The sequence below is a fragment of the Rhamphochromis longiceps genome, linkage group LG6 (assembly GCF_057381845.1).
Source record: "Rhamphochromis longiceps isolate RC_006_pf linkage group LG6, R_longiceps_female_GT1.1, whole genome shotgun sequence".
NCBI classification, from domain to species: domain Eukaryota; kingdom Metazoa; phylum Chordata; class Actinopteri; order Cichliformes; family Cichlidae; genus Rhamphochromis; species Rhamphochromis longiceps.
Window position 1 is genome coordinate 41,344,841 of NC_140562.1, and position 60,948 is coordinate 41,405,788.

The window sequence follows — 60,948 nt, forward strand, 5'->3', positions numbered from 1 at the left end:
TTCATCTCTTTGAGAGATTGCTAAATGTCAATGGGAACGCCTATTACATGTTCTTTGACCTGCCAGCTTTCAGGTACAAAGGCCATGTGAGAATAGAGCAGGTAACTGACTTCTTATCGAACGACAAGGCCCGCAACGTGCTGCCTCCTGCACGTTTTACTTAGGCAGCACACACTGAGAAAAAAACACCAGCAAAACAAAAAAACCACCGAGTATTTCTAGTAGTATACTTGACTAGAAATAGTATAGTCCGCATCAGAAGCAGACGCTCTCCTGCTGTGCGCTACACGTGAGAAAGAGCAACTTGGACAATGTCCCGACCTAATTCCCTTCACACTGTCCGAGGTTCATGTGTAAAAACAGCCCCTGTTTATGCATTACCACATGTCCCAGACCGACTGTAGCACTGTAATTTTCTTTAAGTGGACAAAACACTCCAGTCAACTTGTATCATGTCTAAATAACTGTCTGAAAAATATGGCTACGCTGTGAAAATAAGTCATTTTCACAGCACAGCAATAAAAATAAGTTATTCTGAGTCAGGAAAGAAGCAGTTCCAAGCACATCAGTTTTCATTTGAAAAATATAAAACTTTAATAAAGGCTACATCTCTCAATAATTACAATAATTATAGGTCCATGTAAATCTTTAAATGAAACTCTTTATATAATGTATAATTTACAGTTTAGATAGAATGAACCAAAACAAAAAAAAAGGCTGTGGTGTAAAAACAAAACACCAAAACATGATTACAGGATATTAAAAGCATAAAAATATCTTTTCAACATAAAACCCTTCTGAAAACCAAGGGATATATATTAAAACCCTGAAACAGGGTAGCACATGGTATGGCATCCATGTAGGCACAGGTGCTGTACTCATAAAACACCAGCGATCGTGTGTTTGTACGTGTTTTGTTTGTGTATGTGTGCATCACATGTGTCGGTATCCATACTTCAGAATGCATAATTACAATGTATACAGGAGCTCTGCTATATACGGTGTTATTGTAACAACATTCAAAAGATATTGGAGCCATAATTCTTCAACGTTCACTTTTTTTTGTCTTTTTTTTGTCTTTTTTGACACGCTAGCTGAACTCCTCAAAGAAGTCGTTCTCGGTGACCCAAACTGGTTCTCGTTAGCACAAGTCATTTTGGTGTGGGGGCTGTAAACACTGCCATTATTAGGTGGTGCAACTTGTGCTCCGGGTCTCGTCTCTGTGTGTAATCTACAACGGTTTCTACCCCCCATCCCTGTGCAATGCCCGGTTTACAAACAAAGGCACAACAAAAAAGATTGAACTTTGTCGATCGAGACAAAGCGAAAAGGAGGGGGAGGGAGGGAGGCCGAGAGGACGAGGGAGAGGAAATGCTAGTGTGAAAAACTTGCTTATTATAAACTATCAGCAGCATATAAGACTGGGATTGACCATTAAAAGAGTGGAGGGAGTGCGCCTCGGACAAGACCACCGCTAAGAGACGTGGCTACAAGGCTATAAGAAGTGCTAGGCTAGCGTCACGTCCTCTGTGTAACTTAGAACACTAAACTATATCACCACAGTATTCTCCCAATATTCAAAGCAGCTTACCCATTGGCTGTAAAAAAGGGAGGGCGAGGAACACAGGTTTAAGAAGACTCGGGGGAGGGGACAACAGGGGGAAGGTCATTTTCAATAAATACTTAATAAAAACTTTCAACTCATGACAAAAAGCATCTATATATATAATACATGTATATATACATATATGCATGTATGTATATGCACACGTATGGACGTTTTTGTAACGATGTTGGAGTGTAATGTTAAGAGCAGGTCGGTGGCGCTGCGCATTCACCTCCTGCAAGTCCATCAGTCTGTCACACATCACAAGACAACAGTCATCTACATCTTCAGTGGTTATATTCAAGAAGAGGCGGGGTCTCGCGCCCGCCACTGGCCTCCGGTCATCGTCGTCATCCTTGGATTGGTCTGTCATTCCCTTGTGTTTCTAAGGCTGATTGGCTGAGAAAGTCGGGGAGGGGCAGCGCCTCCTCTGTGTTCGGCATACTTCATTGGCTCGTCTTCCTTCAATCGCTCCTCTTGTGCTGGATATATTAACTCTGTTTAGCTTAATATTAAGAAAAAGAAACAAACAAAGAAACCAAAAAAAAGGAGTCCAGAGTGTTCTTGTAAATTACAGTCTCTTGCTCAAGTGATTTAGCTTTTGGTTGGGTGGGGGGAAGGGCATTAGTTGGTTGGCACAAAGTGGCCTTTAGTCCATCCTCTCCACCTTGCCCAGGACCTTGCCCTCATACATGGGCAACACAGTGGCATCCTCCCACACCTCCTCGAACACTGCACCGCACTCAAACTCATCACTCGCCTTCTTGAAGTAGTACCTGAGAAGGGAAAAACAAAAAAGAGAGGTTTGTGATTAGAAAACGTGGAGCGTAGGTGAGAACTCAAACAAAACCTGACAGAGTGGCAGCAGGATGCATCTGATGTATTTCATCGCGTTTTAAAGCGCTTTGAGGCACCTACACGACTACTTACATATACACGCTCGCGCACAACTCCCTTTAGTCCAAATCAAACACAGACACACACACTCTGAGAGCCAGAAATGGATCCTGCTCAAAACAACTTAGTCATAGCCTTCAATGCCATCCCTGCTCACTTCAAAGGTAGAGCCTGACTCCACATCACACCGCTGCGCAAACAGAGTTGAACCCTCCGTTTACACACTCCCTGTGATAATTCAAGCTGCTAGAAAAAGCCTGTTTGTGTGCGTGTTCATCTATGTGTGCTCATCCACTTGTTCATCCTGACTGCTAGCCATTCTGCAAATGCCTTTCTGTCCTGTAAGGCCTTATTAAAGTTGAAGGGTTAATTAGACGCTGTCTTAAGCCCCCCCCCCTAGCCTCTCTCTCTCTCTTTTTCTCTCTTCTTCAGTGCCTTTCCTCCCTCTCTGTGTCTCCATGGCTTATAATTGGGCTGGCTGTCAAATGAAGGGCATTTCTGTCACACAGGTTGACATTTCAGGTGCCCGAGAGTCTGCTTGTGACTGCAAGACTGCGCTCTGCTGTCTGCACGTAAACACACACGTACTATGTTTCCCTGTTACGCACATGCACACACACTTCGGGCAGCTTTCCGATCACCAGCCGAGAACAGAGGAAAAAAGAGGCAACAGGAAGGGAAGAAAGCAGGGGGAAGCAGAGCAGAGGCCTTCCCTGGCTCGGTGAGTGGGTGTGATGGGTTGGATGCGTGCCGAGACTGAGGGGCTTTACCCTAGAAGGGGGAGGGACGGTGGCGACTGCTCAGACGGGCTCCTGGAGGTCAAGGGGTCACCTAGCTAACCCACTCTTCTTCTTCTCTCAAGCAGAGATAACTCACAGGGTATAGCTTGGTTCCAGTGACTGTGAAGTCTCCTGGAGCTCCTAATGATTTCTCCTCTCTACTTTAAACCCAGCAAAAGATCAGCAGGAGGGGATATAATGATAAGCTTTGTAATGGAAAAATGCCTCATTTTGCCCATGTGTGCCTGTGTTCAGAATATAAAAAAGGAGAAAAAAGGGGGAAACGGCTCACTGTTTTATGAGCTCAGCTTAGAGTCATTCAAACAACACATGTACAGAGGGGCGTACAAAAATGTACACATGCAGCCCTACTTTCCATGTTGATTGTTACACACAAATAAAAGAGAGAGGGGCCCGCTTTATCACAGCTGCAAAACTTAAAACTGTACTACAGCGTGCAGAGGTGCGACAGCAGCGATAGTTTTCTTTAATCATCTGACATTTATGCACACGTTTCCTCTGTTGATTTAACTTTCTGGTTTAATTCATTGTTTCATTCCTAGCTCTCGAAGCGTGTTACCCTTTTTTAAAATTATTAATAGAAGAAAACGCTACATTTTCACTCACAAATAGTTCAAAGTCATCACTTTGTTGCAGAGAGTGAGACAGAGAGACACAGGAGTCTTTCCATTGGAACATGTTTTATGTGGCAGGATTTTTCTCTCTTCACAACATCTGGCACCAATATCGTCTGGCAGAGCTGCGGCGTACTGTTCTCAGCTGTACTGCTGCCATGTCCAAATTAACCAACTCCACACATTCTGCTGCCATTGAAGCCAGACGCTTCATCCCCACCTCCCCCCCTTTTCACTCGCTCGCTGAAGAGTTATGGGATAGCAGGGGTGCAACGACTTGTGTTTTGCAGGCCTTTTTCTTCTTCTGTCTTGCCTAACAAGCAGATGTGACTAAAACCTGATGTTGATGTCACGGGCATGCAAGGCTACATTTGTTTTCAGAGGCACTGGAACAACTTTTTTGATAAATTAAGGTTGAACTTCCTGGACTGTGGAACCCCTGATTCAGAATTTTCTTTAAAACTGTCTATTACTTTTGAAACTACCTTAAGTCTTCACTATGTGAAGGAATTTCCCCTCATCATTTCAAACAGGAGGTATTTCTCCTGCATTAACTGTCATTAGAAGAAGAAGGTGCCTCCAGCATTTGATTCTAATGCCTGATGCAATAGTGTGGAGGAGGAATTTGAGGGCCTTGCAATGGTCTTTGTGCACAAAATAAAATGGCCCAGGCTTCAAAGCCATATTTATTAAGGCTGCCTAAGCATGGAAATCAGTACCAGATGTGAGAAAAAAAATTGCTGCAGAATATCCCCTCTGCTCCCCTCCCCGATTTTTGTAAGCTTCGAATACAGCGGATCAGCCCAGTTTCTTTTCAACTATCAGGCTCCAGTATTTCACACTCCCACTTAGCAGACAAGCACATAAAAGCACAATAACAAATGCCCATCCAAACACAGATGACTAGCCCTGTCGTGACGCTAAACACATCCGAGCATGTATCTGCAAGTGTGATCTGTGCGCACTTTCCAGTGGCGCATGCTTACCGGTAGTTGCCTTTCTTGCTAAGCTGTTCCTTGAAGTGGCCCAGGGTGAGGCAGTGGGTCTTCATCATGCTGCGATAAGGAATTTCCTCTCCACAGAAAAAGTAGGTGACCACCAGCTCCTTAGACCTGAACATGCAAAATCAAAATTGTAAGATTTAAAACTTGGTTGTTTTCAGTTGGCTTTAAAAATCCACCACATTCACTGACATATATATGAAGGGGGCTGATTATTTTGAAGAACCAGGGGCTATTGGGCAATGTGGGAGAGAGGTAGAATGTCACATCTAATCCTATTTTTCTTTAAGAAAGGAGTTCAAAGACAAAGCAAAGCTGACTCTCTAAGAAGAGAGGAGAATGAAAATCTGAGGGTGAAAACTCATAAATGACAGAATTACAAAATAAGTGAGTAATGGTGTTTGGAAAACTAGAAAGTAATTGTGAAAGTAATAAAGACTGAGCTTTAGAAACAAAGGATTTAGCAAAAGTACAAATAAAAGAGCTCTTACTCGTCTGCTTGGACTCCAGGGCTGGCTAAAGAGTTGCTTCCCGTGGGGAAGACAGCTGCCGGGTGGTTCCTGTCTCTCTGAAGGTTGCTGGCTCCAGTTGAATGTCTGTGAAAATCACAAGATTAATGACAAATCAATATTCTTCGTATAAATACAAAGAAAAGAAACTGGACTTCATTTATAGAGTGTTGTGTTGTAGCAAATCAAGTGCACAACTGTTTTGTCTACAAGGTTTCCTACCTTTGTTTTGGTGGCTTGGAAACCTCTTCTAGTCTGCGACAGGCTTCTTCTAGCTGTGCCAGGGTGTTGGGAGGGGGTAGGGGTGGCATTGCTGGGTCCTGAATGAAAGGGTGGCCTGGGTGATGGCCACGGAGGTGAGCCCCGTTGCCAATGCCACCACCACCCCAAGATGAGGAGGTTCGACCAGGCAGGGTCTTGGAGTCGAGCGGGTTGGACTTCTTCAGGCCTTGAGTGCTGTTAAAACAAATAAAGGGTCAGCCTCTTGAGCTGAGAACTCAGTGCACTTTTCTAAAGATCATTTCGTGCAAACAGACACTTACCTGTGTGGCTTGTGCTTTCCCTGCCTCTCACTCTCTAGGATCCACTGCCAAACATTCTGAGAGCGGTCGGTGGCAACTAGAGGAAGGCGTGGTGAAGACACGCCCTCATCGGAGGCCTTCACTGGCCGTTTGGACAAAGTGCTGCAGCGACTGGAGGAAGAAGGCAAATTAGCATCAGAGGAAGAGCAGCTCATCACAGGAAACATTTAAGGGACAGCTTATAAGTAAAACTCACGCAGGTGTGAAGTCGGAGTAATTGGCGCCCCCTTGAGGGCAGAGGCACTGCACACGCTGAGCCGCCTCGGCCTCGATTTGCTCCTTGGTCTTTGGCCCAGCGTGGTGATGGTGAATGTAGTGGTGGTGGATGTGCTTTGTAGACTGCCTGCCTGTCATCAGCACCTTAGAAGCCCCAGGATAAGCACCAAAGAAGGGCCCGTGGCCAGATGACACCACAGCACCAGTCCGGTCTGGCGAGCGTGAGCGTGGCGAGTGGCGAACCACTCCTGGTGACTGGCAGCCAGGTGTCTTGAGGACACGTGAAAGGTGCTCGTCTAGGATAGCTTGAGGATCTTCCTCACACTGGCTCGCAGACGGGAGCAGGGGGTGTTGGAGGGAGGTGCTGCTTATAAGGTCATTGCCCTCCTCCCTTTCCTCTTCCTGGACAATGAAAAGAGAATTTTTTACAATTTAAAGCAATTGACAAAACATTCATACAGTCACATGTGGGAAATGCAGCCAGCAGAGAAATTCATGTCTCAGCTTACACCAACTTATATCTATCGTTCTCTGAAGTCAGGGAGAGCAAACGCCTGGATAACTTGATTTGAGTTTCCTTTTTGCCGTACTGTTATCTTCGCTAACAGGCTTTGGGTGCGCTTCATCTATAATGCAGAGTGTGCCTGTGCTGCACAAAGAGACTGGCACTACACATATTCAGCAAACGTGCCACTGGAGAGTAACTAAGTACTAACTATTTGAAGGAACTTCAAGTGTGTCTAGAAACATAAGTTTGAAAGTTCCTCCAGATGAAATGGGGGAGGACATGGAGGAAAAGCGAAGTAGCAACTAAACCAAGACAGACTTTAAATCCCTTGGTCTGTACCCCGTTCTTCAACATGCTCAAACTGGAGTAAAGGCTTTTGTAGTGCAGCACAGAACCACTGCCTGAGCTAACTTGGATACAAGATACAATTTCCAAATAGCAGTAAGTGGAAGTAAGTGGAAGTGTCACGACTTAGAACATTTTTGAGAGCATCCATACCTCCTGGATCTGCTGCAGCCTCTCCTCCAGTGAGCTCATAGTCTCCTGCTCTCGCTTTAGCTTCTCCAGCCGGGCGATGAGTTGGGCAGCGAAGGCCGAGGGCTCAACGGGGGTCATCTCTTTAGGCAGCCGGTGTGTCCTCTGCAGGGTACACAAGACAGAGAAGAGGACACTTTAGAGTGTGTGCTAGTGTAACGACTTAGTGTTTCTGATGGATGCAATATGGTGCATTAATCCACTGCCCTTGCCCTAATCCTATCTTGTTCCAAAAATCCTGCTACTATTCCAAAGGCCTAATCCACATGCCCTTGCCCTCGAGCTAACCTGAACCTTCTCCGCTGCCCATCCCTCCCTAGATCTTCTCATGCCCAGTGCCCTTGGCAGTGCCAGGCTGCTGGGTGAGGGGGAGAGAAGGGGGTAGCAATGGCGGGTTAGCAGTTGGTCTCGCTCGGAGGGGAGGCCCCCTGCCTGCACCCTCTGTAGCCCGACCAAGCCATCAGCTAGGCAGCCTCTGAAGTCAGCACACTTCAAAGGGCCCTTGTCAAACATCAAACGCACACTAGGGGTGGGAGGGACATGCAGCTTTAAATCTCCGAATAAAAGCCAGATATCGACAGAGAAGCGAGAGCGAGGAGAGAGAGGAAGAAAAGGGAGAGGGGACAAAATTAACAGTGAGAAAAAAGAAGAGGATTGAGACGTACATTCGTGAAGTGGCAATGGTGGCAGAGAGAGAGAGGGAGAGCGCGAGACAGAGAAGGAGGGAAAAGAGGGAGGGAGAGGATAGAGGAGTCAAATACTGGGAAGATCTGAGGGGAAGTAGTAATTTATTTCATGCAGGGCAGCTCAGAGGTACTCTAGTCACATTATCCTCCTTTTTCTTTAACTATATGCGCCGGCTTCTCTCTCTCCCTTTCTTACTTTTTTGTTATTTGGCACACTGGCTTTCTTGATTTTGACTCTTTTTTTGTTGTTCCTCTCATCTCTTTGTAAACACGATGAAGGGAAGAAGAAGAAAGGCAAGCGGAGCTGCTGGCAAAGGAGCGCCAGCCCTGCACGGGGCCCCCGCTGCCTGGGGCTGGTGCATCATGGGAGACAGAGCCATCTCCAAATCAGGAGGGAGACATTAAAGGAGTGCAAGTGGGAAAGGAAAAGAGAGAGACTGAGAGAGAAAAAAGACAGAGAGGAAGAGAGAAAAGTGCGTGTGTGTGCGTGTGTGTGTGTGGGGGCGGGGGGGGGGGGGGGGGGGGGGGGCATTACTGTCAAATGCATGCACACACACACGCACACACACACACAAACACACACCTGTGTTTGGATATGAAGACAAAAGAATTGAATATTTATTTTCTTGCCTCTGCTAACCTGTGTCAATCTGTTTTGACCCAGTTCCTTAAACCTTTTCACAACTTCAGAAGGTCAAAAAATATATATCTTGAATTCATCAGCGCACACAACCTGACCCAAATACTGATGGGACAAGATGGGAATACAGCAAAACTGGAACTGAATAGTGATGTGTCTCCTATTCATGTGCTGGAATTTAAATCGTAGTTTCAATAGCCGTACAGTTATTACTATTCCAGAAAACATACAACACTATCAGCTTTGTGACCTACAGTGACAGAGACGTGACAGCATTTACATTAACAGCCCCAGAGAAGTGACTCTAGATGTGGGAAGAAGGGGGATTTGAAACAGCAGAAGAAGAAGCAAAGTAATAGGCAAACCCTGCCGCCTTTAATGTGAAACTAGCGAGGGAACGAAATATAGTATTCTGTCACAACGCGAGCTCTGAAAATAAATACATAAATAAAGTGCAACTCCTTGAGGGGATTAGGACCCAGTTGTCTGTCAGTTGTGTAAAAGTTTGAGTTCACCAGATTACAAAAAAAGAAACACTAAGACAGGAAGCGAAACTTAAGGAAGTAGGACTTACTGGAAAGTGGGGTAGCGTAACCTGGCCATTGATCTTGACGCTGCGGTGCATCTCTCGCTGAAGCTGCTTCTTGGTACCCAGCTTGTAAGGAGGGATTCCATCTCTGTAACACAAAAAGACGGCATACATTTACATTAACTAATAAAAGACAATGAAGAACACACAAAATATCCTTATTTAGAAGTCGCTGACTACAATCATCCACCCGGTTTTGGATAGTTTGCCGATACTCATCACACATGTCACGCTACCTCTACATTAACCACTGGTGCATTAGCACTATTAGCCCGTCTTTGCGGAGGAGGGCCATTTGGCAGCAGCTCATCATGGAAGTTACTGACACCACCCAGAAATCACTCACTGGGCAAAGTACTGCTAAATCAAAAGGCCAGGGACCCCTTGAAGCCAAGACAAATAAAAAAACACATAACAAAACACACCAGGACAATGGCAGGGATATGCAAAACATCTCACTGTAGGCTTCAAAAGAAGAGCCCCACTGATAAGATTACATTGGCTCGTGTCAGCCCTGACTGTGGTTATTCAAAAAGCAAAACAATTATCACCAAACTGAGCAACTTGTTAAGAGTCAGAAAGTACAACAGACTAAAGCAGCCTAGCAAAAACTGTGATATATTAACATGAAAATGAAGATAGAGCCAGGAATGCTAGAAGTCTCGGGACAATTAGGCATTTATTCTGGGAATCTCATTCTCCGTTTTTCATTCTGTCTGCTTTTCCAGTCAGTTGCCACTTAAGCTGGGCCAATTATCTTGGCCGTTTTGGCTGCTCAGAAGTGCCTGACCTAGCCCAAACGCTACTTTTTCTGCTGCCTCTTTGAAATCTCACACTCATGCACATATGCACCCGCTGCCATCTTCGTTTGGCAAGCGCTCTGCTGTGAGCCTCTGATCTCAGCAACATCAAAAGGCTGGTTTGTAAGATAAGGTAATGTTTGAAGTTGGTGCTGCAGCATTCCCCAGCGTCCAAGTAAATCCATAAATAAGATATAAGCAAAAAGAGAAGAAAAAAATCCCCCTCCCACCCCATCTTCCACCCCCTTCCAAATCCTTCTCTTCTTGTTCTTTATCTGGGAAATGAGATTCAAATTTGCAGTGTCTTTTAACCACTATAAAAGGACACACAATCAAATTGTTCCCTCGAATGAGAGCCGGAGAGAGACAAGAGCTCAGGACAAGAACCAGAAAGATCTCTATGTCAAAGACTTTGTAAAGAACTGTTAAAAGGAGATGACTTTGACACATATCCTTGTTCAACAATTAGACATTTTTTGCATTTCTGTGCAAGATTTTCAGTGTGACATTGTCAAGAAGAGTCAGACAGTGAAGCCAGGCTGCCGATATCACCTGTGTTCCAGCGAACTTCTTGTAAGAGGGGCCTGCTTCCAAAATCAATGCTTCACAAACTGCACCCTTGAGACTACAAGCCATCATCCCTCAAGGCGCAGGAAGAAACACAGGAAACTCTTCAAAAGTAAAACTCAACAGCCCAGAGGAACTCGTGAGCTAACAAGAACCCCCAAATTAGAGGCAAAACATCCCAAACAAAGCTCGCCAACTTCCCCCTCGCTAACTATGTTTTTAACAATCCAAACTGTCCCCACCCCAGCGAACCATGTGATGGCTGAGCGCTTTGTCCAGGTTGGAGAAGAGAAAACATACTCTTTCATGGTTTCATGGGCCCTTACTTTATGGGGATCTCCTATTCAGTTGTGCAAGTCATTTTCAAAGCAGCCAGCCACCCTCTTATCCCGCTAAGCTCCCCTCACCTAACAATAGGCTGAAAGCGATTCAGTTAAGCCCTTTATACTCCGTGCACTTTATTTTCTCACTCCCTTGCACTTCGAGCCTCACCACTCCTGCTATTGGCTCTGGAGAGTGGAGGAGAGAAGCTGTGAAGCGCTGGGAGGTGATTTTTTTTCAGGGGTGTCCCTGCCTGGCCGTGAGGGGCGGGGGGGTTCCTTATGTCTTGTCCCAAGGTCTAGAAATGAGTAACCCCTGTGAAAGCCTCGCAGACACATGATCTCAGCACGCCACAGAGGCCAGTGGCAGGAAACCGACCCACCATGTGAGTAAGCCTTCTTTCATTTGGTGCCAACATTTTTCAATGAGTTTGTCTTGAGGCCCGAATGGCCATTTCCCTCCCCCCTCTCCTTCAGCTCTTCAAAGGGAAAAAGCGATTAGATAATATAAAAAAACAAGTCTGTTGTGGCAGAAGGGTGGGTGGGATGGATACATATCAACTTTGAGGAAAATGAGGCAACACCCCCACCCACATCAAGACGTTCTCATTTTTTTCCTCTCCTCTCTACAGCCTGTAACACATCAGAATAAACTTCAAAAGGTCTTCAGACATAATGACTTTCCCAGAGTTATCTCCCTGGAGGCCACAGCAACAACTGCACATTAATAGAATTACCTGGAGTCAATCATAGAGGATAATTGAAATAAATTACAGACCATTATTTTGCAACAGTGCAGTCCCCTGGCCCCAAGAAAAGCTGATTCTGTTGAAGTACAAGGCCAAATATTTTTCTTCACACCCCTACACTTTTTCCTGGAAAGTTGATGACTGAAATCTGGACCAGGCACGTTCAGATACTGGTGGAAATAAGAAAATTCCCAGACCTTTGGCCACTGTGAGTTGAAAGGAAATGAGCTTTTTGAAGCTGCTACATCTCCAGAGCCAGCTGGGTTTCAAATGAAACTGAACGGGTTTTGATTCCAATTTTTTTTTTTTTTATGCAAACACTTACACACTGCTGTCTGTCATCGACATGGAATCATCTGTTGTGGCATCGCTGGAGATCTCGCTGTCATTGGCACTGGTGGCAGGGGCAAAAATGTAGCCAGAGTTCACAAAGTACGGGCTGGCGGGGTCTCCTCGACGGTGGGACCTGTGAATGATCCGGGAAAACATTTGCCTAGAGTTATTGTGATGTCTCTAGATATCAAATCAATACAGTTAAAAGAGGTGACACCCCTGGGGTATGGGGGTTGTGTTTATTTGCTGTTTCCTGCTGTTGTTTGTTATATCATAGTTATAAAAATGATTTGCGTCTGCTTGGACTTTGTCTTGCCGTCTTTCTCTGCAGATATCTCTGAGTCACTTTACTGAGAGTTTGGGGCCTGAGGAATGTGACAACAGTGCAATAGATGGAGCTGTAAGTCCTCTTTTTCTTGCCTCGTCTAGTATCACTCTCTCTTTCATGTTTTGCCTCCCTAAAATACAAGCATTCAGTTTTGGGGGGTGGTTATGGTTGGAGTGGGTGAAATGAGCAGCCGTGCTGTGTGTGAATGAACACCAGCGTTTCCCTTCTTTCTCTCTCCTCTGCTATCCCTCTACTCTTTCGCCATACTCCTGCTCTTTTCCACTTTGAAACTCCACTCTTGTTCCTTGGAGTGTTTTCTCCTCCATACCCTCCCTCTTTTATCTCTCTCTTTCTCTCTCTCGCTATCATCCAGTCTGGGGCCCCTCCTCTACCAACTCTCCCCTGCTTTCCTTTCTAAAGTCTCTCTCTTTCTCTGTCTTTTTACTCTCTCCTGCTGTGTTGCATTCCTGTTCCACTAGTGAAGGGGGTGGACAAGGAAGAAAGAGGGAAGAAGAGGGAGGGGGAACGAGCTTTAGAGGGGGAGTGAGAAGGAGAGAGGGAAAGGGGGAAGGAGGGCCCCTTTCTTTATGAGAATGCCTTCTGCCGGCAGTGCTGAGGAGAACCCCAGCATGACTAAAGCCGTAGGCCCCAAGCACAACCCTGACCTTTGGAAGGTCCACGCAAAGAGTCAGGTATTTAGCACAGCTGGCTCCTCACCCCCCCCCCCCCCCCCTCTTTCTCCATCTCTTTTCTTTCTTTCATGATCCCCCCCTTCCTGTATTCCCCCCTTTCCCTCCTCTTGTCTCTCCATGTCTCCCTCCAAAGCATGCTTAGTCTCTGTCAGACAGATTTTTCTGTTAAAAGAGGTGAGATAAAAGTGCTGGGCAGAAAAGAAAGAGGAAGGAAAACACTGACACACACAATCTATGGCAGAGTGGGATTGGTGGTTGAAGCTGCGGAACTGAGCTGAGGATGTTTTTGTTGTTGTGTTTCTGTATCACTTTGGAGTTTAGTGTTGGAGGTTTCTCAAAAAGAAGGGGAAAAAAGAATCTGTGCAGTGGCAAAATTAGTTCCACATGTTTGAGATGGAAATTGGTTGACCTAAAGGGATGGTGAGGGGCAGGCAGGGGGAAAGGGGGAGAGTGTGGGTGACGGAAGGGAGAAAGGGGCTCTCTCTCCCCCCTGCTTTTCTTTTAGTGAAAAACAAGAATGCAGGGGATCACACCAGGAGAGCAGGATATGCCCACATGTCAACAAAACCCGTGCTTATTGGTTCCTAACCCAACACGGTCACTTCCAAGCAAATGAGCAACTGTGCTAAGATGTTATCTGACATCTGCTCACATGAAGGCTAAAACCCTCGAGGGAGTCCTTAGGTAGACTTATTGCACTCAATCAATTATTTTTGTACACTGTTATTAAAAAAGTTGGGCTTGAGACAATTTTTATCTCAGCTCATTAAATGTTTAGATAACTTGACAGGAAAAGTATGGATTATCTATAAATTGCACTTTTCCTACCAAACCACAAGACATTGTCAAACCTCTAAGTAATAATTGCCTCCAGATGTGAGGACAAAGTAGTTGAGTGGAAAAAATAAGTACCCTTTGATGGAGGTTCATGCATAAAATCCACTTTTTGAAAATGTTCCTGGCTTGAAAAGATTTCAGCTGTTGGACAATGTGTGGGACGAGCTCTTAAGATAAAAGCACAAATACTTTGCACAAACAGTTCTTTCATCTCTGACCAAGAGAACAATATCTCCGCTTGGCATAAGACTGACTGCACAGTTCTTTTAACTCTCTATTACCATTTCTATGTATAAATGAGATTTTGTGGCAGTATACACCAGCTCTATGGGTTATGGAGCAGAACAAAGAAGGAAAAAAAAAGCTGAAAAACTTTACAATAGCACATCATACTGTTTAATGTAGCTGTAACAGTCATGAGGTTTGGTGTCTAAATTCATTCCTGAACCGGAGGAAGGGTTTCAAAGCACAGGAAACTTGAGCAAGCCAGCAGAGGGCTGCCTGCAAGACACCATTTACTTAAAAGGAAGGCTCAGATGCACTGATGTTTTGTACCCACCCCGCCCCTCCACCCCTCCAACCCCTTGACTAACTGCAAGGCAGGAGGGCACAAATATACAGGCATGTTCCTCTGAGACCCTTTGATCAAGTTCCTTTACCTCTCTCGCAGGCATTTGTGAAATACCTGCCACATATTCAGTGTAGTTTAACTAATGAGGGATCATGACCACAGTAAGCAATGCTCAATAAAGCAACAAGCACTGAGAAGTAATTACACAGGCATGCACTTCTAGGTGGGCGCTGCTCTTACCTGCAACTGTTTTCCAGCACTTCAGCTGCTGTCCGGATGGTAGCGGTAGCCCTCAGGTTTTTGGCAGACAGTCCGACCACAGACCCTAACGTTTTTGCCTTCAGGTCGTTACAACTCCATTCCTCTTCTTCCATGAGAGGAGGAAGGTATCCGCACATCAGCTTGAGACTGCCAAGACCGCCGTGGTTCATGTATGCCGCGTTCTCGCAGCCGGTGCGCACGTATTCGAGGTATATGTCAGAGGTCAAAAACATCTGGTATGCATTCTCTTCCATGTTGGACTGAATTTCCGTCTGTGCTTGGTCAAACATGGACGAGTCTATTTGTTGTTTCTTAATACTATCCCTTATGAAGGCCTTGGTGGCCGGTTTCAGTTGCTTGGCGACAATGCTGTTGTTCTCGATGTACCGCTTGAAAATAACTTTGGCAACTCGCAGCGTTTTGGTATCCTTTAAGTCCATTTGCCTGAAGCCGTTGCAGGCGAACCAAAAGTCCAAAGTGTCCACGCAATTCTCCCGCTCCAAAAAGGTCTTAAAGAGGTGAGCGCCGTCTTGGTCGCCCAGGAGAAAATGCAGCGACTTTGTCCACCGGACTAGAGGCGAGTCCGGGGACGCGCTGCCCTCTGGCTCCCCGAGTCCATCCTCGTTCCTCCGCGGTGTGGAGCCGGGAGGAGCGGAGGCGGCGGGGATATCTTTAACCTTGCTCTGGGCTCTCATTTTGGCAGATCTGCTGGGGTTGTAGCATGACGCCTCTCCCTCCTCCCCCGGTACCGGAGGACGAGGAGCATCTTCTCGGAAGCTACTGCTGATGTGCTCCGTAAGCGCCCTGCTCATGGCTCCAGCTCTGGTTGCCGTGTGAGAGTGCCGTCGTGCCTCCACTGAGCTCCAGCCTAATCCTCCTCACTCTCTAAAAGCAGCAGGGGAGCTTCTCAGCTCCTCTTCACTCTGAAACACAAAGTATTGATCTAATCAAAGCCAGATCCTGCTGAACTTCAAAGAAAGACATCACGTAAACAGTCCCTTTCAAAAAAACCTCGCCGGGTTCACAGAGAAAGGAAATATGAAAGGCTTTCTTCGTTTCATTTATCTATTTATAATCTAAATGAGAGATCAACTGCAGCCTACATTCTCAACGTGCATTGATCTGCCACATCAAAACACATTTTACAAGAATAATCATCTCACACAGCCACACTCTTCACCAAACCGTATTCTCACAACTGTGGCTTACACGTGTTTTCCTAACGAGTCCATGTCACAGGCTTCAACTCCAATTTATTCCCAATCTGTTTCGGACGACCGTACTGTACCCCTTGCCTGCATCACGCACACTCGCACTCACTTCCACACTTGTCCTCACTATCCCAGAAATGAACAGCCAAACTGCACCTGATCTGCACCACAATGACCTTAAAACGCTGTAATGTGCGAGAGGTAAAAAGCCCCGCGGGAGAATCCGGTCGCCCATGCGTAAGTGGAAGCGATCAGTCGCCTAAATATCTAGAAGGTTATTACAGCACATTAATAAAGCCACAGAACCGGTAACGTGTTTAAACTACCAACACGAAAAGAAACACTTAATATTAGGAGGGGGAAAAACAAAATAAAAAAACTGATCCCGTGCCAGAGATTTTAATCGGAGCCTGAGCGTAAAAATGCAGACTACTAAAGCACTGCCACCATAAATGACAAACTTCTAAAAGGCTGTTGCAAGTGCTACACAATCATTTACAGTCTTAACAGCCAGTGTATACACCACGGTGAAACCGACACTAAAATCCAATGGATGAATTAACGAGCGTAAAATAACATACCATCGCAGACAGATCCAAACACAGTGAAACCCGTTAAAAAGTTAAACTGTTACTCCATTTTTTAGTTGAGACGAATACACTCCAAAAACTCCCCGAACAGTAATCCAGCACAATAGAGATAAAACGTCGTGCTATTTCAAGTCATGCCACATGTGTCCGCAAAACAAGCGCCGTAGTTTAATGTACCCTGTCCCATTCAACAACTGACCTCAGAGTAGGCAGGCTCAGTCCCTATGTAGATCACTGGGGGTGTCAAAATCTGGAGGTTGAGGGGAGGGGGGCTCCGACTGACGAATGCATCCCACTTTTTCTCCCCAGTCAGAAGACGCACCATCCGACAAATATTCGGTTTTTATCTGGGCTACACATTCATACGCGCGCGCGCACACATAAGCTTCTTATCTATCTCACCGTATTTCTCGCCCACAAACAAGAAACATAGCCCGCATTTCTCAACTTCAAAGCTCAGCAGCAGCACATCAAAGCGGCCAAGAGAGGGGGCCTGTGGAACAGCTTTCCTACAACTTACCATCCATGTACCCGAGTAGCCTCTTCGATTAGAAAACGTGAAAGTAAAGTAGTCCCAACAACAGGCTGCGCATATATACAACCAGCCCCGGCTCTGCTCCTTGTACCGTCACATCGGACAGTTTTTTTTACCCTTAAATGCGAATAAAGGAGAAGAGCTTTTTTCTCTCTACTTTTCTCCCCAGGTAGTGTTTCAAGAAATCATGGCAGGCGGTAGAAATCCTCCGGGCTGTTTCTACACCAACTGGGCTAAAGGTTTAACGGTGGACTTCAAAGTAATGAACCGCTGGCCTGGTCCCGGAAGATACATAAAATCCCAGCGCTCCGGCTTCGCAATATTCAACAAAATAAAAAAAATAAAAGCGAGTAGGAAGACGGATAGTTAAGTGGGATTGTCTGATAATTTTATCGTGTATTTTGTTCTGCTGCTCTTAATCAGCAGACTTTAGCGTTTCGACGTTTATTAAGGTTTATTAAACTTTTCTAGACGGGGACGGGATTTAGTTGTGTGCCAGGACCTTATCAAAGACAAGCAATCTCGAGCCAACTCCCCGAGGCTTTGGAGCTTGAAGTAAGTGATCTGCCGCGCCAATGGCGTTACTCTCACAGTCTGTCTGTTACTACACAAAGTTTCAACAGAAACACAAAGCAAACAAAAGCGATACTTTTGTTGTATGTGGCTCCTTGGAGTGACAGCAGTAGCAGAAGCCATTATAATGAATACTTTTCTGTGCATACTGCTGCAGCCTTTATGTATCACCTGTTGTACAGCAGGATATTTCTTAATTATTCCACCAGTTTGTGGCACTATTATAGTTTTTCCCATATTCCGTCTAAATGACAGATTCCCCAGAGTACAGGGAATGACAGTAAATAAGTTATGCTTAAATATGACTTCAAACAATGTCCACGATGATTTAAAACTTATTCTTTTGGGTTATAGCACTGCTTTGATAATCCCATGGAGTGTAACTGTCAAATAATTTACATATTAGTCACAGGATTTTAGCCACAAAGATGTCAACCTAACTCACTTGCCAGTTCCACATTCAGCTAAAATGGCACAGCATGACATTTTGATTGAAATTGGACACAGAGCAAAGGCAAGAGCTGTTCTCTAGTCTTTTAATTCACATGACTTCCCTAATGTCATTGTGACAGAATCTTAAAGAGTGGGTTAGACAGTGATCCAATCCCATGGTACTTCAAAGGCTATATTGTCCCTTTGATGTTGGAAATCAACTTTAAAGGAGAATATAATTATATAAGTCAGAGGATTCAAATTCACAAAACTCTCATGATGGTACAGGACAAGAGAAGTAATGAAATCCAACTTCTCTGAGGTCCCCAAGTGGTGATTAATTCATGTCATACATCGGGAAATAAGCATGCTTTGTACCAGATCCCATGTGGATTCACCGTTGTGTCTGCATGTCTTTTGTATTTACATTCATTTATGTTCCCAGTTGGCATTACTAATTGCTGAGTAAGATCAGCAACCATAAACCCAAGACAACATATGTATAGATATGTATATGTGTGACAATCAAGACATCACCTGCTGGTTTCTGGATGTACAAACCCAATTCCCAAAAAGTTGGGACTTTGTGTAAAATAGAATGCAATGATTTGCAAATCTCACAAACCCAGATTTTTTTCACAATAGAACATAGAAAACATATCAAATGCTTAAACTGATACATTATAATACTTGTGAAAATTGTAGCTCATTTTGAATCTGATGGTATTTAATGTCTCAGAAAAGTTGGGATAGGTGCAACAAAATGCAGAATAAAGTAAAAAAGAAACAGACATTTCCTGAACACAGAACCTTTTGAAATTAATTAGCACAGTTACCAACAGGTCATTAACATGATTGGGTATAAAAAGAGCATCTTAGGGACAGAGTTTCTCAGAAGTACAGATGGGCAGCAGTTCACCAATCTGCAAAAACCTTCAAACTGGGAAATTCTGAATAATATTGCTGAGTGTAAGACTGCAAAGCCTTTGAATATCTCGTCAACTACAGTAAATAATATCACAAATATTTGGAGAAATCTCTGTGCGCAAGGGACAAGACCAAAAATCAATACCTGATGCTCCTGATCTCCAGGCCTTTAGGCAGTTCTACATAAAAAAAAACAGTCATTTAAATCACTGGATGAATTCAGGAACACTTACAGAAATCACCGTCTGTGAACACAGTTCACTGTGTCACAAAGGTTGAAGCTCTATCATGCAAAGAAGAGGTATGGGGAAACACTGTAATCTTGTTTAAAATGGACTGGGGAAAAGTGGAAAATTGGAAAGACAACATTTTAAAATCCTTTTGGAAAACATGAATATTGTGTTCTCTGGACAAAATAACAGAGGGACCCTCCGGTTCGTTATCAGCACTCAGTTCAAAAGCTTGCATCTCTGCAAGCTGAATGGGCGCGCATTAGTGTCTATGGAATTGGCAGTTGCACATCTGGGGAAATCCCATAATTGCTGGAAGGTATAAATTAGTTTTAATGCAAGATTTTCTCATTTTTTTCAGGGGTGACTTTGCATATTTTTGCAAGACAATACCAAACTAAACCATATAGTGCATTTATTACAGCAGCATGGCTGTAATATGGAGTGAAGAAGAAAATGGGTGAAAAATGGCAAACGGGAGAAGTAATTATTTTAAATGACACATTTTTAATATCATAGGTTATATCATAAATGATTTTTTTGTCGTGTGTTGAGTATTGCAAAATCACTGTATCATAATTCCATTCATCCATCTGCAGTAGTATAAGATCGTACTGTTTCTGTTATAGATACTTGCTCCCTGCAACGATATTTTGTTTCTGACATATTGTGTTGTGTATTTTTGAAATAGTTCAGCTTTCTACAGAAAACTAGTACTTTCTTTTTTTTTTCTTTACAGCAATGGAGTCCAGCTGATTACATTGACATCCTGCCAACCATTTCCTGAATGTTGCATGTTTTTAGGAAATTTTCACTGGTGTTATCAGAAAGCTGCATGACAGCAGACAGCAGAGTCTCTCTCTTTTGTGTGTGTGTGTGTGTGTTTGTTTGTGGGTGTGTGTGTGTGTGTGTGTGTGAGTGTGTCTGTGTGTGAGAGAGAGACAGTTTGAATATTAAGAGGTCATTCATCATTGCTTTTAGTTTACTACTGGATGATTCTGTAAATGGAACATTGCACAAATCCAAACAATCCAGCACCCAAAATGCTCCATAAGTGCCTCAGTCTGCGAGATGGAACGCGAAATAGGTCAGCAGCATTGGCACTATGACGTTCAAGTGACATTTGGCTGATCGTGAGGTCCAAATTAAAGCCATGAAATATGTAGCCGTAGTGTTATCTGCACACTGACATCTTTAAAGTCAGCTTTGAAAGGAGAATTGTGATATAGAGGGGTTATAAAATGTAATTTTTGAAGTGCAGGACAATCTTAAAAGTAGGATATTTCACATTTTGGATAAGATGCTATCTTCACTCAAATTAAATTAGGCCGCACATATCACTGGGAAATGGAGAAAAAATGAAAAAATGAATTTTTGCTGACAGGCCGAGAGCCTGCTCGTGCTTTGCTAAGTCTACTTTTAATGACGTGTAATGTTAGGCTATTGAAGATTTGTTTGTTTTTAATCCGTTTTCTATGAGTCAGACTGCTGTGATCAACAAAGATGGAAGAAAAACTGCAAGCTGCTGCCTACTTTAATTCATTTGACAAGTGTCATGAGATTCTAAGCCCATGAGACCACACCTGCTGACCTTATGAATGTGCGCTCTTCTGCTTAGCAGTGTCAAGAGAGAGAGGGTGCTGTAAAGTGGCCGCAAGAAGCCCCTTTTTGAAGTTGACCCTGCCCTGACCCTTTTGTTGAGGCCCTAACCATTTCACAGGAAGATCCAAATGCTTTAAAAGCACAATACAGGACGAGAGTGCTGCCACTGACTTGCTATAAAGCCCCAATAAAACAGGGTGACCTGGAGGCTAATTGGGAGCTCGTGGTTCCGAAGAAATTAAAGGCATCTGGTGCATCAGCATAGAACATAGATGAAGATCATCTTAAATTGTAGCTCATATTAAAGGCAGAGACAAGGTATGTATTTTCACAGGAAAAAGGACATAAATTTATGACAGTGAAAATTAAGGAATGATTTTTCTAAAACAACATTATTTTAGCTTTTCATTGCATTAATTGCATCACTCAGACAGTAGGCCTCTATACCCACTTTTTGTCGCTTTTTCATAAGAAACTTTGGATTTGCATCACATCACAGCGAACAATAAATTCTATACAGCTCATTTTTAGTCCTCCTTCCTCTACTCAAAATCCTACACTTGAGCTAAAATAGCACAGAAGCAAAAAAAAAACAAAAAAAAAAAACAGTACAGAGGGAGGATAATTGCAAATAACCCAATATTTGGGAGTTCAAAGGCTGTGGTGGGTTTGAGTGATAATTTTGGCTGAAGCATCACTATAAACACTAATAAAATTAAGTGCGTCGGAGGAAAGAGGGGGCGTGGCCAGGCGTCCCTTTGAACAGACCCTGTGATCAGTTCCCCCTCTCAATTAGCGTATTGTCCACTTCTCCTTTCAGCTGGGAGGGAGGGGGCAGTCTCCCCCTCAGCTTCCCTTTGAAGTGATTATCCCTTTATCTCAAGCCTGAGCGAGGAATATCTTGGGGGACAATGGCAAATTAAAGCCCATATGGAGAGAAGCGTGAATGTCTGTTTGTAGGCTCAGACAGAAATACCAAAAAAAAAAAAGAATAAAGAAAGAAAGTGGCAGTAGAGAAATAAATAGAGCGGATGAGCGGGAGGCAAATAGCATCATTCAGTGTGAATGAGCTGATGACTGAGTGGTAGATGTCAACACTCATCCAAAAAAAGTAATTTGGGGCTCGTGCTTGAGTTGACACTTGTAGCAAGGAGACTTTGGAAGAGCTGGAAGTGGGGGGTTGCAAAGTTGTATCTGCCATGACAGATGGAGAAAGACGGAGAGAAGAGTGCAGCGATAGAAGGATGAGCATGAAGAAGAGAGAAGAATGTAGTTGTCAGCAGAATCAGATGGCGGTCAGGCAGACAGGCTTGAAGAAGATACAATTAAAGTGTGGAGTTAAGACGGGCTTTGAAGTCGGACATGGTGCATAACACCCTTAAAGTTTGAGAAGGCAGCCATTCATCTGCTTGTTATGGCTTGTTAAGACCATTCCTTTAAAAAGAACCAATTTGAGAAAATAAACTTTAATTTCAACTTCGGGAAGAGTCTAAATAAATCAAGGGTGACAACAATCAGGTTAGGCTTCCAACAAGGTAAAAAATAAGAAATAAAACTTGAATGGTCATCTTTTGAAAGCTGAGTGAGGGATTTGCTATAGAAGCTGTGGGGTGCATGTGAGTGCTGAGGATGAATAATTACTTTCTCTTCCCACTCTCCCCGTTTTTTTTCTTACAATCCTGTTTTTCGGTGGCTTAAAAGTTTAATAATGTATAGAAACAATGCTTGTGATGCTTGGCCTAATCCGTTTTGGCTTGGCAAACCTTTGTGGTAACCCAAACTCTATCTGATGTGAGCAAATGTTTGCCAAGCCAGTCTGTACAGACGGACAGAGTGTGCGACTGTTTGTGTTTCTTTCATTCTTCCTAAGGTGGAAGACAGTTTGCACAGCTAGAAAAACAATCTGCTTGCTGGATTGCTTTGTTATAAATGTCTACAGAACTATAAAAAAATTACCCTGCTAAAAAAAAAACCCCAAAACAATAATAAATAATAATGAAGGGACAGTTTGAAATCACATCAGATCTCAGTTTGTGGAAAGAAGTCATATCTATACTGATATGAACTGGGAACTGAAAGATGCCACATAGTTTAATGGAAATTAATTTATCAATCTATAGAGGGGTGAATTCAAAGGTACCCCAAAAAACAATGTGAAAGAATGATGTGGCATGCTACTTCATTGCAGCACAGAGAAATGCAAAAGTAATGTAACAAGTAGCATAACAAATTACTTTCTCCTGGGAGTAATTAAATAATGTACTGCATTACTTTTGAGAAAAATGTTCTGTGTAATATGTGTAATACATTACTTTTTGGAGTAATGACCTTAACACTGATCACAACAAAGAAAGCAAAGACTCAAACATGGACAAACATGTGACAACATAACATGCAGTTAATTTGCATAAATGTAATGTCTTTGATGTGCTGCTTAGAGATAGCGGCAACTCTCAAATTGGAGCTAATTAGAACCTAGTAAGAACTGATAACAGAATTGATAAGGAATCTAATCGATGAGTTCTTATTAATTCCCATCTCTACTGATACCTAATGACAGTCGGTGCTGTTGCGTAGCTCATGGAGCTCTTTAAGTCCCTCCATGGATATGTCTCCCCAGGCCATCACTGACCACTGACGAACTGGACACGCTGTACAGTGTTACAGGCAGTTTAATGTTCTCCACAGTGTTCTCCTGCTCTCATCTGTGAAAAGTACCGAGCACCAGTTGGGGACCTGCCAGTTTTGGGATTCTATGGCAAATGTCAACCGGGCTCATGGTGCTTGGTAGTGAGCACAGGGCCCAGGAGAGGATGCTGAGGCCATCCACATTAAGTATATTTGAAAATGTTTGGTTAGAGACATTCACAGCAGTACCCTGCTGGGCGTCATGTTGTAGAGCTTGGGCAGTTCTCATCTTGTTCCTCCTTGCAAAAATGAGCAGATACAAGTCCTGCTGATGGGTTAAAGTCCAGCTATAATAGAGGATAGTCTCCTGGAATTTCCTCCATGCTCTTGTGACTGTGCTGGGAGACACTCCAAAACTTCTGGCAAAGGCACGTATTGATGTGTCATCCTTGAGGAGTTGGACTACCTATTCGGCCACATTAAAGCGCAGGTATTGCTCAGTAGTGACGCTGAGCTTTGCAAAATGCAGAACTAATAAAGAAAAAGTCAGAAAAGCTGAGAAAGAAAAGAAATGTCAGTTGCGTCCACCTGGAAAACCATTTGTGTTTTGGCAGTTGTCTCATTGTTGCCCCTCTAGTACACCTGTTGTTAATTTCATTAACATCAAAGCAGCTGAAACTGATTAACAACCTCCTCTGCTACTTAACTGACCAGATAAATATCCCAGAAGTTTAATTGACTTGATGCTACACTCTGTGCATACTGCGCTAAATTTGCTGTGTCAGTTGTTCCTGCAGTTGTAATTCCATAAAACAATTTCATGAGTATTAATTATGTTTGTTAATTTATCATGCATGAAAAATCAAGTGATTCTCGATTGTGACTGCGAAAGCAAGGCAAATGTTTGAGTGTTCACTTTGAGCTCATTTAGCCGTCCTTAATGAGCATCAGACAAATGATACTGAAAAGTGCTTGATAGCAACGAGCACTAAGACCCATTAGAGGCCAAATAAAATGCTAGTTCAAACTGACAACTGCTAACTAACCGAGGCTCTGCTGGACAGCAAATTCAATGCACTAATAAGGAAAATGAATTTGCCGCATAGATCCGGCACTCGGCTGTTGAATTCTGGGCAGAACAGCAAGAAGAGACAACAGTACACAAGAAAACCAGCAGAGAAATGTGACAGCAGTTCATTGTTTAATGTACAACATTTATAGCCATTGTGATTTCAGCACATACACATCTTGCCAGTACCGACACGCTCCAACAGACAAGTATGGCTATGTCCTAACACAGTGTCAGACTCTGCAGCAAAACGAAACAATTCAGTGTGGCTTAGCATTAACCAGACAAATATTTCATCACCTGTGTGAAGGACTGGTGTTATATTAAAACCCTTTTTTTAATTTCTACTTTTAGCTCTGCGAGGTTGGAGCTCCTTCCTACTGTTTGTCACGAAGCCTGTCACAGCAACGAAAGTGGCACTCACAGGATTTAAGGGAGCATAATTACTGAAGATCACATTAATGCAAACACCACATGAAAAAGGACCTAAACTCCGAAACACATGAACCACAAGTTGTAACACAGATACCTGACGAGCTGGTTAGCTGATAAGCTAATGTGAAAGTTAACCGACACTGCATAATCTGGTCTCGTGAAAAATTAGAATCTTCCACAAAAAATGCAACGTAATTACTTTTTTTTAATGGCACTTATTATACTAATGTTGTTTGTAACTGTAACCACATATATTTTGGGGACTTCTTTGAGGGGATGTTTGTTATACTTTGACATTAGACTAGAAAAACAATTGCTGGTGTATCAAATATATAAGAAACATCAATTGTCATCAGTGACTTAAGATCAATTTATGCCAGCAGTTGTTGCCATTGCAAATTGCAGCTTCACTGAAGATGACAAGCCTTGCTTTGGTGTTTCGACTTGTTGTGCACTTCTGGATTTTTGTGTGGTTGTCATGTTTTGATTTGTTTTGATTTCATTGATATATCAGTTATAGAAATTGTAATAAACAAGGCATTGGCCCTCAGAGGTTAAAAGCTACAAAAGTGGCTTAAGTGAAAAGTAAAGGAAAATTATGGCTTCAGTCATTTGCATAATGTTAGGCAACTACAACACTTTCATTTTTATGTCAGATTGCAAACTACTGCAAGAAAGCTGTAAACCCATTCAGCAGCTTGGAGAGTTCAAACACACTTTGTGCTCTGAAGTACATAAAGGGAGTACTACTTTCTGCCTGTAGTCTCTAGTTTTACTGGGCAAATTCATTTCCAAATTGTTTTTTGCTGTTCAAAACACAGCCTTGTTGCATTTGAGTGTTCAACAAAAGTCGTTTGAGATTAAAAAAAAAAGGAGAAAATCAGAAAAAATATTTCAGTACAAGAGATCAGAAACTCAGAAACGTAAGTCTCTGATTATCTCTCATTCAAATGCAAATTACACCAATAAAACATGAAGAAACAAAAACGCTTGCCAGAGAGAATCCGTGATTTATTATAGCTGTCAAATAGAGATTTTGGCTTATGAAATGTCTTACCTGCCAATCATGTGATGATGGTTTTTGTCTTTTAGTTGTCCTAGAATATATGTTCACCATGATCTGCTAGAAAAGCGATTAGATTTCATTAAAACCTTTTCAGGTTGTTTTTATTAAAACATATTTTCATTGCAGTTGCTGAGGGTTTGTGTTAATATGCATGAAAGTAGCACATCTGTAACACATGCTGATTTTTTTTCCACTGTAACATATAAGCCTGTGTGCTAAACTTTGCATAAACTCACCAGCCGTAACATCAAATTTAAAGTTAGAGAACACAACAACGACAACAACAAAATTCTTTCAACTATAGCTTTTATCGTGCTTATGCATGCTTTCATGGTTTCAGTGTGACTCACATTCTTTTAAGATTGTGCCTCACACTCTGAAAGTCCCCAAAAGTTAAATCACAAAGTGCACTTACAAAGCAAAGCCACCCAAAAGCCTAATTTGTAGCATTCAGTCATTTTTAGTAAGAAGCCACTGTGAGTCATATGTGCATAAACAAAATGTTATGAGAAAAACAACTTTTCCTTTTTTTTTGGTTTGAAATTCGTGATTACAGTGGAAATCAAATCCACTAAGGCTAGAGCTCTTAGTAGAAGGCTGTGAGGATGACGATCATGTTATTAGTCATAATGAAAAGCTGATTATATAATAAGCAAGTTTTCTGGAGGATGTTTGAGAGGAAAAATGCTTTGTTCACAAAGTGATGAAAGAAATCAGGAAAAACATCCACATGTTGAAATAGCGATTACCAGATGTGAAACTGCAGTCCCTCCAATGGCCACTCGAGGTTGGATCTAAATGTGGGTCTCCCATAGAGTCCACAATGGCTTCAAAACACGACAAAAACCACCAAATAACCCCGGTGGCAATGTCCTTCTTTTATATACAGTCTATGCTACAGATCACTAACAATAAGTAGGCCATGTGATGTTTACACAAATACTAGAAACTGACAATGGTCACTTGCACATATGTGTGCATATTCACACATATGTGCATATGAAGTTTTCTCTATAAGTCTGTGTTTGGGTTCACTATAATATTCGGGGCTTTGAATGTTTCCTTTGGGGTTATAATATTTTTACTAAATGAAGAGTTAAGCCCACCTACTGTGAAAAAAGGAAGTCCCAGATGCAGCAAAAGAGTGCGATCGTCTGGGACTTCAACTCTGGCCAGCTGCATATTGTTCATTTATTCCTGAGAGAGTTTCTAAATCGATAACCAAAACTAAGATAAAAGTGTTTTGACCCTTTTGTGAGATGTTTCCCAGTGTCATGCAGCTTCTCAGCAGGTGTGCAAAGGGAGGGTGAGTTTCAAAACACACTGCACAGCAGATAGGCAAAGAGGAACATCAACATAGCGCTGCTGCTATGCACCTCACTGACTGCTCTGACAACTGATAGGGAAAACATTCCCACAGAGAGAAAAAAAAAGATGGAGAAAGGGTGCGTAGCAAGAAAAAAAAGCTGTAAAGTGAAGGCAGAGGAAAGGAAGAGGGGGGAGAGGGCCAAAGAAATAAGAGGAAGGCATGGAAGAATGAGAGAAAAATGAGAAGAAACGTGTCTGCTTCTCTTATTCATGTATTATGTATTGTTTATATGCTTTAACTACAGCGAATCTGGCATCACAATGTACATGTCATTCCAGAAGACAAGTGAAACTTGATGTTTGAGGAGAACAGCAGGGAGGAGGAAGGAGAAATATATAAACACTGATATTGATGTAAAACGCTATAAAAGCAAATGTTATTGAAGCCTGTGATTTTTTGCTTTCAATGAGACTCTATCTATCTATCTATCTATCTATCTATCTATCTATCTATCTATCTATCTATCTATCTATCTATCTATCTATCTATCTATCTATCTATCTATCTATCTATCTATCTATCTATCTATCTATCTATCTATCTATCTATCTATCTATCGATCGATCAATAGATCTATCTATCTCAGTTTTGCTCAGGCAGTGTGAAATACTTAGGAGCAGCTGGAGGTAGAATGAGTCATCCAACAATCAAATGATCCTCCATTTCACATGTTTAGGTATCATTTTTCTGTTTTGTTTGTGTGTGTGTGCCAGCCAGGCTATGCAGATGAATAACTGACTGAGATACTAGGACCTGAATTTTGAATAAATGATTGATCAATAACAACACTGATGTTTAGTACATTTGTTAAGCATTTTTGGTCACCCCATATATATATATATATATATATATATATATGCTACTCTATTCTACTCCATTTATTCTGAAACCTGAATAAAGGAGCTTTCCATGACTGACAGTTTAAATTGCTCCTTTTTTCTCCATCAGGTCATCCTGTTTATTAAACAAGCTGTTTTAGCTTTCTTTCCAGCCTACTCCTGATTGGCTGCTCCTCACAAAAAGAAGGTTTTAATAGCAGAAGGGTGGAGGCTCTGGGTGACCAGTAGAGCCGTGTGCCTCAGATGACCATATAAGAGATATCTGTTCTCATCCAGACAGACTTTTTAGAGCAGTCTGAAACCTAACAGGAGATGTATGCTGCTGGATTAAATCTACACCTATGTAGGTATGTCATAACCACAAACCCTTCTGAAACGCTGTGCTATTACTTACGCACACATTGCACTGATGCAGCTATCAATCACTGTGATTGGCCCGTTTTGTACCATTATTCCCTCCTGTGCACGTCTGGATGCTTTTTGTTTTGGTTTTGGTTTTCAGGTCAAGTATGACAAACTCCACTGCCAACTAGTTTAGAACAACAGAGGCACATTGGGACAAGTATAAATACGGTACTAGAAACTGACAATGGTCACTTGCAAAACTGTTATTGGCTCTCCTTAGAGTCCACACAAGTAAAAATTAAGTTATGATTCATAATCAGTACTTGTAAAAAAGCAGACATCATTACTTGAAACTTTGGCTGTGTTTAATATGACTTTATCATCGGATAATAGACCATCCCACAGAAATGTAACATAATTGTACTCATGTGAGCCAAGAGACTGTGTGCTTTATTAAAAAAAAAGGCTGAATATAACTTTGCCGCTATTTCCATTATTATTTTGTCCACCTCATGTACAGAGAAAAACATACAACAAAAAATAAACACAGTAGAGGAAAGGGCACAGCAAGAGAAAAACAGCAGTAAGAAAATTATTTTCAATGCGTTCCAGTTCCTGAAGAACAAAAATAAATTAATATACTTCACCCTTCAGCATTTTTGGAAACACTTCTGAAACTTTCAGTCTACTAATGCTAGCCAGTAATGCCACGTCTATTCCAAAGATGCAAACGTTTTGACTACTGGGAAGCCCTAACGGTAAGCTGGGGGAATAATAGATTGTGGGAGTGAAAAGGTCATCAAGGTTCACCGGGACCCATATCAACAAGCAAAACCACCTTGGAGTTGAGCTGAGGGGAAAGCAGGCTGTCAGTTATTACTGCTCCTCCGGCAGCACCTCAAATGTGTCAACAAAGCAGTGCGAAAGGAGCATGCTCCGCTGTTTGCCCTCCCACACCTGAAGACGATGTGATAGGTGAAAGTGGAGTAAGAGAAAAGATGTGAGAAAGTGTGGTGGGGTTGGGGGATAGGAGCCCACCCTTTCACCCTTAACTCCTCTACCACCAATCCCCCCCCTCCTCAATCTCAGAATAAAACCCGGTGCCATAAAATGTAAGAGCGGGCAAACAGCTCCTCCCTGGCTTGTCGGGGGAGTTTGTTTTAAAGTGGAAATGAGGCTGATGCGGCACTTGGTGATTAGCCCCCCAGCTAACATGAAAGGAAAGGAAAAGACAGCTGCTAATTTTCTCCTTTGACCTTTGGCTCCTGCTGGTATTTCATACAAACGTTGATTTATGGAGGAGCCTGACAACTAACTGCTACTAGAGGGATTACCGTAAGAGAAACGGAGCAAGAGAGAGAAAAAGAGTCTGACCTCTAAGGACTCCCAGTATCTAGATTTTTTTATTTCTATCTCTGTCCTTTTTATTTCATTTGTCCTTCTCTGCTTTCCCATATCTCTTTGTTGATTTTCCTTTGCCGTTCTGTCTGCCTGTGGATTTCCAACTCATTTTTTCCATCTTTATTTATATTCTGCTTCTGTCTGCATTTGTCCTTCATCCTGTCCATCTACTCGCCACCGTCCCTTGAGTTCTCATACTCTTCTATATATACACTCTGAAATAACCATCAGCGCATTAGTCTCTTCTTTGCTCACTCAGATTATCATTACAAACTGCCCGTCTAAAAACAAACCCAGACATCCTGACGCCCTGTGGTGCAAAAATGAGAAGGATGACACCGTGCGGAAGCTCTTTGTCATCCACCGCGCAGTGCCCACTACTTTAGCTGCAGGGAAATCCCATCAAAGTTCAGTTTCATTTCAGTTCTGAATCCCATGCGTGGATCGGTCCCATATAAGGAGGCCCTGTAACGGCCTCTGGGGCAGTAGACACCAAGGAAATGAAGATTCGGCTGCACATTCTCTTCTTCTTTATTATCGTCTAGCTTTTGTCCCCTCTATTGTTCTCTCAGTTTGCCAAAGGGGAAAATAGGCGCAAGGGGCACAACTTAAAAAAGAAGGCAGTTACTGGAAAACCCCACTTTAAACATTCAGGTTGGATATTACCTTGCAAATCACAGAATGACTCATGGTTAGGAATACAGGGATCCATGCTGTCCACATAAAATAAACAGTTATATTAATGCTTAACTGTGTTTATATCATAGCCAAAAGCTCCAGACCCATATGCTAAACGCTTCATCTGTTAAAGTAGCCTGAAATGATCCTAACAAGTCATTTGGCTCACAAGATTGTTTTATCTTGAAACCAGGTAAAAGGTTGCCAATGTGTTAAGTGGTTCATATGTTGACTTTCTATCAAAATAAATGTTTTTTTTTCTTAAATTTATTACACAACATTGTTTCCATGGAGCACGTTTTGCCCTCCTCTTTCAGTGGCTTCACATTATAAGTAAATGTAAATTTAAAATAGTTTAACTATGATTAGAAGCATCTTTCTGGTGCTGTGGTTCTAAAGTTGCTGCTCAGTATAAAACCTTTTATATCCTATTATTAATTTACGCTAGCCCAAATCAGTTTAACTACATTAGAAAAGTTCAGTCCATTTTTGGGGGTTGGAACAACTAAAATAAATACAGGAAAAAGGTGCTGGCTATGGCGCCTTTACTCTGTTACTCAATATGAAACATCAAATGTGTCTCTCATCAGTAGTTGGGCAACCAAACTTGGTACACGGGTCCCTAAAGGTTCTCATTTATATCAGACAGTATATTATCATCGTGTCGACTAGCATTTATGCATTGTCTTAATTTCACAACAACATCTCATTTGTATCCACAAAAGTTAAATTATGCATGATGTTTAATGATGCCATCACATTGCATAGAACCCACCTACCAACAGGCTAAAGTTACTCATTCAAGACAAAACCCACCAGCAGCAGACCAGATAAATAATGCTAGAAGTAAAAAAACAGTTATATCAAGATCAGGTATTTTCTGGCCCCACACAACAAAATCTGGACAGCTCAATGAACACAAGCAACTGATGACTTCTAAAATACATGCAACAGATCTTTCTAGTTAAAGTAAAAGAGAAAAAGATTCCTGGGCTTTCAGACAAGAAATAAGAACATTTTAATGAATGATTTTGCAATCACATGATACACTTTTTGGAATATGGCTGTAACTTTCTAAGTAATACTGGTTAGGCTTCTACATTTCCTTATACGATGCTTAATGGGTAGCCTGCACAGATTTACATACGAACAAAACCTCTTGTTCAGAAGTGGGGGTTGTGGTGGTGACATGAATGAATCAGCATGACTTTTTCAAATATATCTCTTATTATTCAGATGATTCATCCCTTTAGTTATTACTACCATATTCTGTTTGATTGGGATTAGACAAGGAATCTTGTTGTGATGATATCACCCCCTAACCGAATAGGCTGGACATTCTACACGCACTTAATCACGCCCATGTAAACAGCAATCATCTGATTTTGTTTAAAAGTTGACCAGTTTGTATTGTTTTTAAGCTGAGTCCAGGTTGAAGCATGCTACAGTTCAGCTGGTGATTCAACAGTTCAGTGTTCATCTTGTAGTATTTTAAAAGATAAAACCTCTGTCTCTGGTTTCCAGTGTTGGAAATTCATTCAAACTTTAGCCAAATTGTCAACTGGCAGGGACTTGATTATACACGATGGAGTAAAATATCTAAACCAATTACAAAGCCAGTACCACCAAAACTCTCAGATTATTAAAATCTAACAACAAACCACAATAAATCTTTCCAGCCAGCTGTGTTCACATGCTGCATGACTTCAACTGTAGCTCTCCCCACCTTTTGTTCTCACCCTCTGGGTTTCATTCAGAGTTCAAGCAGGTCATTAGCAGAGTGATTACAGTGGAAGAGAGGCCATCCATTAAGAAAATGTGCATGTATATATATCTGTGTAAATGGTAAATGGACTGGTTCTTATATAGCGCTTTTCCACTCTTCTGAGCACTCAAAGCGCTTTACACAACTTGTGCATTCACCCATCTGACATTCACACACATTCATACTCCGATGAATGCATCGGAGAGCAATTTCGGGTTAGTATCTTGCCCAAGGATATTTGGCATGCAGACTAGGGGAAGCCGGGAATCGAACCACCAACCTTCCGATCAGTAGATGACCTGCTCTACCACCTGAGCTACAGCCACCCGTGTGTGTGTGTGTGCATTTGCATGTCCCTTTCCCTGTGTGCACATGTGCCTGTCTGCATATGTGTCTGCCTCTATGTAACCATGGTGTGTGCCTGTGTGTGTATGTGCCTGTGTGTGTGTGTGCTTCTGTGTGTGTGCGTGTGTGCATGGGTGTGTGTGTGTGTGTGTGTGTGTGTGCTTGTGTATCAATCACTCCAGTGTGGGTGACTACGAGGAGCTGTTTGTCTTTCTCATAAAAGGGAAAGGGATCAAAAGGGCTGGTCTACCAGCTGGACCTTCAATCACACTGGGACAACGTGACTTTAGAGCCCTGGGCAGCTGGAGCTCTGGGGACTAATGGTGTGTGTGTGTGTGTGTGTGTGTGTGTGTGTGTGTGTGTGTGTGTGTGTGTGTGTGTGCGCACTCACGCCTGTAAGAATCCTCTTAATCAGGGTCCCTGCACATTTTCCATCACAAAATTCCAGACTTATCATTTATTAGAAAGCATTTCTTGTTTAGCACAGCTGTAACCTTTGAGCCATATTTTTGGCCATCATGTCTCATGGTTATTACTTTGTAGTCAACAAAACAGTTATATCATAATTTAATATTAGTAATACAGGACACTACTACCTCAAATCTGCCAGTTATTCATCAAATAAAAGCTTGAAAAGGTTTCTTTTGGACTGAGCATCATTTCAAAATATGACAAAGAAATGAATCAAATGCCAATATTTGAGAACCTGAAGCTCAAGCGACATCATCAAATCACACTGCACTCTATATATTTCCAGTCTTAGTTGGTTACTGTTGCGAACTAATCTATTGAAACATGGATGTAGCTTTTGGGTAAGATTACTTAAAATGGTTTCAGTTGACAATTCCTGTGGTTGCAAAAATAAGTCTAGTTGTATAGAAGCTTATGGGGAAGCAAGCCTTTCTTTCCTTTATCAAAATCTTCATTTTATAAACAATGGTCTGCATTTAAGTCAAAAGGGCTGTGGTTAGAGTGGGCCTACCTTGTGATTGACAAGTTGGTAGTACATGTCATCATCTCAGACCTCATATGTATGTTATCCTAATGGAGTACTTTGCCCTCAGAGGCCTCAGGCCTACTTGTGGTTCCTAAAGTTCCCAAAAGTAGCTTTAAGCTAACGTGTAACTATTTTTTTTTTTTTAATGGAAGCCCAGGTGCTCCAATTAATTGTTGGGAAGAGCTACACTGAACTCTCTATGAGTTGAAAGTGGAGGCCAGAAACAATAGGTCTATTGTATGAACAAGTGGATTTCTTATAATGGTTTTACCAACTTTTCCCAATTAAGCAAGATACAATTAAAAATATGATAATACCCAACAATATCCAACATAAGATAAAATGGACTCATACATCAAGATAAAAACCTTGAAATGTTCAGTTTGTACGATACTTAAAGTTTGTAGCTTGACTTGAAGCACTGTGATATAACAACAGGGGAATGTGGTAGTCTTCAAAAAAGTATATGTCAAATTCATCTGTGTTAGAATTTGTGAAAAGCATATTAATAATGTGCATTTCAGTCAAATGACTGTACTGCATCCTTGGCAGCCTTGGGGTTTAAAATGCTGATTATAAAACTCAAAGTTTTGAGTCATCCACCATCTTTCTCTCCCCTTCAGTTCACGTCGTCCCTTCATTGCAAACCAGCAGCACAACGAAGAATGACTGTAGTTCCAAACTTGAAATCAAAGGGGTTAAACAGTTATGTGCAGTTTGGCGAGAATGAAGGGGATTCATTTGTCAGCGTGACAACGGATGCATATAACGTGGATGACAATTCATGTTCCAGAAATAAGCTTTTTAAAAGGGCTCATGATGCAAATTAATTGTCTCAAAGACTGAATGCCAGTGGCATCTTAATGTGACAACAACTTCAAATCCCAGAGAAAAACCATAGACATGGACTTACCTATTGAAGCATTTAAGTTCAGTTCTTATGACGTCTTCCCCCAAATTTAGCCGACACCTATAAAAAACAAACACAGTCAACAACAAATTAAAAATGCTCTTTTGCTTACAGCATGTTTTATCAAAGGTAGTCCCATATAGAAGGCCTTGTGTAGATGCTTCTGTAAGACACTGAGCTGTGAGATAATCTGTGATACTATACAGACTTGAGGGTTTGAAGAAAATCTAGATTCAAGTTTTCAAATGCACAGGAATGCCTGAGCGATTACAAAAAGAGTTCAGCAGCCAGCAAATGAGGTGAGAGTTCAAAATGTTTGCACATTGTTGCAGAGACATTCCACAGACATAACTTATCATATTTCCTTTCGGTGCCCCCTTTCGAGTTTCAAAGTTCCAAAAAGTCGCTACGTGCTTTTCTGCCTGATAAAAATCTCTTTGCTCTTTCACAAAAAAGAGGATTTGACCTGGGCGTGTGTAAGTGTATACATGTGCATTCATGGGAATGCATGAATGTGTACATCTATCAGTGTGACGAGATCAAAGCAGTGCAGGCATGACTGAGTTTTAAGATCTAACGCGAACAAAAGTTCAGTACATTCTCTGGTGTCTGTCTGAATGGTGAGTATTTACTTAGAGCATTATAGTTAATAAAAGACAAAGTTACAAAAGCACTTGTGGGTTCGGCCATTTTTTCCTCGACAGCGGAACGCAGTTGAATCAACTAAAATTAAACTGGGACAGTACTGAGCATACTTTTTGCAAGATGTACAAATTCATGATCTTAACAGAATATATTTTGCCAGGGTTTGTGCTATACCAAGTCTGACATGCATTATCCCGTGGAGCTATAAATGTGAAATGTATGAATCAGTTGGCTCTGACATTAAATGGACTTTAACCTCCCAGCATATGAGTACAGACTGCATTATGTGTAATTAAGTCAATGTGAGAACATAGCAGTTAAAGGTAACTGTGAACAAATGATTATTTCCAGTGTTTTTCTCGTGAACAGTCTCCTGTTGTGACAAATGGAAATTGAGGACAATGTGCAGACAGCACACAGTCATGGACTCAATAGACCATGCCAACATGCACCAATCAATAGGCACTTTTGATATTAATTAATACTTTAACAAATCTCATGTGCATAAGCACTGGTGAAATTCTGTCCACCAGGTTTTAAAGAGTGTCATTTTGGTATTAAGTTAATCAGAAAAAGCTAGGAGCTAAAATTGCTACACGCCAAGGGTTTTGCTGTTGATTTGGCATGCTCTTAACAACGCTTCACTTTTTTTTTTTTGCAGAAAACAGAAAAATGGAAATTTCCATTAAAAAATACCCACATACGTGCAGATTTAGACATCATTACATTACTCACCAAGCACATTGGGAAAAAACGAAACAAAACTCTGACTTTTTCAGACACATACTTGTCCTGAAATGTATATAAACAGAGAGAAGATTGTGTTTTGCAAAAAATTCATCCTAAAAAAATGCAAACAAAATGATATCAACATCAAGTGATGAAGATCTGGTCCTAATGCTTCTAAACAAGAAAAGTAATAAACTGAGATTCTGGGTTCATCTCATGAGAAGTTCAGCAGCAGAGAGAATTTAATGCTTTGATCCAGGAGTTGTATCACAAACTCTTTCATACATTTTTCAAGATGTCATTGGGGCAGTTTGAACGCTTGTTAGCAGAGATGGGATCATATCTGAGGCAGAGAAATAATTTCAGAGGGCCGACTGACCCAGAGCAGTGTCTAGCTTTGAGTCTGAGGTAAAATAGCATTATTTTACTCGGTCCACATCATTGTATATTCAGTGCATACCAGTGCACATTCTGAGATACGAGCCCACTTGTTGCCAGATGTAGTGATCTGATTGGACCGATCTGTTTATTCGCATTAAAAAACAAAAACAAAATTGAGCTTGGAGCAAAATAACTAACTAAATTCATTTGTCCAGCAAAGTTATGCAGTTGGCGTGAATGACTGCATTAAGAGTAGGTGAGCCACAAACATATTTGATGCACAAAATATTTGCAAAACCTTTATATGTTCACTGTGTAAAGGACTTTATTGTGTCAGAGCTAAAGCTTTGGATTTCTGGGCCTTAAATACAATATCACCATGTGATCAACTAGGCTGCTATTACTTCGGAAGAGTTTATGGCTCATACCATCTGTGGCATATTGATGAAAAAAATTAAATAAATGCATTACTAATTAGATGCAAATTTAGGTCATTTTCATAGGGTAACACCAGTGACCTTTTTGTACCATCTCTCAGTTCACCTTAACTGTTTTTATGACCACTGAAACCAAATGACACCCAATCAAACCGGACAACTAGCTAGTCATTGTTGCACTTTTCTATCGCACTGTCTTGTTTCTGTATCGTTCTGTTCTGTCTGGTGTTGCACTGTTTTTGTTTTTTGCAATTTTTTCACACTTGCACTATGTAGTCCTGTGTTGATTGTCTGTTATATGTAGCATCATGGTCTTAGAGGAACGTTGTCGTACGTTTCACTGTGTACTGTACCACTGCTCATGGTTGAAATGACAATAAAGCCACTTGACTTGACTTGAATGTAGCCGAGTATTTACCAAGTGAAGAGGCAGCTTTCCTTTGGCCTCAGAAATCAAAACGCGACAGGTGGGGCACTGTAAACTCCAACACAGCAAATCTGATGGTATTATCAGACATTAGCCAAGATAGCAAGTAAAGGGTGTAAAATGTTGTAAATAAAACAAAAGTGTTTCAAAATATGGACATATTTAGTCAGAGAAAATGTTAAATGTATTATTTTTAAAAAGAATAAGGTTTTTGGGTTCAGTCAATCGACTTCTGAATTTGCTTAAATACCAATGAATCTAAATTTTAAGAGAAGTTATGAAGATAAAACCTATAAATCTCTCAGTCACTGGTTGACAGACATTTAGGTTTCTGTTTCCAAAAAGTGTCCATGAGGGTTCCTAAACATACATTAGATGAGGAGGTGTGTTGCAAATTAAGTAAGATAGGACGTAGATGACCGGTGCAATGACTGCAACCTTTCTTAGTATCTAAATATATCTCATTTTGTGTGCATATACGAGCACCTCGTTCTCACTATGTAAGTCTAGTTTAATGGAACTGGTGGACTGAACGATTATGTCTTCTCTGGATTCAGAACATTTTTGAAGCAGAGGCACAAATCTTCCCAAGCATGTTGTGTAATTTCAAAAATGCATGGTCACCAAAGAAAAACTTAGAATACCGAGAAGCCTGTGGAGGGTTTCTGAACCTGCAGCAGTGGTAGCTAAATGCATGAAAGCAGCTTGGGAATAATTTCAGACACATTCTTTAGGCAGCCTCAAAAAAAAAACCAACAAAAAAAAATCTTGCTCTTTTTTAGTCTCTTTGGAATCTGAATGATATTTCGGTCAAAGGCGAGAGCAAAAGCCTGTGGTTGTGTGGGTGAAATTCGGATACCATCCAATGTTCAAAGCCTTGAAATACATACGCCACACAATGTTAAAGCATTCCTTTTCACAATTTACAATGCATAAACATGATGGTTTACAGAGGCCCAGGGTGATTATTTGCACAGAGGTCTAGTTTCAGCTATTTCAGGTTTTTCTCGAGGCTGCCCGGCGATGTCGCCCCACAAAGTGATTCTTGAAAGTGTTAAACCACAGTCCCCCAATCCACCCCAACCCACCCACACCCATCTTCTGTGAACATAAAAAATTGAGTGTTTAGACTTCAAATATCTAACACAGACTGACCAGACAGCACAAGCTGCATAGAGCAACGCACGGCTGTCAGAAAAGAAAAGAAAGTATCGAGTACTTATGTTGCTTTACGTGATAAGTGCGCTGATTCATTGCTCTCGTATCACACACAGTCCTATGAATGAGGGAAAGGTCTGTTTCATTTAAAGTAAGCACTGCTTCTGTGATTTCATGACAGCAAAATTGTTGTTTCACTTAAAAGAGCTGACATATAAATCCAGGTTGCACCTCAGCACTCGGTTTTGCTCCAGGTCATGTATTCATTGCATTGTCTTCCTGCACGTACAGAACATGAACTTACTGTCAGCCACTCTGATATCACAAGAGAGAATGCACCAATTTCTCATTTTTCAAAACTTGTGAAAAACCTAAGCAGAGCAGCATCTCCACAAGGGCCTCACTGATGTATCTTAAAAGACTGCGACTTCTCAGTTTGCATTTGATTCTGTGTCTTTTCAGCAGCCGTGCGAGAAAGCCAGTTATGGGAAAACTGCAAAAGGGAGAGACAGGACGAGCTCGTGGGCCTTCAGAAGTCTTGTCAAAAGCCTTTCCTTTCTACGCTTTGTCCCACCGATATTCATCTTGCCAGTTGAAAAGTGAAGACGGCAAAAACTTTGGGCTTGAAAAGAACTTTTCAACTTCTAAGAGATACCTCGCAACAGGATTGAGCATTTGAAAAAAAAAAAAAGAAGAAATGAAGAAAAAGAACGAAACAGTAGGAATGGAAGGGACTTCCAGACCGAGAGGCATGTTAAAAATCAGATACCACAACTGAAAAATGGAGCAAAGATGAATATAGCATTGTCTTCTGGTGAAAAGACGAACCAGACACACCCTAGCACGCTCTGTGTACCCACATGCTTAAAATCCATTTGACACATCCCAATAAACATATACTTAATCTTCCGATATTTCCTCGGTCGGCATGTGCCTTTGTGTACGCGTGTGCAGCATGAGACGGATACAGACATAATAGAAGGAGAGAGATTGTGTGGGCGGGGTGATGGGCATATGTTTATGCATTAGCCACAACCGTCAGTTACACCTTGTTAGACACAATCCTCCTCAGATGTGTCATCCTGCAGCGTGCCGCTAAAAGAAAAGTTTAATAAAGTTTGAACACCATTTACTTTATCTCAAAGATCAATGGGGCCTTTCAAAATTTGCCGAGCAAAAACTTTCGCTCCACATCTTTTTACCTCAACTCCGCTCGTCTCTGAAAAGAAAGCTGACTTCATCACCGCACCTCAAGAGTTTGACGAAAATGAACGCTAAGCTCTTGAATCCTTTCTTTCTTTTGCTCAATGGCAAAATGAATAAATGATATTCCTCCCTTTAATCGACGCACTCAGCCATAACAAAGAGACTTTGAGACACTTTGAGGACACCTAACGATCAGAAGCATCAGGAGGTGCTCTTCGTTTTCGTTGATGGACAGGCAGATCAAAAAGCAAGCCCCTTAAACGCTTCTACCCACTTTAGAATAATCGCGCCTTTTCCCTCTTTCAAGCACAAAGTGGGAAGAGAGAATAATCGTTTCATCTTTTCTCTCTTCTCCGCTTTCAAAGTTATTTTGCCCATGATAAAGCAGTCTGTATTGACGACTTCGAAGGTGCCTTGTCTCTTGAAAGAAGTGACATTTTATCTATATATAGTGTTAGAGTGTGCTTCAATTTAACTTTGTCTGGCGCAGAGCATGTCTAGTGTTGATGTGGCTGACAGCTGCTGCTTGAAAGAAACAGAGAAAGTACTGAAGATTCAAATGAAGTTTTTCTATGACGACAGGGGCTTGATGTATGCTAATCAATCGATGGTGTAGAAAATATGCTTGCTGGTTGGGAGAGAGAAAGGAGAGAGCGTGAGTGACAGAAACTTGTCAGACAGCACTCACCAAGATATCAAAAAGTCACAAAGTTTGCGTCGCCACACAAGAGCCCAAATCGCATGTGGTATCTGCTACAAAAGGTCTAACTTGAGAAGTGCTGCATTTGATTTAAAGGAACAGAAATTGGGACAATTCTCCATATGGTGTGGCAGAAAGCAGGATTCTTCTTTTTTTTTTGAGGAGGGAGGGGGGCACGCTTTGTCTGTGTGACACCTACAGTGAATTCCTGAGAAAATTCTCTGTCTAGGTCTGTCTGAGTCTCTTCCATCCTTCAAAGGACATGGGCCATAGGATGTCGAATTTACATTACAAAAGACCCCAAACTGTCTCAGCCGGTTAAGGTGTAACGCATGATCAAATGGACACGTCAGATCAAATATATCAAACATCGATATCGAATAGAACAGATCATGAAAGAAGGACAAGACATCTGGTTTAAAAACACTCAGTTGGGGCTCAGAAACATTCTTTTCCTATACTTTTTCAGAGCTGTTTAGAGGCTTAGCCAGATGCTTGCAAGTTTACCACCTTGAAGCTTCTCTCCAGGCTACCTGACAGTCAGAGGGTTTGGGTAAAATCACAACGTCTGAGTTGCCGCTGCTCATTTCGACTTTCAGCTCAGACTCCCGAGTTTTCATAGTGCAGTAAAAGTAAAAGAAAAAAAATCAATTCCAGATGTGGATCCCAGCGGAATTCCAGGAAACAAATACTAAGCTGTTCATCTGCACGTTTCAAACTGTATGCTTCAAAATCAGCTGGGTAAGATTCAATCATCAGTGAATATTGACAGAGATGCACCATACTGGCCTCTTGAATGCAAACTTTTTAGACAATTCCAAGCCTATACATGGATCTCAATCACATGTGACTTAGTAATGTACTTTTGTTACTCAAAAGAGACAAAGAGTGTCAAAAAATGTAAACATCAGATTGAAGCTGATGCATATAACCTCTCTCATATTTACAGATTTGATGTGCTCATGCTGGCACAAATGTAGTCACACACACACAAACCACAGATGTGTTATCACCAAATGTGATTAACACTGTAAAACGATTAACATCATGGTATTTATTCAAATCGCAACATCAAACAAATTCTTTCTTCTTTTTTATCTGACTGATCAGAGAAGTTACTGTCAGGGGAGAGAGGCGCCTTCCGATCAGCTCACCATCGTGCGTCCAGCGCGATCGGCCAAACAAGGCCTGCGCTTTCAGCTCAACTCCCTCGCTCTCTTTTATCATTTACAGAGGGAGCGTGCCACACCAGCGCCGTCCTCGGCCCGAACAAGGCCGCTCACTGTCAGGCGGACAATGGACAGTAGAGCTGGAGGTGGCAGCGGAGTCATTGTGACAGATGATGTCAGGAACATCAGACGCTGATGCTGCCAGACACCAAGCAGAGGGTGACGGGGTCAAGAGAGAGGGCGGACAGCAAAATGGTAAACAGTGACACGGGGCTGTGGGGTCGAGGGGGTGCAGAATGTGAATGGAGAGAGTGTTTTTTGTGTGAGTGTTCCTGGTACTGCTGAAAGAAATACACTCTCTGAATAAAGAAAACAGTCATGCGTGCAGTCCCAGACCAGAAGAACTTTAACTGCAGCAGTGCAGTGATGCCATTTGATAAAGCAATCGTGTGTGCTCTGATATTTGTGCATATTATCTCAGAGCACAGCTTTCAATAGTATATCCCACACTCTTCACTTCAGAGGAGTAGAGCAACAGTCACTATACTCAAATATTTCTTCACTATATAATCTATAGCCAAATCTTTAATAATGCAAATTCAGCTGGTTCTAGGAGGCAGGATGAGCTCATAATCCTATTACATCATGATTCTGAGAGTTTCATTTTATAGCTTTATAGACTTTAAACCAAAGGCAGAGCACGGGTGAAATAAAAGTGCCAGATACTCCTGAGGAGCATAAAAAGCATTTGAAATCCCTCTGTTAGGAGCCTCGCCTTAGATTTGGACTCCAAAGTTTGGAGGACCAAAAGCATTTTGTGCTTCAATAATGTATTAAAACAGTAAATTCATTTTTAATCATTTTATTTATTTAAACATTACTAAAGTAATTTATTATTTAATTTAAAATGAAAACCCATCCATCCCATCCATTCTCTTCCACTTATCCTTTCCAAGGTCGCTGGGGAGCTGGAGCCTATCCCAGCTGTCTTAGGGCAAGAGGCAGGATACATCCTCCACAGGCTGCCCCTCTATTGCAGGGCTGACATATAGACACAGGCTACGTCCATACTAGCCCGGATAGATTTGAAAACGGCGTTTTCATCTGAAAACGCTCCGCATCCACACTAGCGTTTTCAGTCGTTTTCACAGAGTCGTGTGTCCACAATGAAACAGATGAAAACGCTTACGTCCTGCGCATGCGCAAAAGTGAGTGAAACTTAAAGAATTTGAAAAAAAGCTATCTGGAGCATGTACAAACTGATATTCATCTTTTTTAGGGCAGTCAAAATTGAGAGCAATCAAAACAACCGCTGTATAATGCACTGCACTATCTTTGTATATTTGGTCACATGACTGCATCACATGACTAAAATACATCATCGTTTTAGAAAGTCTGCATTTTTGTGTGTCCACGCTGCAACGAGACAGCCGCGTTTTTCCTTGAGGAAAGCGCCGTCTCAGTGTGGACGGGAGGCCAAAGCGCAGAGAAAACGATGCGTTTTCAAAGGAAAACGCATTAGTGTGGACGTAGCCACAGACAAACATTCGCACTCAGATTCACACCTGAGAAAATGCTGTTTTCGCATTGCAGTGTGGACTGCGAAAACGGAGGCTCTCGAAAACGATGATGCATATTAGTCAAATGATGCAGTCATGTGACCAATTCAACTGAGATGGTGGACGGCATTGTACAGCAGTTGTTTTGTTTGCTCTCAAAACTTGGCACTTTTCCTCAACATTTTGCTGCGACGTTTCAAAGAGCCGGAAAGTAAATAAACCGCAGACGGAAATGATGCAGGTAAATGGTCTTACGTTTTACGCATGCGCAGTACAGGAACATAGTGTTTTCAGTGTGGATGAAAACGATCAAAAACGATAGTGTGGACGTGGAGCGTTTCACTTATCCTGATTAGCATAGACGTAGACTTAGAGTTACCAATTAGCCTATCCCCACCAACTGCATGTTCAAAACCTCAGTTCAAAAACCTTTTTCAATACCCCAAATAGATTTTCAAAACCTGTTTTTTAAAAGAGTACAATTTAAAAAAGAGAAATATGTAAACGTATTCAAAAATCAAAGATTTATTTCTGACATTTAAAATGGCGAATCCACTCCTCATTTCCAATACCATTTCTTCCCTGCACTTCTCTTTACTCTCTTTACTCAAACTGTGTTGTAGTGATGTCATCAAGGTTTATCCAAAACTCAGGCTTAGACAAATTTTTGTGTCAGCCTTTGTTAAAATCTTGCGTTCTGATTTTGAAAAAGCTTCTACGGAGCAGTATGGTGCTAGTAAAAAAGGAAAAAACATGAAATAGTAATGTTTGCTGTGTGATATTGAACATCCAGAGCTTTTAGAGGGTGCACATCTATGAGTTGTTTCAATTCTTTGTGGCGGGCATGCTTGACGTGTGACACCACACACGAGGCAAGCTAAAGTGGGTGTCCACATATCAAGCAACCAGAAGCGACGTGGGCCCAGAGACCATAGAAAATCAATGACATTCAGAGACTTCAAGCAGCAACAGGAGAAGTAACCGCTGGCGATGTGAAGTTTTGAAACTTTTCTCAACTTCAAGGTGGGCAATTGAAGCACTGCCAATTACAGGAGAGGCTACATTTGAGGAGGTGGTAAATACATTGCAGGGCTCCATCAGGGCTGGGCAATTAATTTACCCAAGGGGTCATATGAGAAACTGGGACTGTTGTGGAGGGTTGCACCCTTAGCGTTAGAGCGTTACCTAGGCAACAGGAGTCAGTATGTGGACCAAGCTTCAATCAGCAGTTTGCATAAGCTAATTGCTATTTGGGCACTTGTGTGATGACAAAAATGTTTTGATATTTCTGAGTGCTGTTATACAAATTACTGTCACACATTTTTTTTCTTTCCACCAGCAAATAACCATGAAAAACAGACAATTGTGGAGAATATCGGGTATTTAATTTGGATTTAGCACAAATGATCCTTAATGCCAATTACTAACATTGTACACAGTCACCACAATGATCAGTTTCCTTTTCTTTTTTGGGTCTGTGTCGCAGGTTATTTCTGTAAAATAACACAAGTCCAGTCTGAGGGGACTCAAAGTCAGGATATTACTGCATTTGGTGAAGTGATATTCACAATAAAAAAAAGTCTTCCTAATACGAGTTCCTTGGCATTATGAAACACTGGCTGTATTTAGCAGACTCACCAGACTGCACAGTTTTGATCATTTAAAATGTGTAATTATGCATCTGGTCTCTACTGCTGCAGGGAAGAAGAAGGGGAAACTACCAAGAAAGGCATCAGTGTGTTTTGAGGTGCATTCGAATGTGTATTTTTAGAGCTGCTGTTGTTGGAGGAGGAAACACTGTGGAACTGAGCAAAAACATTTAGACAAGCTTGTCTTTATGTTGAGACTTCACTCTACTGGTTGCCTCCACAGTCATGCTGTGGGATGAAACAATCTGTTGTTGCTCTGACACCTGTTTTCATGGCTAACTCCTCATATTAGTTGAACTTGGTCTGGGAAAAGAAGACACATCGAACCACCCACTCACTCTAAACCGCAGTTCCCCTCCTCGGCTTCATGCTCACACTTAATTGTCTTAGTAATTAGAGACACAGCTTTGTCTGCTATACGCAGTAATGCTACAGTATTTGCACACGCATTTGGACTGGGGTCTTCTTTAAGCCAACAACCTTCCCCCTGCACATCTGTTGTTGTTTGATGGCTTAAGGGCCACATAGCCACGCTGGGCTGACAATGATGACAACAAGATCGGCAAGAAGGTCTGCACAGAGCAGTAGACAAAACAAGTCATATTAATACACAACCTGTAAGGAAACTTTAACAGCAGTTACATAAAGTCGTGATTTTGGATATAGAACTGGATGGGACAGACAAATACTGTACCAGTTAAAAGAAGATGTTGGCTCATTATGTTGTGTATCCATGTATTTAATATATCATTTAATATGGAGGACATGATAAGGCACGCACTCAAAGTTCTGAAACGCTAACATTTCGTTAAGACCATCAAGAAGAAAATGGTCGAAACAAAAATACACTAACTCTTTGTTCCCCTGAAGCATGCACACAGGCGCACCTCTGGAAGAGTTTCACAGTCATTTAACATCCAGGCATCCATTAAAAAACAGATTTTAACAGAGTTAGAAGTTAGCAGGAAGTTAGCTCGCTAGTTTCCACCCAAGCATAATATGCCACGCTCTGAAAAAATTAAAACGTATAGCTCTGCTTTTGCTTCCAACATAAATGAAGACAGAAAACTAAACAGCAGTGAGGTTTGTAGTGTTACTGAAGTTTGGCAAGCTTAGGGTGACCATATTTTGATTTTCAAAAAAGAGGACACATGAAGAACATGAAGAAGAAAATTTTAACATATTTAAATGATGCCTTCTCTGTGCGGTTAATGAATGGTGAAACAAAAAATGTCATATAAGCTTTTACAAGTCAACAAGGGCAAAAAACTAACTTGAAAAACCTCTGCAGAACAACAACTCACAAAGCAGCAGCTCGGGGATGACATCACACATATGAGTCCTCTGTAGGAAAACCCGGACATTTTCATCAATCTCGAAAATCCGCCTGGACGCCTCGGACAGAACATTAAAAGTGGGGAAGTGTCTGGGGGAAAGAGGATGGTTGGTCACCATAGGCTGGCTGGTATATAATGATGTGCTACGTGATGGCTACCGACACAGCTATGTTAGCATAATATAAACACAGTGAAGCTGGAGGAACGCTAACTTTTTTCCACCTGATAAAAGTTATCGCGAGGATTCCCGACGGTTAGGGACAAATGCAGTTGCATGGCAGGATGCTGTAAACGGACCAAACTTCAGTCAGGAGAACAATAATCCATCCACAAGTCATTAATATAATGCTGCATGCTGGGCTGTGGTTACATCGCAAGGTTTTAAAAACTGAGCTTTAAAATGAACAGTAGTAATAAAATCTGATAGAGGCGGACAGTGATCATTGACCTTTAGGGGCTTGTACAGGATACAGAGCATTAAAATATGTTAAAAACACAATAGCCTTAATAAATGCAGAGTAGTTTGGACCCAGAAGCAGGGTTCATATGCCATCACTTAAAGACCAGATTCTTAGGTAAAACTGACAGAAACCTTTGAAATGTTATCAGATCTGACAGGAGATTCAATGTCGCTGTGCCCACTGAAATTAAAATGATGTCTATCACCAGATTTATTTAGATACAGATTTCAAGTTAAATTCCCAGAGTCCACAGATGATGACTGTCAAGTTGTGAGACTTGCTTTTCAAGGGACTTTGCCAAATACTCATCATCAACGTTTCTATATGATGGCTTTACATTTTGTAGATAAAAAAAAAGCAAAATTGATTTAAGTGTGCAATGAGATATGAAGAACAATTGTAATTCCTCCGCACCAATCAGCAAAAATAAGAATCTGAAAGAAATGAAAATAGCAGTTTATCTGCAGTATTTGTAGCTTGAGGAGTTCTTGAGTCTTTTTAAAACGAGTTATTTCCTTTATAGCATCTAAGACCTGCTAAGTAAAGCCATCAAAAAATTTGGACGTCTCACTCCCGTTACACGACAGTTTATAGAACCATTTTCTGGATGGCATGGCGTAGAAATAAAAGCGAACATCCAACCTAGCTGCTACGTGTCTCTTCACTCGAATACTTCTTCTTGTATTCAGGCAATTGATTCGTCTCTATATGGCAACGCAAATATGAAAGGCCCGCTTGTGTGTATGCGTGGGAACATCAAAACAGTTTTAATTGTGGCTAATCCTGGACTAAGATTCTTTCTAATGGGAAATCTTCAGTGAAGATGCTCCGACTCAATTTCCATCTGGGATTATTGATCTCTTTCATTCACAGGCTTACATCTCACTGTGGATAATCATCCATGTCCTGGCTCACAATTATAAAAAATGGAAATATATATATTTATATGGTGCAAACGCACATCCACAGTCACACACACACACACTTGCAGTTGTTTATCTACTGTAATGTGGTGATACTGTAACCTTGCTGAATGTAGCCTAGTGTGAATTTCAGATGTGTTCTTTGCTCTTTTCTTTTTTTTGCTTTTTGGAAGGGAACACGAGGCCTAGGACGCCCATGTAGGTCAAAAACAAATCCTGCGCCTCAAGCTGGGAAGCCAGAAACTTCTTTGAGCATCTGAGGGAAAGGAGCAGGAGCACTGAGTTTCTTCCAGGTGCTGCTTTTCACAGTGGTAATCCTGCCACGGCGTGACTGTGATTTTTACAGAAAATCTCTCCAAACATGGCCCAGATGGTGGGAGGTAGAAGTGCGTGCGCACACACACACACACACACACACACACACACACACACACACACACACACACACACACACACACACACACACACACACACACACACACACACACAGAGAAAACACATTCATTCACAGACACACAAACACACACACATAAAAGCATAGGACTTGTATACAGACACAGCTGTACACTTATAAAGTACAAACCTCACACACACACACACACACACACACTAAAGGTGAGAACTGACTTGTTGCTCCTGGGTGGTCTCTGTGTAAAGATAAGGCCAGGCAGGAATAAAGCCTGTTACGTTACGTTGAGGCTCAAGCTCGGGACTGTTTCGTTATGTTCCTCTTTCATACACATGTGGAATGTCTGCGGCAGAGAAAGAGCCTGCTCCTTTCTAAGTTTAGCTCCGATTACAGAGGGCTTTCTTAATGACAATGAGTCAGGAATGAAGCTGTATAAACCTCCTCCTCGGCTCTATTTCTGCTCTCATCAGCTCTGTTTGTGGAGGAGTTATACGTGTCCTAATACAGAAGACACCTCTCCTTTGTAGTAGTGTTGGTCAGGCATGACGATCCTGACGGTGGTTAGCATGTGGAGGATGTGGAAACGGAGGACGTTTGAAATGAAGAGATAAAAGAGTTAATCTTCCACCATTTCTAAACCGATTCCCTCCATAGCTTCCTATTTAAGTACAAGGGAAGAAAGAGGAAAAAGAACTTGCTCCATCTCTCTGAGCCTTTCTCCATCTCTCTTTCTGTCTGTTTCATGTGGTTACTGGAACAACAATGTACATTCTGAGTGCTAGGCCTTTGATGTTGTTGCATTCACGGAGCCGTCTTAAACCGGAGGAGAAAGAAGAGGGTGAAAAAGACGCAAGAGAGATTCTGTGGTGTGTTTTTGGTCTCTCTCTCTCTGTCTTTCTCTTTCCATCTCTCTCTCTCTCACTGGCAAGGCATCTGACATCTCCCGGCAAAAGACAAATTCGGTTTCGCCTGTTAAGTCGTCAGTCAAAGCTTCGTAAGACTTTTTTTTTCTTTCTTGCTCTCTCTCTGCCTTTTTCTCTCCCTCGCGCTCTGTCTTTGCTTCATTTCCGTGGATGCGGTATTGTGTAGGCCGCTTACACGCTTTTCAAACAATAACAGTTCACCCCCCCACCACAAGTTTCCTCTCTGCCAGAACCCTACACATGCCAGCACATCCTTTACAGATCCTTGAACCAACAACAAACGTTAAGCATTTTCACCGCCGAGAGAGATGAGGGGCCCATCCGCAAGCCCCTGTGTAATTAAACTAGATCTAATACTGTTATATGTTTCTTTTAGAAAGAAGGAGCGTTTCGGGGGTTTCTTTCTCACAGTGGTGAATACGAATTCCCAGGTCAGCATAATGTTCTGCGTATGGGACGATAGGAAAGGAACACTGCAGGTCTCAGACAGCCTGCAAAATTGTGATTCTCTGAGCTTCGACGGCCTCTGATTATAATTCCTTTCTTACAATCACAGTGTTTATGTGCTTTTAAAGGATACGATTATACTAAAAGAGGAAAAACATAGGAAACAAACGTGTGTTTTTATCCCAGAGCATCAAATACTACACGCAAGGTGAGTTGATGCAATTTCCATGAAAATATTTAACTGACACATGAAAATGGCCCCCTTTTAAAGAACAGTGGAGGTCATATTAAGAGGCTGCAGAAGTACTGTGGAGTAAATGACAGGTACAGCAGCCAGGAGATCTTCTAGAAGGAAGGCTCACCACTAAACATGGATCAAAAGTAAATGTAATTTGGATGCCTCTATCTAAATAAACGACCACACGTTTCGTTTCAAGGATCAGTGAAACATAAAAAAATGCACAAATAGAAATGAAATTAAAATCATAGAAAATGTCTTTCCATGTTTAGCAACTTGGTCCTAAAATATGATTTAAGAAGCTTGTTTCTGCCAAATGTTTCATAGCACTGCTTCTTATACGGCTGTGAACCTCTCCTGTATGTGTACGTCAGGACAACAACATGTTTGGTTCATTTTCAGCTGTTGATTGGCTCTTTGGGGACATAGCAACTTAATTTAGTCCTAAAGTACTATTTAGTTTATAGGGATCAGGCATTTTTTCTCCACAATAAAACTTGATAAAACTGTCTTATTTGAAGCCTTGAGAATGAGGATGAACTAAACTATCACTAGTCTCATCCTATTATTCCAGGCTTTCGACAGCGGGCATGTGTCGGAAGCACCACGAGAAACAGTGAGCCAAGTCTATTCTTGCACATACAGTACTACCTCGCACTGAAAGATTCCCGTCTTAATGCTTTTGTACATAGCTTTTCCACGAGGGTTATTTGGATTATTTCGCTGTTACATCTATGAAAACAATAAAAACCAACATCCTTCCAGTGCCTCTGTCCGTCACACTGACAGAAACACATCTCAATCTTCCCTCCATCGCTTGCCATCGCTTCACCTCCACCTCCAGTGCTGCTGCTTACACCGACGGCAGGAGGAGAACATGAAAGAGACAATCAAACGCGAGGCATCAGAGCTGTCATTGGTGTCTGCAGAATGCAAAGTGTTATCAGAAATATAGCTGAACCTGATCCTCTGGTGCTCTGTCCTTCCCACAGGCAAAGTTATCCTTTCAACTCACTGTGGATTTCAATAACATGCAAACAAAAAAACATCGACAACTTCATAGAAGGCTGTGTGTGTCTGCGGTTATTCAGAGAACGCTGAATGGTCCTCTGCTAATGGTGTGGTATCTAATGCATGTTCTGAAAGAGAGGTTTATAAAAGAATACATGCGATCCTGTATTCTTTAATTAATGCTTCCCTGCAGGCCTTTATTTCAGTTTATCATCTATAATTTATTGTTATAGATGCCTCGAAATCATTAAAACTCTTCTAAGTGACAACAGACATAAGTTGCTCACAGAGTAAGTAGGTCTATAGCCTCTTTGAAACGCTGAACACAGTGGCGCTATTGTCACAATAAAGGGAGGTGTGAGGATGTGCAGGGAGAATACCCAGAAGCCTCAAATACCCCACTGTCGGGGCAGATGAAAGGGCCGCACCAAGCCAAATCACTTTATCAGCCCAAACAGCCTCTCTTATTGTTAGGCGCTTCTCAGACGTTGGGTGCTGAGATGTCACACCACTAATTGAGAGTCACAACAAGGCCCCTTGTTTGGCCTGCTCCACCGGTTGTGTACAGCTACTGTAATCACCACAATAATTTGGCTCCCTGAAACATCAAATGGCAGCGTGGAAGCTGCAGGAATTTGCATTGCAGCCTTTGATGTGGGAAATTTAAACAAAGCAAGCTCTCGCTCTCTTGAACGGTGTGAAGGTTACAACGTCCTGCCCTCCACTGTCTGTTATAACCCAGGGTTGACCTAAGGGCTTGTTTATCTTTTACACACAAAAGGAGACAGACATCGTTATTAAGACATACTAGCAAGAGCCCGCAAGTCTTGTTGATGGCGGTTTACATTGCACAAGAGTAGGAACCTTTACTCAATGCTCGACTTTAATCCAAAGCCATGCTAGCCGCTCCGTGTGGCTGTGTTTAAACACGCTCATACTCTGGGCAAAATGTTAACATCATGCTAACATGCTAATCTTTTACACGCACAATAGTATATTGAACGCAATGCTTAGCATATTAGGGTCAGGATGTTAACATTTAATATAGGTTAGAGTTATGGAAATTTTATTTCTCAAAGGTTTATGATCAATCCATGGTGGGAATACTATAACTAACTGTATTAAAGAGTCCCTCTTGGAATATTGTTGATTGACTAAAACAAGACTTTTAGAGGGAAGTTTGGTTTTTTGACTAATTCGAGGCCAAAATCAAACCCATAAGTACTGATACTCTACAAGGTCACCAAGCAAAATGTCTTCCTTCTTTAAAATGACCTTTACTGCATTTTCTTATTTTGTGTTTTGCACATAGAGTATAGGTATAGTTACATATGCAAATACAAGCACAACAAAAAAAAATCCAAAATTAAAAAAAAATCAGAGCAGCATACAATCAAAAAGTTTTTGCCTGGCTTTATGCAGTCCAATAAAAATATGTGTACACGCTTAATGCTTCAATTGGAATCAAAAGAAGAAATATCAGCCAGGTTCACTTTAATAACTGATCAACAGCAAATGTCACCACCTCTATGAAAGCTGAAGCATTAGCTGTTTGCTTGTCTGGACCCTCCAAGTGTGTGTTAACACAATGTCACAATAATAGAACATCAGAACATGCTATGCTCAGAAAAACTACAAAAAACACAAGAGCTACTCCTTAAAGTCTGCAGGTGTCAGACAACCAGATAAAGATGAAGACGTGTGTCCTGTCTGGAAGGGTTATAAGGAGAAAGCAGCTTCACTAAAGATGAACGTGGCTATACGGCTTAGGTTTACAAAGTTGCTGAACAAACCACTAGATTTCTGTAATAATGTCTTTTATATAGATAGGACCAAAGTAGAACTGTTTGGGACATCAGCACAATCATCCTTCTTCTTAGAGTCGAGCATGGTGGTGGAAGAGTAATGGTTTGGGCAATAGGACAGGGACACAGTGCGGTGACTGAGTTGGCCCTGTACTCCTCGGTATACCAGAGAATTCTAGAGTCAGACGTGAGGCCATCTGCTGGACTGTCCCGTGAAAACTCAGCAATTCCTCAAAGTGCAGAGTTGAGACAGCTCACCTGCTGTTCAAATCTTCTGTTTGCAACAGTATAACATAACACTGCTTGTTCCAACAGGGGATAAACTTAGTGGCTGAATCAATGACCACTATAAGATATTAAATGATCATATTTAACTGACTCGTTAAAGAGCTCAAGAATGAAGATGTGGAGTTGGAAATGAGCATATCGATGAGCAGATATGAGAATAGATTCCCTTTAATTAACAGTTTTTATATGAAAAGGAAGCAGCACACTGATTAACTAGAACACAAAGATAGCTGAAGACAGCAGTTTGCACACCCACAGATATTTCCTTAAAACTCAAATGAGTTGTGATGAATAATTAATTTAATACATTTCCGACCAATTTCAGATATTATTAGATACATATATAAATGTGCTTTCACAACAACCAGTTCTACGTTTGTTGTCTGGACAATATTGAGAGCCACACAAATTTAATGGCACATAGCTGGATGGATGAATAATACAGCAAAATAATAAACAAATTTATGAACCAAAGCCATCGGCAAACACAGCGACAGTAACCACACCCAAAGACTTATAAAATACGTCGCCTCATTTATATTCCTAATCTGCTTCCCAGCCACCTAAACCCACAACAGAAGAACACTTGACACTGATCTCATATCGCTATGTGTGAGTGACCTCATCCTTTCCTCTTCTCCCTCTGTGGCCCCCTCAGTGAGATCTGCATGCTCACTCAGCCATGCATACTGACGTCTAATCAACAGCAATTAACCCTGGCCTCTTTCATAGGCCGTGGAGCTCGGAGATAATGAAGACACCACTGTGTATTTATTTTCCTTTTTCCCACACACAGCATTTGTCATCTGGAAACTTTTTTCAAGGCTCACTGACTTTGGAATGTGACTGCCAACACCATAAAAGCGTCCCCTCGATATTGCTGTCAATGCTGGGTGAACATAATTAAGACTGTGAAGAAAGCGATAAGACACGGAACAATTTGGAGATGGTTTTGATTTTTTCTACACACCTATTGCAATATTGCAGTTCTGGATGTTTTTCTAGGCATTATCCAACAGAGGTGCATGAGAGACTCCAACTGCTGGATTGGACATTGGCCAGACTTTAACATGCCAGCCCTCTAACACAAAGTCTGTGTCGTGTAGGGCTGAGTTGATATGCTAACAGTACAGAGAACAGTCTGGTGCTACCTCGGGCAAGATCCTTTCAAGTGGTTTCTTTACCAGATCCACACTGTGTATTTCCAATAATGCAATAGTGGCTGAAGCAGACTATCTCCTGCTGTGTGCTACAAATAAGAAAGAACAACTATGGATTTCTTTTAAAAAACGTCATTCTCCTGATATCGTCTTAAGTTCATATGAGAAAATGGCCATAGCCCATTTTGTATAGTGTAGTACCCTCTGGAAGATAGGAGCCAGCGTTGCTGAGGTGTGACAAACCTTGTTTCGGCTGTTTTAATTCCATTTCTTATTCCTTGCTGCTGAGATAATGGAGTTCTTCCTCAATCCATCCACTGTATCTTTGGTCTCGCTCCAGTCTATCTGACTGTAGGCTGAACTAGAAAACAAAGAGACACAAGAAACATCCAAACAGTGTTACGGTCTGCTGTTTCAGACAAAGGTATTTGCATTAGTTTGCAGGGAGATCTCTTTTTCGACAGAGTTTTGGAAGCCACATTGTAATCTTAAGCAGAAGAATGATTCAAGTGTCAGTCAATCTCCCCTGTGAGAAGCAGACAAGCTAGTTGGAGCCTTGGATGCAAAAATAGCATGGGAGATGGAGGACACCCTTGCTCTACCCCCACATCTGACCTTTGGCTCTTTGAAGAAAAATGTCTACATCAAATACTCTGAATTATCTATTCAAATGCCTGGAAACAATCTTTGGACAATGACACATCAATCAAACGTTCTGTGAACCGGGGGTGGTTGTTTATATAAATGCTGTCCATCTGGGGGAGAGATCTCAACAATGTTACATCTCTTTTTCTGTGGGGAGATGGCAGTAAAAAGAAAGAAGGAAGTTCATAGAAAAACTTAAAATTCTGCCTTTTTTTCTCTTCTTCTTTCTTTCCTCAAATCCCAGCGTGAATGTGTCGGCGAGCTCGTGGTATGCACCAAGATGAAAAGTAGAGGCCATCCCTTTGAAATCCTCCTCAAGTCAAAATTACCATTTCATTTCAACTCCAGCCAGGAAACGGAGAGCGGGGCCACTGCTAACTGCTTTGGGCATATCGTTATTTATTGTGTGTAAACTTTGTAGGAACATTGTTGCCTGGGAAAATGTGTTGTGTGGGTGGTAGAAGTGAGCAGTTGGAGCAACCACAAAGGGAGAGATCAGGCCTATTTTCTCTGTAGGAGGAACACATAAAAGTGAAAATAATGCCCATTATTACAGAAAAACAACATCAGCCTTCTTTGCTCATAATTGTCTAACAGCTGAGAAATTACCACTGAAGCTAAACAACCAACCAGTTGACCCTATTTAGGTAACTGCATTATAATTTTTCTGCTCTTTTAATTAGTAAGCTCTCTGTGCTAAGTGGGCCATTATCTGAGTTGGAACTAACTGCTTTTTCTATATTAAGTCTGCCATGTTGTTTCATTTAATTAACTTTATTGACCTCTACGCTGCAGGGGTTAACATTTTCTAAGCTATACTGTGAACCTACTCATGTAGCAGTACTTTAAAAAGTCCTTTAAAATGTGTTATTCTTATTGTGAAAAGTGGATTCATAGTTTGCTGTTTTACATATTTGCCTAAAAAGAAAAATATCCCTCATTTAGTCCTGGGAGGAGGTCTAAAAATCCCTCAGGCTTGTGTCAGGAAAGGAATCTGGTGTAAAAATCTGCCAAATCAAACATACAGAGCCCTGCTCTGGTGTGAATAAAGGAGGAGTCAAACGTACTTTCTAGTTTGAGCCAGAAAAGATTACTAAACATGGGATCTTTCCAAAATACTCTGTAACACATTATTTTGACCATATTAGATTTAGTTATTCCTTGGTGTTCGTAACAGTAGCTATATTTCATGTATTTAGGAGACTACATTTGCAGTTTTGATTCAAACTGCAATAATCTTTTTTTCCCCTTTCTTCTGGAGACTATTCTAGCGGATATTGTATGAAAGAGATGACACGCCTTGGATAAGTTGCACCAAATACCAAACTTAGAATCATCAGTTAACCTAACAAGCACGCCTTACTTGTTGGAGACTAAAGGCAGTCGATGGCATCATCAGAGACATAGAGAGCACATACAAACCCCACAGAAAGGCTACAGCTGCTGAGGAGGTTCAAACCAGGAATCTTCTTGTTGTGAGGCAGCCGTGCTAACCTCTATCATGGCTGCCCCAACTGTAGAGAAAGTAAGCCAAATGAAACCACACAAATTCTGAATTTGCCATTATTTCACCTTCCAAATGCAATTTTGTAAAATTTAGATCGTTAGTCTTTGAGTAGTCTCATGGGTTTTGTTTTTAGACAGTGATCTGGGTCAGTACCTGAGTTTAATAGATTCTGCCTGTGATATGAGGGATGTGGCTCATATCACAGGCAGATTTTTTTTTTAATCCAATTTTGGCTGAGTTCATAATATCGTTTAAATAGAAGTGATTATATTTAATACCACTAAAGAATAACAGTGAAAAGGCTGTTCTTGGTGGACAAGGGTTGATTGAGGTTGAGCAACAGTAGAGTAGGTCTATTTAACCAACAGTGCTCTGCCAGCTAGTGACATTGGTAACTTTGCTAAAAGCATACAAATCAAGAGTTGCACACCTACTAAGACAATAAAAGGAAAGCCTATAAGGTCTTATTGAGGTGTTAGCAGTCTAAGTGGCATATCTAGGAACATATCATTAAAGTACAATAGAAATACAGATATGACGACACATAAAGAAAGTGGCTTTAGTGAGGTAGGCTTCTGGTTTGATATCTTGGATGTTTCATTTGAGCTGGTTTCAAGTAAATGGGCCGATCATAGGGATCCACAAACATATAACTAACTTCAATTATTTGTACCATCCTGTTAGTTTTAAAGGCTGGATCATTTAGTCCGAACTGTTCTTGTTTTTGTGACCCACATTCAGCACCATCAGACAGCTGTTTGCATTACAAACCAGGCGAACACTACCTGGCCTGCCTCTAATGGCAAACAGATAAAGTGTGTTATCTAGCTAGTAAACACAGTGAAGCATTTGGAAGCTAAAGATCCAGTGTATTTCTTTTAAACTACTAGGGATTATATATTTTATGAGACAAAACAGAGCTCTGAAGCACGGTAAGAACTAATGCTGACTTTGCTGTTTGCAAATCTCTGTTGTTTACAAATTATTCTGTGTGTTCTTCTCTCTTCAAGAACAAAGGAAAGGTAACACGTTACTGATGATTGAATTCCCATTTTCAGTTAAACAAATGATATAATAACAGATAATATGTCAGTGCTGGATTATCAATTTAATCTGCTGCCCCCAAGTGGCCAAGAATTCAAATAAATAAATTTTTAATCACTGGATCATTTACTACAACTTTTGTAATATGTAATTACTCTTAATTATTCACATCAAACAGAACAGGTAGCACAGAGTGTGGGGGTGAAAGCACATACATACGCACAATAAGTATCAACAAAACAGTCCAGTCATTCTAATTTAACCAATTCTTCTCTCAAAGTTTAAACACAAACATCCCCAGAACAAAAACACGTGCCCACAAATATTAAGAGGAACATTATTCATGCGATCATCATCATCGTACTGTAAATGTGTTATCATTGTGTTTAATAGAATTAAGACCATAAGGAGAGAGTGTGGACAGAGCCCAGTTGATTCATGACCAGAGGGAGAGGCAGCAGAACTTTGTTGACTGTGTTCTCCTCCAACAAAAGAGTACATCTAATCTTAAACATATGGCTGAAGCCGGGGATCCACAGATGACAGCATGCAGAGTATGGAAAAACACTGCAGTTGTCTTTTTTTCACCCCTATAAATCCATGTCAGCTCTTTTATGTCCTGGATGTTTTCGCTGTTTCAGACACTTGTACATTCCCCAAACCAGTTAAAGTTAAAGATTGCACCATGTAATGTTTACTAAAATCATAAATTCACTCACTTCTGGTCACATAGTTTTCTGTTGAACTTTTCTGCTCTAGAAATTCCAGATAATAGTATTTTACTATTTTAAGTAATGATACACTGAGATATCTAAACAGAAATACACAAGTTAAGTAGGCTAGCTGCTTGATTCCCAAATATAATTAAGGGAAGGACTGGATTGTCGAAACAATATGATGGTCACACACTGTGATCTATCTCAGCATATCGCAACTGGCGCAGATGTAACACAGATATAAATGTGTAATGGATTTTTAATAGTCATGATTCTGCTGGTGAAAGAGATGTGCACAGTGGCACGCGTGACTTGTTGAAATACAGAAAATAAGAATTTGCATGTAAAACACGTGGACTATAGCCCTGCTCTGACTCAGTAACATCATCTTGGCCACTCTCAGACAAGTTCTGCAAACGTGTCAGTTAAAGGAGTTGAAAAGCAAGCTGGGTGTTGCATATATATTTGGACTACAAGGGCTTGTTCATTTGTTTTATCTGTCCCACATTTTGTGTCCTCCACAAGAATTTATTTGTACTGGCTGCGGCTGCATCGGACTTGGCTGCAGGACTTATATATTTAAACAAGGACTGTTGAGAGTAAGGGGAAGTGTTCGACTAAACTCAAGTCGGGTCTTCTTTAACATTTAAACATGTTTCTGTCCACAAGGGCAAAAATGTTTACCTCTGCTGGTTCTGTTCCCGTTGTACAGCCAGACAGTTTCTTTCAGATCCATACTCTGGAACAGCAAAGAAAAACAGAGTCAGAGAAGAAGAGTGCACGATAGGTGAGGAAGGAAACAAAGGCATAGCAGTTGCAGGAAGTAAACAAACTGACAAACTGAAACATGAATATAAGACAAAGACAGATGGGAACAAAATGGAATGAGTTGCACGAGGCTAGATCGTCTTACAGGAAGCGCACGCTCTGATACTTTAGCCGCTGACCTCTCGTATGCAGCAGAGGGGGTGGAGGCGACAAGGGCTCTGCGGGCCCCATCTGCACGGCTTGTCCCTGGCTATGTGGTCATGTGTAGCACCTGGCCCCAAGCCAGCGCCCAACGCCCCTTTGTGGTGGTCAGAATGGCTGGTTGGGGTCTGCCTTTGATCCCGGGCCAACTATTCATCTCTAAAGGAAGAGGAAGAGCAAAAAAAACAGAAGAAAAAGATAAACAGAAAAAGAGGGAGGGGAGTAGAGGGAAAAAAGTCAACCTCTGCTGCCAATTATTGGAAAAACATCAAGGTCTTTTCTGCTTTTCTGTCTGTGTAAAGAGAAAGAAGAGAAAAGAGAGAAGGGGAGGCAAAAGAAGAGATAGCTGTTTGATGGCTTGGCTCAGTGTTAGTTGGAAGATTGTGGCAAGTCAAGGCGAGGCAGAAGCTGACCTGCAGGAGGTGATTAAAGGTGGAGAGAGCTGTTTGTCTGGCTGCTAAGGCTCTCTCTCTCTCATTTTTTGGTGTGTTTTCTTTTTCCGGCATGCCCTTTTTTTTTTTTATCTTTGCCTCTTTCACTATCTGGCGCAGACTCCCCTCTTCCCCTTGTTGTTGCCATCCTTATCTGTGCCTTTCTTTCTTTTACCACCACGTGCTGTTAAACCAGTTCATAAGGACAAATAAAGGTCATTTTTCTGTCCTGTTGAGGTGTTTCTGTCTCTGTCTATTTGTCTGTCTGCCTCTTTTTCTTTGGTCTCGAACCTCAACACATATCTATAGTATATTTACAGATATTTACAGTGTGAGGAAAGCAGAAAGCAAGTGTGAATGACAGCCTGTACACTGAAGAAGCATGTCAGACTGCTGATGAGGATGTCACAATAATAAACAGAGGAGAGGATTAAAGTGTTGTCAGTAAAAAACACGCATTTTAAAACCCGTGAAGAACAGAAATAATCACATAAGTGATGCAGTTTACACTTTCACACCAACTCCATCTTAGCCTTTAGGGCTCGGGGCTTATTTTTATTTATTTATCTATTTTTCAGGGAATAATTTGGCTCTACTATACATTTCTGTATAAAACTGCAATACACCTACTGCAAATTCTGACATAGGGTGATATATAGGTACTAATGTCTGACATGAACTAAACTATAACACCAAACATGAGTATCTAATACTGATAATAACACAACTACAGCAGGTACAGCAGGTTAAAGCTGAAATTGAACACCAAACTAAGAAGTATTTATGACAAATTATTGTTAATTTGTCTTCCAGGCAAATTTCAGCAGCATGGAGGTTGAATTTAAACTAATCAGGAAGTGCTCATATTTCTTTCTTCTTCATCAGCTCATTGTCAGTTATTATTTGGCTCACTTCATGAATATTGGTGTGTGTCTCATACATGACCCTGCCAAAATCAGCTAATTAATTTTTTGTACTACAACTATGGCAAATTAGACATTATAGAATTGCAATTTTTTTTACCATTATGTTATGATTTTTTTTACAGATCCTGAAAGTATTTATTTATTATATACCTGTTCTGCTGCCCATTATTGGCTAATCAGCTAATCTTATGGCATTTAGGAATGTAGACATAGTAAAGATCAGCGGCCCCCACCCCCCGGGCCATGGTCCGTGAGTCGCTTGGTACCGGGCTGCTAGAGGTGTGAAATTTATGGTTTTCAGGGTTTTTATCGCTTTTATCGTTATTTTTATCGTTTTTATCATTAACTCTGTTTCCCTGCATCTTTTCCCGTTTGTTATGAATGAATTTATTTATTTTTGGTTTGGTTTGTTTGGTAGTGGTACTGGTTTTATTTTGTTGTGTTTATCCGCGACACCTTAAAGCCTGGCCTGAAAATATTGTCGGACATAAACCAGTCCGTGGCGCAAAAAAGGTTGGGGACCACTGGTCAAGATGACCTGCTCAAGTTCAAACTGAGCATCAGATTATGGGAGAAATGTGAATTAAGAAATTTTGGCCTAGTTGAGCTACTGGGATTTTTCCCACATGACTATTTCTAAGGTTTCCCTCTTTTGGAGAATCGTCCCATTAAGCAAAAATATCAAGTGAGCAGCAGTTCTCTGGACACAAGAGCCTTCTCGATGTCAAAGGTTCAAGGAGAATGGCCACACTGCTTTGAGCTGATAGGAAACCAATGGTAACTCAAATAACCACTCTTTACAACCAAGGTAGTAAGAGCATCTCTGAATGCACAACACATAAAACCTTTTCAGCTAAGAACATGAGACTGAGGCTACTATCCTCACACGCTTACCAAAATTAGAAAACAGAATATCAAAACTCCTGGTCCACTCTCACGAGTGTATTTAGTGGTGTTGCAATGGCGTCAGGGATATTTTCTTCGCTCATTTTGGGCCCCTTAGTAGCAACTGAGTATTGCTGAAACTCCACAACCTACCTGAATACTGTTGCCGACCATGTC

General features: G+C 41.4%; 1 protein-coding gene and 1 long non-coding RNA gene across 5 annotated transcripts; both read right to left on the bottom strand.

Moving 5' to 3' along the window:
* Window positions 1-2,199: 2,199 nt before the first annotated feature.
* Window positions 2,200-17,212, bottom strand: LOC146668755 (axin-2-like). Of its 4 annotated transcripts, none has more exons than XM_085410747.1 (11): window positions 16,961-17,212; window positions 14,619-15,562; window positions 11,943-12,083; window positions 9,167-9,269; window positions 7,231-7,371; window positions 6,205-6,626; window positions 5,970-6,119; window positions 5,650-5,883; window positions 5,410-5,514; window positions 4,904-5,029; window positions 2,200-2,382 (listed from the first exon to the last, which is right to left on the bottom strand). In XM_085410747.1, the coding sequence occupies exons 2-11, from the start codon at window positions 15,449-15,451 to the stop codon at window positions 2,256-2,258; spliced, it is 2,382 nt and encodes a 793-aa protein (XP_085266873.1). In that variant the 5' UTR covers window positions 15,452-15,562; window positions 16,961-17,212; the 3' UTR covers window positions 2,200-2,255. The 4 variants fall into 4 exon arrangements, with proteins under 4 accessions (XP_085266873.1, XP_085266875.1, XP_085266872.1 ...); XM_085410749.1 differs by lacking the exon at window positions 16,961-17,212 and adding an exon at window positions 16,640-16,793; XM_085410746.1 differs by lacking the exon at window positions 16,961-17,212 and adding an exon at window positions 16,432-16,630.
* Window positions 17,213-32,333: 15,121 nt separating this feature from the next.
* LOC146668756 (uncharacterized) lies at window positions 32,334-58,683 on the bottom strand. The gene is made up of 4 exons (XR_014912006.1): window positions 58,474-58,683; window positions 58,245-58,299; window positions 53,892-54,009; window positions 32,334-34,646 (listed from the first exon to the last, which is right to left on the bottom strand). It is a non-coding gene; the product is annotated as an uncharacterized LOC146668756 (long non-coding RNA).
* Window positions 58,684-60,948: the final 2,265 nt, after the last annotated feature.

Coding starts and splice junctions, on each gene's coding strand:
- LOC146668755 (XM_085410747.1), bottom strand. CDS start 15,451: ATGAGCAGGGCGCTTACGGAGCACATCAGCAGTAGCTTCCGAGAAGAT. Junction 12,084..14,618: donor GTGCTGGAAAACAGTTGCAG/GTAAGAGCAGCG, acceptor GATCATTCACAG/GTCCCACCGTCGAGGAGACC. Junction 2,383..4,903: donor AGCAAGAAAGGCAACTACCG/GTAAGCATGCGC, acceptor TTCCCTTCTCAG/GTACTACTTCAAGAAGGCGA.